This window comes from Pinus tabuliformis, chromosome 4_1 (genome assembly GCF_031772625.1).
Source record: "Pinus tabuliformis cultivar Carrire ecotype Pingquan chromosome 4_1, CPIR1, whole genome shotgun sequence".
In the NCBI taxonomy this organism is placed as follows: domain Eukaryota; kingdom Viridiplantae; phylum Streptophyta; class Pinopsida; order Pinales; family Pinaceae; genus Pinus; species Pinus tabuliformis.
In genome coordinates this window covers 930,808,061-930,880,149 of record NC_142303.1, presented here as the reverse complement: position 1 = coordinate 930,880,149, position 72,089 = coordinate 930,808,061, and positions in this window count along the sequence as shown.

Sequence of the window (72,089 nt, the reverse complement as noted above, 5' to 3'; positions counted from 1 at the left end):
GTACTTATGTTTTTTTTTTGTTAAGTTGTCTGTGATCCTCCAGGCTTGACCTGTGGCTTGAGGAGTCGCGACCTAGGGGCATCTAAGTTGTCAAAGTCACCCGGGGATCGCAGCCGGCCTGGGCCACACCAACTCTTCATTGACTGGTTTTTTTAGCATGTCTCCTCCCCTTAACACAGGGCACAACCACCCCCTGCGAGGTTTGATCTTGGGTCGCCTTGCTAATAAGGCCCATCCTCAATCGGTTGTGCTAGTGGGACTTGACATGAATATGTGTTTGTGTTATACTTGCTATAATTTTTATTTGTCATTTATATTAGCTTCATTGATTTACTAGTGTCTAGATACCTTGCACTAGTATTTGGATTAGAGATTTATTATAGAATTGGAAATTTCAGTTAGTTTTTGGTTGAATTGTTAAGATTTCCTTTTCATTATATAATATAATCCCAAATGGAACTAACAAATCATTTTGAGCTTGTGTAGATTTTTTTTGTAAATCAGATCTCAAGCATGAGGGGAAATCCTAGGTTGGATTATTCCACTCTTGAGGATAAAGTGGAAGCACCCACATATTAGTTTTTCTCGAAGTCTCATCATTTGGATTAGTGTGGAGGGGTCTCCCAAGACTTGACTTGTGACAACAATCTACTTTCAAAAATATTTTCTCCAAAACTTATTTCAAGCATCCATTAATATATATATATATATATATTTAAAAGAAATAGGTAGCACTTTAATTATAAAAAATGGAAAAGGGCCAAGTCCCTTACAATCTTGAAGAGAATGCTCTCAAAAATATTCATCGATTTAAATTGAAGAAGGACCTTCTTGCTACTAGCCTTATTTATGTTGAAGAATCTAGGGCGATTCGGTGTAGAGTGATTCTTCGGGACTAGATAACAATTTCTGAAGTCTTTTTACTTTTCTTGTTAGCTTAATATTCTTCTTTGCTTATTAATGCATGTGTGTGTGCGTCTTCTAATTGCTATAAAAACATAAAACAAGAACACAAGATGTTGGCTCTCTACGAGGGCCAAAACCTCTCTTCTCTTGAGAGGAAAACCCTTCGGTAAGTTTTCTCTTATTGAAGCTTCTTTCTTGATCAATGCCAAACCCTAGACCCTTGATTAGAATATCCTCCAAGCAACAACCAAATCCTTCCTTTTTCCTGCAATTTGTTTCCTGACACTTCGTCCTCCTTCTTCCGGCACTTCATCCTCCTACTTCTTTCTGCAACTGGTGATAGACCTTCTTATGCTTAGTTCTAGAAGAGATATTTCTCCTCGATCCTTAGTGAAATCTTTAACATAAGATGATGCCTTCATTCTCTTAACCAATCGAGCTCCTTCTTGATGTGAGGTTGCAGACTTGCTATAACAAAACTGCAACCCTAGTTTTTCACACGTGTGGAAGGTTTCTCTTAGGTTTTGACTCCTTTCTCCTTCGGTTGTGAGAGTCTCTTCTTGCTTGTGTAGGAAGCCTTATAGGCCTAAGTTTCTAGCCCAAACAAGAGAGATACGTAACTGTGATGTGGCTGTTGTAATGGTCGCAGATTACCCTTCCTTTTCTCACACGTGTGATTGTAATTCACACTTAGAACAACCTGTTATCACTTGATTTTGTCTCTTCCTTCTTCGTTGCACTAGAGGCTCCTATTCTCAACTTCTTTCACCTTTTCTCAGCTTCTCTTGCTTGCAGATTTCAGAGGTATGAGTGCTTATTGTTAGAGGAGTGGACAACCTCTATATATAGAGGATTGTCCCTCCTTTAGGCCGACTTGAGGACATTAGTTTGGATTCACTTCTTTTGCATCAGAATTGCTTCTTTGATGATGTCGTTGCATGGAGAGGACTTTGACTTTGCTTGTAGAGATATTCTTTGACTCTTATAAAAATGTATACATTGTGTAACATGCCCTTAAGGTCTTTAACAATTTCTTTTGACCATTTGACTCACCTATAACACTTAGCATGTGCTAGACCTATTTCAATGAGCAAGAAACTCATTGACATATATTATAAAAATAATATTTATTTTCTTGAATAAATACAAATATCAAAGTACATTTATGAAGACCGAACCTAGTTACATTTCCTTCAACAAATTACATATGAGATTTGTACATAGCTTATATTTTAGACTCTCCAAAAAATCCCACAGTATTCTATAGATCGACATAAAATAATTAAAACTTTAAAACAAAACAACTACTCGTTGTTACCAGGTTCAATTTCTTCTCCCAAAGCTTCATCCGCTGTTATAACCAATTCTTTAGCAGCATCCGTTCCAGGTTCCAGGTCTCGTTCAGCAGTAGCATTCACAACACCAACAATGTTGGGGACCATACCTTCCCCGAATCCAAATACTTCCTTTAACACATCGACCATTACAGTCTCCCCTTTAATTTCAATATTTTCCACCTTTTGATGTAAACTCAACACGTCAATGCCCAGGCTCTCCATAGTCTTATGCAGAAGCTCCATACCTTTACCAAGTCCCGATAACTAAGCCTAAAGAATTGCCATATTTTCATTTATCTCCTTCACTATTCCTTAACCACCTGCTTACGTGAACTGTCAACCAGACCTTCAATGTTCCCAGAGTGCCCCACGCCTGTTCTGCCACTACTGCTATTACTTTCAGAGGCCATCTTCGCGGCAATTATTCCCTAAATTAATAGTATCCTTTGGTTTATCGTTTGCAACCAACTACAATATATAATGTCTTGGTTAAATCCGACATTCTTCCCTGTTTTTTCCTTCATAAATGCTAAGCGATTCAAAATCATGTCGTAGTAGCTACCCTCCATTTCCTCCATCGCCAAAAATACCCTGGAACGAAATGCAATGATACCAACCTCCCTGCGAATGTAATTATATTGAAACTCCCAGAGAATAACCAAAGACGCGACACCCACCTATCCTCGCACATGAACTTCAATCTAATGCCGCCACACTTGTGCCATAACTCCTTAACAATTACCCCAGCTCCCAACGCACTACAAAAAGCCATCAGGGAAATAACCTATTAACTACCAACTTTATATGATGAAGACCCGTACCCTAACAATACATCGTCAACCTAGAGTAATTAATACAGTTCATGGAATGTGACATATTTTTACAGCTTGGTTGATACTTAATAAGCCTTGCTCCAAGGCCACACCGGAGTTGGCTTGCACATCTGCCAACTGGTTGTTAGCCCCCAACACAAGGAACATATCAACCTTTCCAATTTTTTTTAATAAATAATTAATCCTGATCATGATTGAGGAGGGTTCAACTTCGAGGAGGTTCTTGTTCTCATAGAGCTTCAAACATTTTTGAATAATCATCATAGATTCACCAACTATAATCAAGTTTTTGATGCCATTATTCACGCTAATATTCAAACCCTTCTAAAGAGAGAGAGCTTCAACTTGATTTTTCCTCGTTGTGCCTAGTCCCAATTAAAACTTTATTTCTATTTTTCCTTTGAGGTTAACTATAACCCCTCCCACTCTAGCCTCCCTGTGCATAGATCATATTTATGACTAGGATAGGAGAGGAGCTATACTCTAATCCTTGATCTAGTTTATTATATATTAGTTGTGAATATTTTTTGCAAATTTTTCTCATCTCCATCTACTAATTTTAGGGTTTGTTTTGCAAAGATATGGAAACCCATTTAAGATTTATCTTGTTACCAACATTAGCAGGGATTTAAGCTCTCAAGGCTGTGAATCGTTTCCATATCTTTTGTAGGCCACAAACACTGTTTAGGAGCAGATATTTCTCAAGGTCATGGGCCTTGGAGACCTTTTTTCGTACCTAGCCATGACCTTTTGAAGATTTCCCTTCACCTCTACTAGGTTGTGGACTCTTGGAGGAGGCTCCTCTTCTTTCCTGGTATGAAAATTTGCCGCGAATCCTTGTTGAAAGAGTGAATGCAAGTTTCCTTTTATTGTTTTCATAACAATGGCCAAAATATGCCCCTATCTCTCTCTCTTGTTGGGCAGATTTTATCTTCTCAAGTAGTTAGTCATTTTGAAGCACAAGTCACATAGAAAATTTCAGCCTTATATGGAGTAGTTTATTCATGTTCATTGCCATAATCTTTTGTAAAGCCTCCTTGAAATTCGAGCCCTTCCTCACTATAAAAGAGTCTCTTATCAATATAACATGATAATAATAAAAGTGATTTTTCTTTTGGATCATGGAGAATCACCCCCTTGGCATCCATTCCCTTTCTCCTTTTGGGGAGAAATCTCTCTTCTTGTGTGGTGTTTCATTTGCTTTTCATTTCCGATTTTTTGAAGATAGTTTTAGCATTTTGAACTCTCTATTTATTTCATTTGAAAAAGATAATATCTCATGGTCACATGCTAACTTTAATTTCTTCAATTCATCTAGTTGCAATTTCATAGCTCCATTTTCAATTTGTTTTAGTTTACTTGCAAGTTGTTTCAATTTTGGAGTCTCATTTTGAGCGTATCTACATTTGGAACAATTAGTGCTAATTTCATTTATTTATCTAACTTGAGCAATCTAATTGTGCACTTTGTTTTATTAGCTCATTCCATTTACATATTCAAGTAACTCATTAGCTTATGATCTCATGCAACTTTCATTTAGATAATTTTTCATAACATATCATTTTCATTTCAAGGCTTGTGAGTTGGTATTTTAAAGCATTGAGCTAATCTTCATTTCATTATTTCCATTGAGTTGTTGATACATGTTTTATTGAGGATCATTTCAAAGTTTACATCATTGTTGTATCTCTATTGGAAGTGCATTGCTATCAATATATCTCTTTGGACACATTTCATTAACACTTAGGCATTTCACTTGCATACTAGATTAGACTTGCATCTTTAAAAGACTGCCTCCAAGCATAAGCTTGGTTGAATAAACATGTTAAGACAAATTTCTCTGATTTTTCTTTCACTTGTGTACGAAGTAAGGTTAAAACTAGTGACCTCGCAGTTCTCTTAGTGGCTTAGTCCCCTTGTAGGAATAAAGACATGTGGATTGTAAGGATATTGGGAAGGGTATTGTTAACGACGAAATAGTGCCTCCTCAGCCCATATTCCTTGCAACTCACCCCAATATTTACCTTGTTGTAAGAATTTGAAATGGGAATTTCTCATCATAGACCAAACATTTAATTAAAATTAACCAAGGTAACTTGCATCTCACATAGTCTATATTTGCATCATCTCATTTTACATAAACTTGATTTGTGGACACCTATCTTACTTGCAATCTTATTGTACTTATTGTCTAAATTATTACTAGAGGCTATTTGATGTTACTATATTTTATTTGAGCATTTATTTCAAAGTATGAGATTTCCTTTTTCAAGTTGTACCTTATTGCTCATATTTTCAATATCGCTTGTGCTAACGTCTGCTTGGCAATTTTCCATTCTCACAATTTATTGTATCTTAAAAGATGTGTTTTACATGCAAGTATCATGATTTCACTTTGAGCATATTATTTTTTGCAAGTATATTGGCGCTGGTCTAACTCACATATAATTTTCTTGCAAGATTTATCTTATTGAATTTATTTGCTGTATCTACATTATTAATACTTATATGCTCATAGTTATTTAAACTTGCTTATCATTTATTTGCTTTCAAGTTATCTTTCAAATTGTTAAATGGTGAACGTATTAACTATATCCTAGAACTTGTTAGTTTAACAAGCCTTCCTTTAGAAACCATCCTTAGGGTCCACCCCCCTTGGCTTTAGTTAGGAGAGAGCCTAGACGAAGAGAGTTGGGATTAGGTCACAACACCTTCTCTAAGCTTTGTCACCAAGGCCACACCTAGTGGGGTTGAGGATTTTTCCCACATTAACTTAGGTGTGTAAGCGAGGCGACAACATTTTTTAGTGTTATTGTCGGGGACAAGTACTCTTGTACATAAAATACAACTAACATTTTGGTTCATCGTTCATAAATCCTAAACATAAAATTGAAATGAATTAAGATGTTCATTGTTCCTCCTAGTAAGTAGTAGGGGAAAAATATCGTGTGCTTAGCCATTTTGGGGATTGTTTCCCACATCAAAGATGCATCTCAGTATGTGTCAACTGAGCATCAATGCTGACGAGACAAGAATACAAATGATTTTGGATGCACTGGATATTATTGATATGGACAATGGTTTCATTACGACGCCCTTTCTTTTCCTTGATGACCCAACCCAACATTGTTTTCATCTACTATTACATAGTGATGGAGTGGAAGTTTTAGTTCATGTTGTTGGATTTTGTAACTATGGTTGGTCTTTATAATGTATGGTTTATCCTTTAATTTATTTGGTAAGCATGTTCTTCATGCTTGAGTCAAAAGGAAATTATTAGAAGACACATTCTTCATATCAGTTGAAAAAGAGAGAAATTTGAATTTGTAAAAATTGAATTTTTAGGCTCCAGAAAGATGAAGCCGACCTCCTCCTGGTCAAGTTGGCTTATCCTCAAAGAGACACCCATTTGGCCAGCAATAATTGTGTAAATAAGTGTGATTCAACCTTCTCCAAGGGAAATTCAAGAATTGTATAAATAAGTGTGATTCAACTTCATCCAAGGGAAATTCACATCACATATTTATCACTTGATATCTTCTAAAATTAGGATGAGAAAGAAGGACAAGTATATTGGAGGACGAATTAAAGGATGAATCTATTTCTGTATTGAAGGTCAAATTTCTATGACTGACATTATATTGAAGGGTCGAGTTTCAAAAGGGCAACCGAACTACAAGAATGAATTCATGAAGGAATGAGACGCCAAATTTCACCAATGAAGAAGAAGAGTAGGAGACTGAATTATGAGGAAGGAAAAAGGCCTAATTTGTTTTGTGGGTAGATGAATTGACTAGGAGTATGGACTAGGTTTGACCTAGTTATTGACTAAGATGTATCTATGTTGAATTGAAGAATTCTCTATTGAAAAGGTTGTTGGGTTTTACCCATGTGGGTTTTCCTAGGGTAAAATTATTGTGTTCTTTGTTGGCTGCCTCTTGATGATCCTATTGTTATGTATGTTGTACTATTGATGTCTTTTTGTGTAATTACTTAATGATGTAATCATGGATAAATGTGTAAAATAATTAAACTCATTAGAAGCAATTGTCATAATAAAAGACTCTATAAAAATCAACATGGTATCAGAACCATGGGTGAAAGAGCAACCTTAGAAAGAATCCCTAATCTCAAACGAACCAAGTTTCATATATGGTGAAAATAATACCCCTGTTTATGAAGTCAAGATTCATAGAAGAAAAGGACATTGATGAAAATTTTTAAGCTTAAATCATTTTGAAGAAAACTAATCCCTAGTGTGAAAATTTTCAATAGGCCAAAAAAGCCTTCGAAGATAGTTACAGGATTTGAAAACCTATGATAAACTCATAAGCCAGTTATAAGGGCCAAGAAATCTCAGTTAATCTATGAAATATAAGCAGGATGAAGAAGAATCAGAGGACCAAGAGCCTCAAGTTGTAGACCAGTAGGCTTAGCACGAGTTTTATAGGGATACCTCAATCCATATATTAAAATACCGAAGATCTCAGTATGTTCGACTTGCGATAGAAGGCCAGAAATATGGTGTAAATCAAGATCTTTCTAAGAAGGTTGAAGCCCTAAACCTTAGGCTAAAAATATCAGAGCTTCAAATGTCTAAATTATCTCCAAGGAAAAGAAGTTTAATCATATTCTTGATGTGAAAATTTCAATGTTTAACCTCAAATAGGCTGAAGTCCTTATCTTACCTCAATAGATCTATTTCTTTTTGGGTGTGGAGCCTGATTATCTTCCTAATTGTTCAAAGTTTTTTATTTTAGTCGTGTTGGATCCCTATTCCTATCAAGGCGGTAATGCTGCCCATTTAATCACCAGCAGGGGGGGGCAACGATGAATTTTATGAGGCCCCCCACTAGCAGGGGTTCAGGGGCAACACCCCCGAAGCTAAAAATAGATGAAATTTTCCTTGTAAGATATTGTAATTTCGTAGTCAATCTGGGTTGTTCATTAGGCGAATGATCTGATGGTATAAGTAATGTTAATTTAGGGTTTTTTTTTCCCTAGAAGGAACCTCCTCGGTTTATATGAGGGAATTGTATTGCGATTGCAGATTATTATTCTGAGCAAGAAAGAGAGAGGAGACTGTGTGAGAGCAAAGATGAAATTACAACGGATCCATTGTAGGTTGTATCTCTTCATTTTTCTGGATAATATAAAAGGAAGGACTAGATGTTTCTCCGTGGACGCAGCCCAAATTAGGTGAACCATGTATATCTGTGTCTCTATTGTTTTATGCATTTCTGTATTTGTGTTTCCATAATATTGTATGTGTTTCATTGCTTCGTTAATTAATTTCTAACATTTCTAAGGATTATAACATCATTTATCTAAGAAAAAGTACTTAGAGATAACCTCAATATTGAACCTTGGGATCCTAATCCCATGACAAAAAATGATGGAAAGGGCAATCCATAATCGTTTCTTGTCATAAAAATACCAAGGATCCTTAAGGGCTAGATCAAAAATTCAAATATAGTCTTTGTCTCAATATTAATAAATGACCTCAGAAAAATCCTAAGATCATGGAAGAGCCTGCCTTCGATCTTGTTTTGATTTGTAACTTGTTCTTGTGGTTCACCATGTCACTGTTTTGATCATTGAAGCTTATTTTTGAAGACATAAATTGGTGATGAAAGATACGATAGTCCAAGATTTGGTGACTAAGACCATGAATCTCAGAAGGATGAAAAGTATCTATGTCTGAAGATAATCTAGCAAGTCATTCTTTGAGCATAAATTCCACTTCTAATCTCTATGATGTAGAAGGCATTGTATAAGAAATAAGGAGTTTGGACTAATATCTTAGTATGGAATGATATGTCAGTTTGAAGTGCCTTCTCTTGAAGTTCTACTGAAACTGACTTTGTCTAAAAAGTAGAACCGATTCTACTATTGAATTATTGAATATCTATAGTGATAGGAATGCAGATCTACAAAAATACCAATGAAGTTAATGCTTAAGAGGTATGTATCATCAATATTTTTTGTTTGAAGTATATTCCTAATCTCAATAACCACCTGTTAAGGAACTCTATAAATACCAAGTATAAGTTTGGAGAAAAACTTAGAGCTATTGAGTTTCAATGTTGGGATCGTAACGTATTCTTGTAGAAGCCCTTAAGGACATGCATTGAAGGAATCCATTATTTAGGGCAAGGAGAAATGACATCATGGATTAACATAGTCAAATAAGTGAAATATGTGACCTATTCTCATGAACCTAAATATTGAAGTATGATGATGTTGTATTATGTTTCAAATCATGTACAAAAGCAACATATATCTCTCCATGATTTCTGACATGACTGATATATATTTCATATAGATGCTCATTTTTTGAAAGAAAAGAAAAGGGCATCATTGTCACTAGTCTAAAGCATACCTTAATAAAATAAGTTCACTTCAATGGAAAAGAGGTTGAGTCCCTCTTCAAGGTCAAGGTTCAAAGTTCTAGTCACTTACAAATCTAGTAGGCCAAGGATCTTGGATTAAATGAACTTGTTTTTGCTAAATATTTGAGCCACTTAAATAATCGATGCCATGTGTGCTACTATGAAAAACCTTACTGTTGATATAAATATTTGGGTACTAAAAAAATGATGAAATTATTATTTTCACATTGGAATGAAGGCCAAGCCTTCATGGAAAAAACATTATTGTTGTTACAAGGATTTAGAAAAAAGTAGAGTTTCTTGGAGCATCATTGGAAATTCTTGATGAATCAAAGACATTTTGGTTCTAGGTTTTGAACAATTGAATACCTAGGGTTTGTAAACCCTAGTAAGCAATAGGGATTGTATAATAAATCCCTAGGGTTTATGGGAAAAACCCTGGGATTGAATAATTTCGCTAAAAGAAGAAACCCTAGTCCCTGCAAGAAAGGAATGACATCATGATGATGATGTGGATGAAATTGATAAATGTGCTAAATGGATGCAAGAAGACTAAGATCAAGAGGGAATTGACATTCTTCTCGAAAGATAAGTATCTTATATCTCTCTCATTTGATTATTACTAGTATTGTTGTTTTACTAGTAGTTAATCTCTTGTCTTTGAATTCTTTGCCAGATTGTAATTGTTCTTCCATGACCTCCTAGTGATGATTATAGGTACATAGTGAAGGATGCTAGTCTTTGGAAGTAGATGAAAAGCATGGAAGAACAAAGAAAAGTGCATGACAAGAGGACTAGTGTTGAGGGATATTGTAGTAAATGAAATTTGGACTCAAAGGAAGCAGACATATCAACAAAGATGAAAGTATGCCTTGATCTATGTTGAAGAGAAGTCTGTTGTGACTTCCAAGACAAAGTATGATTGAATGACAAGAAGTGCAAAGTGAAGAGGGAGTTGCATTGACGAAAAAGAGGAAGCAATGAAGGCTTTCCTAGGAAACTTTACCTTAGCTCCAGAGGGAGTTGGTTGCTGAATTTGATATGAAGGATTATGTGCACTACTATTTGGGATTAGAAGTTTGAAGTGATGGACTAGAATGTTGAAAGACAGGAAGAGTACATCTGGAAGTTGCTTTTATTCTACTATGATTTCTTGAATAAGTAGGAAGTAGAGGCAAAGTATATTGCAGCCCAATTGGTAAAATCACATCAAGATCAAGTACCACAACATTTGTGACGTAGTGCAAAAGGGACCAGTGAGGCTCCGATATATTCCAGTTGATGAGCAGATAGTTGATATTTTGATGAATCCTTTGTCCAGGGTGAAGTTTGTGTCCTTTAGGGAAAATCTAGGGCTCGTTGATATCTCTCTTAGTGAGAGGGAGTAATGGTGATATAAAGAGGACAATCATTCTTCCTAGGCCAAGTGTGTTGACCCAGATTAGGAAGAATGGTCCTCAAGGCCCGAATACCTGAAAGAGTGGGTTCCTTTTAGTTTTTGGCCCAGTCACTCGAAAGAATGAGTGCCTTTCAATGTTTTAGCTCAATTGATCTATAAGAGTGGGTGCCTTTCAACATTAGGCTCGGTTATTCGTTGAGAGAGCCCATATAGCATCATGGCCTAGAGTGAGGCTTATGGAATATGGCCTGGAGTAAGGCTTGTAGAATATGGCCTGGAGTAAGGCTTGTGGAATATGGCCTAGAGTGAGGCCCGTGGAGTATGGCCTATGAAGTATGGACTGGACGTAAATTTCCTTTAATAGTTGATTGTGGTGAATGCAAACATTGTGGAGTGAGGATGTGGATGTCCTATAGGGTTTGGCCAACCCTGTGAAGTTGGAACATGGATTTTCCCTAAGGTTTGACTGTGGTGATGGAAAACTTGTACTAGTCCATATACCATGAGGTTGAGGCACCGACCAGATCATGGTGACTAGTTGATATTGATGTTGTACCATAGGCTAGGTGTGCTAGCCTAGATGATGGTACCTAGTGGATATTGATGATGTACCATAGGTTAGGTGTGCTAACCTGGATAATGTATTGAGTGGATGCTATGATTGTTATAGGTCAAGAGTGTTGAGTTGGATGATTATGATGTCAAAGATGTTGACTAGATGATTTTGATGATGTCAGAGATGTTGACTAGATGATGATGATTTACCTTATGCTAGAGTTGCTAACAAGGTTGATGATGATTTTGTTATTACATTTTCATAGATAAATTTTGTCAACATGAGAACATATAGATAGTCATTATGAATACCTCACTAGTTAAGAGGGAGTGTTGGATTTTGTAACCATGGTTGGTCTTCATAATGTATATTTTAGCCTTTAATGTATTTGGTAAGCACATTTTTCATGCTTACATCAAAAATAAATTACTAGAAGACACATTCTTCATGTTGATTGAAAAGGAGATAAATTTGAATTTGTAAAAATCAATTTTTTGGGCTCCAAAATGATGAAGTTGGCCTTCTCCTTGTCAAGTCATCCCAACCTCAAAGAGGCACCCATTCTACAACAAGAATTGTATAAATAAGTGCGACTCAACCTCCTCCAAGGGAAATTCACATCACATCATTATCACTTGATATCTTTTGCAATAGGGACAAGAAAGAAGGACGAGTATATTGGAGGACAAATTAAAGGATGAATCTATTTCTGTATTGAAGGTCAAATTTTTGTGATTGACATTCGGTTGAAGGGCGAGTTTCTGGAGGGAAACAAAACTACAAGACTGAATCCATGAAGGAATCAAAAGTCAAATTTCTATGATGAAGAAGAAGAGCGAGAGACCAAATTCCGAAGAAGGAAGAAGGCCTAATATGTTTTATGGGAAGATGACTTGACTAGGAGGATGGATCAGGTTTGAATTAGTTATTGACTAAGATGTATCTTTGTTGAATTGAATAATTCTCTATTGAAAAGGTTGTTGGGCTTTTCCCATGTGGGTTTTCCCAAGGTAAAATTATTGTGTTCTTTGTTGGCGGCCTCTTCATGATCCTATTGTTATGTATGTTGCATTGTTGATGTCTATTTTATGTAATTACTCAATGATGGAATCATGGATAAAAATGTGTAAAAGAATTAAACTCATTAGAAGCAATTATCAAAATAAAAGACTCTATAAAAATCAACACCTACGACCCCTAGTATGGCCAGGATCTGGGTCCTCATCTAAAATTTTAGCCTAAATCTCAATGTGAGAATGGGTATTCCAGTCACGAGTAGACCGAGATTCGAGTAGATGAATGTCATCCAAGATTTCTTGGGGGGTGGTTGAATCGTAAATATTTGTTGCAAACTAGGCTTGAGACTATGCTCAAGGCTTGTTAGTAGGACCATAGCCACTAGAGCCATGCCTCAGGCACATGCATTGTTGTGACATGACACTAGGGAAAGGATAGTTCTCAACTAGAGATGACCCAGGAGATAAGAGAAGGGCAAGGGAATGAAGACCAGAGGGGGGGTCTAAAAAGCATACATGAAGAAAAACTTCAAGAGCAAGGAAGTAAAGCAAGAGCCAAGGAGACTATGAAGATGAGTAGGGAACCAATTTAGGCAACAAAGGGTCCTCCTTTCATTGGAGAAGAGTTAGGGGATCTCCCCACAAGAAATAACAAGTTGATGTCTCTGCCTAGGGGGATGGACCAATTTCTTAGGCCAAAAAACTAGAACCATAACACTATAATTGCAATACCAACAAGAGGAGTCAAAAGTAGACAATTTTACCAATAGGCTTGGTGTAGACGCATTATAGAAGACCTCAATGGAATCCTGGTACGGACCCTGCCACCAGCTAGCTCTCATAACAATTGCATGCACCCCTACGGACGCTTGAATTTCACATAGTATCCAACAAATTATAAGGAATGAAAACTAAAAGCCCAGATCAAGAGGTCCTGGGCTTTCTTAATAGGCATACCATAGTTCCATATGTAGGGAGGAAAATTCCCATAAACAACCCAATGTTGTAGCAAAGTCTCTGGAAAACAACTAAACGACTCCAATAAAAACAAGTAGATGTGGAGGTCACATAAGTTTCCAGTTTAATGCTTTGTGTCATCATAGCTCGTAAACTTGTGTGATTGCATGAGGATGTTTGACCATGCCACCCCTCTTTAATACCTAGAGTGACGACGAGGTGGTGAGCCTTCTCTCCTCCCTCCTGTAACACATGTTCCAACACCCTCAACAATGTATATTAAAATTTTGATATGATAACATAAAAATCTCATTTAAATGAGATAATTAATTTTTAATCTTATATAAAAATGACTTACACTACATATCATATTAATATTAAATATACATCTCTCACACATTATGTTTTATTCGCTATATGCACTATAATCAAATTTCAAAATGTAATAATCCAATTTTTTTTTAAAAATTCAATTCCATTTTAAATATACTAATAAAATAATCCATCAACATTTTTATTTGATAAACCAAAATTAATTTCAATAAACACTAACCATTATTGTTATTATTATTAATTAAAAACATTAATATTTACTCTTTAAAATTTGATATACACCCATTATAAAAATTTTTATTTATAAGCTATAACGTCTATATTTATCTCATAGTTACATCAACCATGTTGGTCTCGTTATTTGAGTGTCCACCCTTTCTAATGGATTGTGGGGCCTATCTTGGCATCATCAAAAGTTCTCATCAATTTTCATGTTTTTGGAGAGGGTGCGTTCTATGGATGGGTGACACTGTCTCTTAAGTTAAAGATGCTTCCTCCATGGAAGCTAAGCGTAAGCGATCCAACATATGTCATAATCAGATTGGACATATAATGGTGTTTTGTTTGTGGACCCTATAGGGATACATATGATATTACTTTAAAATATTTGTTTCATATTTTCACTTATAGGTTTATTGTGCATAGTGTTATGGATTTTTTTTTTTTAATTATTTATTTGAGTTTATGTTGTATTTTTCAATTTTTTAAAATTAAATTTTAATATAGTTTAATATTATCATAATTTTTTAAACAAGTTTATTAGCAATAAACAATAATTTTAAATTATATTATATTCTATTATAAAATAAATTTGTATTTTATAAAATTGGTAGTTATTTTTTTTTTATAATCTTAGTTTAATTTGTAAAACTATGATTCAAGTAGATGCCAAAATTGACATACTATATCTCTTTTTTATTTTTTTATGAGATAAAGGACCCCATTCTACATAGTTATTGGGTTATTTGGTTTATGGAGTTATACATGCCATATAATCCTTCAAAATTAAACTTATAATTATAAGGAAAAAAATTTGCAGTCTTAATAATGTTTAGGTAATTATGGGTAATTGTTGTGTGTAAATACTTGACTCCATATAATTAAATTGGACTTTAATATAAGAGGTGGTTTTATGTATCAATGCATTTTAAAGACACTCTGAATATTTGTTTAGATCAATCAATTTATGTTTGACTGTTATCATTTAATGAAGGTAGAGGACAATCTTATAAAAAAGATATCAAGTAGTTAAGGGTGGCATTGCTTATGTCTATATATGTGCATACCTTGTTTTGGACTTTAATTTATTATATAAAATTGTAATAAAATTTGTGAAGTGACATGCATTGGGCCGGGGGGGAGTTGGATAGGTGGGGGTTCTCTACTACCTCAAGTAACAATGTGAATTGACTTATGCTTTGGGCCCAAGAGTAACCTTTAACAACCAAGCTAAGCCTTAGCTTTATATCAAGGTTAAAAACTTTCAAAACAATAGAGATCTAAAAACTCACAATTATCATAGACTCTTTTATTATCATTCATCATATGCGAGACTTGACTTCCTTGCAAACATCATGTTTGTCCAAATTTATTTTAAGAATTCAAGGGATTGCAAATTATCTTGAATCCATTGAGTTTTTAAAGTCCATTGATCTCTCATTAGTCAAGTGGCCTCTGTGACAAACTTAGGAGCACTTCAGAACTAAGGTTTGTCGAAACAAAATGTGTTGTGGGGTGGGGTTCCTCTTCACAAATTATCTTCCATAAATCTAACATATACAAACATTAGAAATGCCATAAAGTTCAAATTAATAGAAAAAAGACAAGGACCATCATTTCACATGAAGTGGAGTATAACTCTTGTTTCCCCTATACTCCACATTGATGCCTTCAAGTTTGGATATGAGAGTGCAATTAAAGGCAACAAGATGGCTTTTCCTGGCTAAGGTGGGAATATTTTGGTTTTCCTAGCGTGATTTTTATCTAAGACGATTTTTATTTCACCTGTTTTATTACATGGCCTTATTAAGCACGGGGAAGCTGCATATAAATTTATTGCAATGATTGTTATCTTTAGTCATCAATGGTATAGTAAGTCATGTTTATTTAGTCTGATTCTTACACTACATATTATATCTTATGGTTTTGTTAAGCTTTGGGAAATTTGATATTGTGTTGGTTATGTGTTTATTAGCTCTATTTACCTTGGTATTATAGGTGGTCTTCTTTTAGCTCCCATAATGTCTATGTAGCGGTGAGCTTCCTTTTTCATCATGGATAAACATCACCACCCTAGTCGATGCACCCATGCAAAATTACAAACTTTCATTAGGTTTTTAGAAGGTGTGTGCACTCAACTTGAGGATCTTCATGCAATAGTTACACATCTCAATAATAAAGTGTTTTCTCAATTAGAACCTTAACTTACCGGAAATACAGAATTAGAAGCAAAAGTGACCATCCAAAGTAAACATATTGAGAAGGTTATAGCAAACTATGATATGCAAATTTCAATTGATCGTAGGAATAGTCATGAGCTTACACTATGCAACCTCTCCTCCAAAAGTTTCATTTGGTTTTCTTTTGGGGGGGTAATAGCCAAGGAGAAAGATACAATCCAATATATCCATAGGGAGATGGAATTTGAAGATGCGATAATGGAATACAAGACAAATTCAAGCAATAAGCAAACAATGGGCATCATTAAATAGTACAAGTTTTTATGTATTGTTAATAAATTCTTTTTCTAGGCCAATATATTAGAATTGACAACTATGGACATTTTAGTTTTGTGAAGAAAAAAATAACAACAATATAGAAAGTACGTAATCTATTTACAATTCTTTAAAATTTTGAATCCTAATACTATGATCTTTTTGTTTGAATGATGTTAACTCACTATACAATATGGTCACAACTTTCTTTTAACATAATATTTATCAATTTTAGTTTAAAAAAATATATGATAAAATTGGATGATTCTTATAAATTCAATAATTGAATTGTAAGAATAAATATTTTAGATGTAAAATTTATTTTGAAAGAGATTACATGAAGAATCCTTACGCATAAAGGTTAAGGTTAAGGTCTTCAAAAGAAAAAGACAAACAAACTTAATTGTTAAAATATTATAAAATAATTTGTTAATGAACAATTTCAATAAAGGATGTAACATGTGGAGAACATTATAAAAAATTGTTATAACCTTATTTTCCACTCCACTTTAGTAAGAGGAACCATATCTCAACTCCCTTTAGTTGTTAGCTTGAATGCATCCCTTTTCACCCTTGTATGTGCCTAGTTAGGCATCCCACTGCTCCCACAACATTGTTATCTTGTATATCATCACTCCATTCTAGTGAACATCTTGTTACTCATCCTTAAAATTACACAACATGCCTTCTTTTAGGGAGTGATGGAGCTTAGAGTTTATGGAGTGTAGGTTTTAACCCCATACAGAAATTACCTGCATACGAATTCTAAAACACAGAAAATAAACAATGCGAGATCATAACACATAAAACACATATACACAGAGATTTTCCCCCGGATCCCAAAACCGGGACTACCAGCTTGATTTTTCATTATGTTCCTTTCAATGTTATAATACATATTTATACATGTTGAAGCATCCAATACCATGGACCGAAAACCATCGCGTCCAAAAACATGTGCGAAAATCATGCAAAAAACCATAGGTGGGTTTGCCCAACCTAACATAGCGTCCAAAACCAAAATTTTCCGGGACGCTGCCCCAGACCCCATAAAGCGGGGTTACGGGTACACCTCAAACCCACTGTGACCCCCCTCGCTACACAATCGGTGCAACGAAGGGGGTGTTGCGCCCCCCATCTAACCCCCCGGTTAACTACATGGGCTAGTCGTGGAAAGAATATAACACAACCCAACATTCTCCCACTTGTTGTTTTCTTTCCATAGGGGGCCACAAGAGAGCTTAGTCATTTTTCCAGCCCTGAAATGCCCATTGTTTCTCTACACCAAGAGAACTTCTCAGAGCTCACAGATTTTGTCAATGCATCTACAGTATTCTTCAAAGTGTCCACCTTTACTAGCAACACCTTTTTGTCTTCTATCATATCCCTCACAAAGTGATACTGAACCAATGTTTTTAAAACCGGAACCGGTGACCGGACCGGTCCACCTAATGAACCGGTTTACCGACCGGAACCGGTCTAACCGGGACTGGTTTGGTCTAAACGAACCGGTTTTAAAAAAATACATTAAATAATTAATTTTTAATGAAACAAAACTATTTTTAAGATGTAAAACCATGATTCCAAGCCAATAGAGACAAAATATGCAAAGTTTGCTCATTTATATACCATGTAAAGGTGAATATATCAAAATGGCACCGAGTGCAATACATATCATCAACAAAATAGCAAAATACATAAGAAATGAGGCTCTAAATGGCCTATAAAGTCCAAAAACAATGCTGCAAGCTATGAGGCCATTGGCCTACTACAAGTCTACAGTGTACACATGATCAATCATCAAGTTCATCACCACTACTAGACACAAGATCATCATCAGGAGCTACATAGACATCATCTGGTTCAGAGTCTAAGGATGCCTCAACCTGATCTGTAACCTCAGTATCAATGCCACCAATGACAATAGAAGTGGACCTAATGGAAGCACGAGTTTGTCGACCTGCATGACTAGTGCCTTCCATTGGTTCTTTGCCTTTCCTTGATGCCGCTATTGATCCTGGTTCTGATGCCACCACATAATCTGCCTCATCCCCTGCCAAAGCCATGTCGATATCAAAATCAGCCTCAAACACAGGTTCTTCAGTCTCCTCCACCCATTCTAATGTTGGATCAATATCGTCCAACACAATGGGATCTAGATCATGAGTTTTTCTCATCATTTGGAGCTCTAATTGCATTTATTGTTTACCCCCAAACCATGGAATTCCTGAAAACCATTAAGTCTGCTGAATTTTGAGTGAAATCTAAAATTCTAGTTTCTCCATATGAAATCCAATGAGGTCGAAACCACTCTCAAACATCCTGAGTCATTTCATGGTAATGTTAAAAATTTAAGTAAAAGGATGAAAATGAAAATTAAAGGAAATGTCACTTTTACTTTAAGAATTTGACATTACCATTAATTTCCAACATTGTTAGGGTTGAAACACCCTTAGTTCCCCCCCAAAACCCCTCAAACACAGTCAAAAATATGATTTTTTAACTTTATGGTGGGTGTGCCTAAAACCGGCCGGTTTAGGACAGAACTGGCCGGTTTGTTACAAACCGGCCGATTCCGTCCTAAACCGGTCGGTTTTCACTGGTTAGGGCAAAAAAATGGAGAAATCAGCGTTTAAACCGGGTTTTTTGGCCGGTTTAGACCGGCGGGCTTGCTAACCGGCCGGTTAGATCGGTAACCGGTTTTTAAAACACTGTACTGAACATCAATGTGCTTTGTCTTTGAATGATATGTGCGGTTCTTTGCTAAGAAAACTGCACTTTGGTTGTCACAGTCTATCTTTATAACTTCATGTACTGACCCCATACTTGAACACAATCTCTGCAACCAAACTGCTTCCTTGCTTGCATAAGTGGCTGCCATGTATTCTGCCTCTGTAGTTGACAGTGCCAATACAGATTGTTTCTTACTCATCCAACTGAATGCACCTCCAAATAGGTTAAACACATACCCACTTGTAGATCTTCTTTGATCCGGATCTCCAGCCCAGTCTGCATCAACAAAGCCATGAATATCCAACACTATGTCCAATCCTGGTCTTCCTTGGTAGCACAAACCATAATCACTAGTGCCACACAAATACCTAAAAACCTGCTTCATTGTTGTCCAGTGCTCCTTCCCTGGTTTTGACATAAACCTGCTCAATACTCCCATTGCATGTGCAATATCTGGTCTAGTATAGACCATTGCATACATCAGGCTACCGACTGCACTTGCATATGGAACACGGGACATGTCCTCTTCCTCTTCTTGTGTCTTGGGACACTGTTCAGCAGATAACCTCACACCTATAGGAATAGGAGCCTTCACCGGTTTACTATCCTGCATATTAAACGTCTGCAATATTGTCTCGACATACTTCCTCTGGTTTAACCAGAGCTTCCTCTTTTCCCGATCTCTTTTAATTTCCATGCCCAAAATATAGTTTGCAGCACCAAGATCTTTCATGTCGAATTTGGAGGACAATTGGGTATTCAAATTTTGGATAACTTCTTTGTCATTTCCAACCAACAACATATCATCCACATATAAGACCAGATAAATAACATGGTCACCAATTAATTTAAAATACACACAGTGATTTGCTTTGCTTCTGGTGAAGCCAAGTCCCCGTATAAATGTATCAAATTTCTCATACCACATCCTTGGTGACTGTTTTAACCCATATAGAGACTTCTTTAACTTACATACTAGTTCTTTCTTACCCTTCACCGCAAAGCCTTCAGGTTGCTTCATGTATATTTCCTCTTCCAGATCCCCATGAAGAAATACTTTCTTCACATCCATCTATTCTACCTCAAAATCAAAAGCAGCAGCAACAGATAAAAGTAATCTAATAGAAGTTAGCTTGGCAACAGGAGAAAAAATATCACCAAAATCAATTCCCGGTACCTTGGAATAACCTTTTGCTACCAACCAAGCTTTGTATTTCTCCATCTTTCCTTCTGCATTTGTCTTCTTCTTGAACACCCATTTGCTGCTAATGGGTTTCCTTCCAACCGGCAACTCCACCAGATCCCAAGCCTCATTTTTGTGCAAAGATGCCATTTCATCAACCTTGGCCTCTTTCCAGAGTTTTCCATCCTCTGAATCCACTGCTTCCTTCACAGTTCTGGGATCATCATCAGTAACAGACAAAGCAAAATTTGAACAGAAAGCAGATGGACTATACCTTTCTGGTTGCCTTCTTTCTTGAATTGATCTTCTCACAGCCGGAGTTTGTGGCTCTTCATCTTCTGATTCCTCCTCTGCTGTAGAGTCTGATTCTTCATCCTTTAGCTCAAACTCTATCTTCTCAGGTTCCTTTAGTTGGACTTCATGTTTAATAACATATTTCACCTCTTTGAACACCACATCTCGACTGTACATAACCTTCCTTGTTACTGGGTTCCAAAGATTATAACCCTTTAAACCATCCTTATACCCAATAAAGATGCACTTTTCAGATTTACTATCCAACTTTGCTCTTTTCTCCTTTCGAACATGTACATATGCATCACATCCAAATACCATCAGATGTGAAAGAGAGGGTTTCTTACCAGTCCATACCTCTTGTGGAGTCTTATCCTCCAACGCTGATGAAGGTGACCTGTTGACCAGGTAACATGCAGTATCCACCGCCTCTGCCTAGAATTCCTATCCTAAACCGGCACCATTGAGCATGCTTCTTGCCCTTTTCATCAACGTCTTGTTCATTCTTTCTGAAACTCCATTTTGCTGAGGTGTATATGGAGTAGTCTTCTGCCATGCTATACCACACTTCTTGCATAATTCTTCAAATTCCTTACTGCAAAACTCTCCACCACTATCTGTCCTCAGAGCCTTAAATTCTTTAAACCTATCAAAGACTTCATATTTCTTCTTAAGGAAATATATCCATGTATATCTTGAGAAGTCATCTCTAAATGATACATAGTACACATACTTACCCAGTGATGGAACCTTCACAGGTCCAAACACATCACTGTGCACAAGCTCTAATATATGTTTCGCCCTCTTACCACCAGAGGGGAAACTCACCCGATTCTGCTTCCTGTATACACAATTTCCACAAAAATCAAAATCCAGAGAGCTATTACTCATACCTTCTACCATACCTTTACCATGAAGTATTCGAAGGCCCTTCTCTCCAATATGTCTAGGCCTTTGATGCCACAACATGGCCTTTTCTCCAGAGACCACTAGATTTTGTGCTCCACTTTCAAGAACCACGGAACTGTTGCACCCATCAACAACAGTGCTACCTTGCAGCTTGTACAGAGTTCCACTCCGAACTCCCTGCATCAATACCAGTGCTCCCTAAACCATCTTGCAGGTATCCTTTTCGAACACTGTTTTTACACCTGCATCATCCAGCTTACTAATAGAAATTAGATTTCTGGCTAATGCAGGAATATGCAGAACCCCTGGAAGTGTTCTAACCCTTCCACCTTGCAGCTTCAACTTTAATTTTCCACGACCAATGATTCTAGCCTTCTTGTCATCCCCCAAGAAGACATCATCACCATCATATTTCTCATACTCACAGAACCACTCTCTATGGGGAGTGAAGTGAAAGGATGCACCTGAGTCAATCAACCATGCCTCATGATCTACATGTGTACTTGAAGAAGCCAAGTACACATCCCCACCTTCATCTGAGGTGGTTTTCGCCTCTGCAGAAGGAGCCTCATTAGATCCCTTTCCTTTGTCAGGAGCTTTAGATTTACAGTCCCTTTTGAAGTGGCCTTCCTTTCTGCGTTTCCAGCACACCACCTTTACAGGTTTTCCTGGAGATTTAGATCTCCCTCTAGATTTAGATCTCCCACTCGATGACTTATTTTTGTTTCTGTTCTCGGACCGTCCTCATACAGACAAGGCATCACCATTTTGGCTCTACATATTTTTCCGTCTCATCTCCTCCGTCAACAAGGCTGAGACTATTTCATCAAATTGCAAGGCAGTTGCATTGCTACCTATTGCAATAACCAGACTATCCCACGAATCTAGTAGAGAACACAACAAATTGATGCACTTATCTTCATCTGAAATTTTAATATCAACATATGCTAACTGACTTACCACAGTATTAAATGTGTTCAGATGCTCTATCACCGAGTCTCCATCTTTCATCCTCAGGTTATACAGATTTTTCCGCAGGAACAGTTTATTCACTAGAGACTTAGATTGGTACAAAGTCCCTAACTTGTCCCACAAAGCCTTTGCTGTAGCTTCCCCCGATACATTCAACAATACTGAATCTGAGACACACAATCGTATTGTGCTCTTTGCCTTCCGATCCAACTTCTTCCATTCTTCATTGGACACTCCCGTTGGTTTAGTACCCGGATCTACTGCGATCCACTGATCTTTATCCACCAACAGATCCTCCATCTTGAGTTTCCACAACTCAAAACTCTGAACATTAAATTTCTCGATCTCTATCTTTCCACGGCTCACCATCTTCTTTCACCACCAGAATCGATCTCGCAGATCTCCCACTGAACAGGGTCTACCACAGGCCCGAGCGAAACCCCTCAGCAACAAAGGCATCCCCTTGAAGCCAAATCTTCTCTGATACCAAATGTAGGTTTTTAACCCCGTACATAAATTACCTGCATACGAATTCTAAGACACAGAAAATAAACAATGCGATATCATAACACATAAAACACATATACACAGAGATTTTCCCTTGGATCCCAAAACTGGGACTACCAGCTTGATTTTCATTATGTTCTTTTCAATGTTATAATATATATTTATACATGTCGAAGCATCCAATACCATGGACCGAAAACCATCACGTCCAATACCATGGACCGAAAACCATCGCGTCCAAAAAACATGTGCGAAAATCATGCACAAAACCATAGGTGGGTCCGCCCAACATAACATAGGGTCCAAAACCAAAATTTTCTGGGGCGCTACCCCGGACCCCATAAAGTGGGGTTACGGGTACACCTCAAACCCCCTGTGACCCCCCTCGCTACACAATCGGCGCAACGAAGGGGGTGCTACACCCCCCATCTAACCCCCCGGTTAACTACGTGGGCTAGTCGTGGAAAGAATATAACACAACCCAACATGGAGATCGACCTTCCCGAGATGATCAACTTGACCTATGATGTATTTGGACACTTAGGGCCAAGAGAAGTTAGGAAACTTCCACAACTATTGGACCCAAGCCAATTCATTATATCTAGGTCGATTTGATCCTATTTGAAAGATCAATCTCTAGAAACTATGAGCTCCATCACTCCATAAAATAAGGCATGTTGTGTAATTTTAAGGATGAGTAAAAAGATGTTCACTAGAATGGAATGATGGTATAGAAGATGACAATGTTGTGGGAGCAATGGGATGCCTAACTAGGCAAATACAAGGGTGAAAATCAATGCATTCAAACTAACAACTAAAGGGGGTTGAGCTATGCTTCCTCTTAGTAAAATGGAGTGGCAAATAAAATACTAATAAACACTTAACCCCTCTATTTGAAATAGGTAATATAGACATGGTTGTTGTCATTTTAAGGGAGCCAACTCCTCATTGTAAGTACTTCTGATGTAACAAATATTAGAGAGAGTTGAAGAAGTAATATGATGATGATGATGATAATTAATGTCCACTAAAAACAATATGATCTATCAAACTTTAAGATAATTTAGATATTTATAATATGGTATATAATCATTTATACCCACAAAAAAAAATCTTATCTTATTAAGCCGATAACATTTTTATTATGAGGTTCATCCTCACGACATTATAGCATATTCGTCGTCTTCGACACAATCCCTGACACATTTCCACCTAATTACGAACAAAGTGTTACCACCAAGCCTTGCCGACATCGTGGAAGGATGAGACTTGCCATGGAAGGATGAGACGTATTGTCAAATCCAGACAAATGGAAGAATGACACGTATGAGATTTTTTAAGTTTAAAGTTTGAATTGGTTATGCGCATTTAAGTTTGGATTGGTATACCTAACCAGTTGTGTATATGAAACAATAAGTTTGACTGAGCGTGCAGGAAGAGGGGAAGCGAAAGTTGACTAGTAAAAAAGGAGAAAATACCCCCCACAACACTAATAACTGCTGAGGTGAATCCAATAGAGCAACTAGATCTTGATCAAACGCATCACATAATCCAAAAATGGCAGCAACTAGATGTGATGTGACGCGTTTGATCCAGTAGCTGAAGGTTTGATGATCCATTTCGCGATGTACAGTAGTTGAAGAAGCTGTGTCTAAAACAAAAGCAATGACTTTAAAGAAACAGTTTGATACCATAACGCCGCAAAAACTTGCACTTGAAGATCAAGTTAGCCATTTGGAAGGTGCTTGGAAATAATGCGTGAGACAACTTCAATAGGTAAGAGAGGAAAATGAAGAGAAAATTCACAAGGCTGTGACCAAAAAGGCCAAAGAATGGGACAAAATGGAGTTTGATCTTGATGGAAAAATAATTTAATTGGAGCAGCTGCTACATGAGGAAAAATCAGAGCACAATACAATGGATCATTCTCTGCATGAATGTTCAAAGTTAAGGGAAATACATGAAGCCACAAATCAAGATGAAATGGATATTAAAGTTCTTCAGGTGAAGCTTGAATCATTAGAAAGTGAAAATACTTCCATCAAATACAAAATTCATTCTCCATTCACTTTTAACAATGTAAATAATGTAAAAATTGCGATGTAAAGAAATCCCTATGAGGAGAGGACGCGATATCAACATTAAACCATTGTTTATATGCTTATCGGATCTAAAGGAATATCGTCAATCAAAGGTTTAATATATCAACGTTTTACAATTTTTACCATTTAAAAGTTCCGATAAGCGAACACGATATTCTAATTAGACCATCGTTAATACACATATCAGGTTCGGATATCAAAGCCTGAAATATATTGGAAGTTGGAGGGGGAAGCACATTGGAATATTAACGATGGAGAGATTATCAAAGATCGGAGCGGGCAGTTATATCGCTATCGGATATTAGTCAGTAGGTAAACAATTATTCTTTTGCAGGTTGTGTTCAGAGAGAGGGCAAGCAATTGTAATAGTTTCTCAATTCAGCTGATTAATGCAAAGAGGCTTGAGGGGTTTTTCTCAGTTGGTTTCCCCTAGAAATCACCGTGTATTAATGGTTTTGCTTATTGCATGTCTATGCATGTTGTTCTAAATTGTGATTTCCATTCCACAGATTAGTAGAGTAGAATCGTGTCTCTTGATTTAGATTAAATTTCTTGAGTAATTGCAATTCTATCTCCATATTTCTACATGGTATCTGTTATCACAATTCCAGTCAATAATTTTGGAAGTGTTGACGACAGGAGTGTTAGCATCAATATGTAATAAACATGGTTAAAGCGATGACAACAGGAGTGTCAACGTTATTTTATGTTTGAAAATTTAAAAAATGTGTTGACATTCAGGGTATCAACGTCAAATGAAAAATTCAAATTTTTGCATGTCTAAAGGAATGCACTGATTAAGTAGATGGTGACATGCCATTTAATGATTGCACATGGGAATTATTTTTTTTGCTGCCGCAGGGTAATCGTCATGGTAAAGAGTGATGTAAATAATAATTTTATTGTCTGATTGGTTGATTGATTATCACGATTTAATCTCACATGTTTTGGATGGTGGAAGTAGTTTTATTGTGCAGACGATAAAACCATTATATAACCCGCATATAGCTAAAACAAGGTCATAATTTCAAGATAGTTTGAAAACAGAGGTTTTGCAGGAAAAGTGCTGCAACAGGGCTTTGTTGCAAAAATGATGCTACAAAAATTTATTTTCTCCATATCTCTCAAATCGTGTGCCCATTTACCACGAAATTTTGAGGGGAGATGCATTAGGGTAGGATGAACAAGGCTGTTTAATTTCAGGTCAAAATAGTTCACGATTTTCAAGAAAAAAAACCACCATCATTGATCCAGGTGGATCTCTAAAAAGTACCAATGGCATGGTAAGAAGGCTAAAAAATCAAAGTGGCAGAAACTCTATAAACATAGCATCAAATTAAAGTGCTCACCATCCTGATTCCAACGGTGTGAACGACACTCAAATCCGAGTTCATATGAAGAAGTTAGAGTAAGTCAAAGATCAAGTTTGACTTGGACAGGTGGCAGGAGGAAGTGACGTGGAAAAAATCTTAGTGAATGGGGAAGTGCCAAGTGGCAGGCTACCATTGGTCCCACATATCACATAAGGAAGAGGTTGCAATTTAAGAAAATCACCCCCAGCACTACCATGTTGCAGTTTGCGATATCGCAATCGCAGATCGGAGGAGGTCGATGTTAAAGAATCAACCCCAAGCAAGTTAGGGTTGCGATGCGATACATCGTCATTGTAGATCACAAGGAGGGAAGAGTTAAAGTATCGGCCTCGGGAGAAAGCTAGGTTGTGATGCGATATATTGCAATCGCAGAGTTAGGTTTCAATTTGCGATATCACAATCGCAGTTTGCAAAGGGAAGCAGTCGCATAGAGTACCAACCTCAGTTCTCACCAATTGCGATTTGCGATGAGGCTTCTGGACCTAATATATTATGTATTGTTTTCAGTAGCTCGTCGGGTCTACTATTATCGTAGGACGCTTGTTGTAAAGGCACAGGGCTGTCCGTCGATTGAAACGCCGATGGCAATTTGCGATCTCTGCGCCAATGGGTTATCAACGTCGATAAAACCGCCGAGATTCAGGGAATACGTTGACTCATGTGAAACGATGTTAAGGTGGTTTTTCTATGTTTAAATAGGTTTTGTTACTTGCATACTATTTGAGGTCCTGAGAATCTTTGTTGGAAACACCGCTTGATAAAACTTGTCATCTATTTGGAACTGCGCATAAATTGAGGAGTCAGCCGAATAAGACTATATAATGGATGGTCCGCACAGGGAAAGAGGGGGAGACTGGACGATAGTTCAGAATATTGTACGTAGTGGTAACTCGACTTGGAAGCAGTGGCCAAAACCTTGCCTTGAGCAGCAGGGAGGTTCCGAGAGGGTGCATAAAGCCCGATTATCCAAATTGGGTGTTCGGATAGGTGTTTTCGCAGGATTTCGGTGGTACTTTCTATTTGTAAAGCTGGGCTCTCCATTATTCATCCATCTTCCAACTTGGAGGTATAAGTATTGTAAATGAATTTTGTTTGTATTTTTTATCTCTTTTATGCCTCTTAATGAAAGACGACCTCCCTACTATTAAGTCGAGCCCGAAGACGTAGTCCAAATTGGACGAACTTCGTAATCAAATCTTTGTGTCATGGTTTCTTTCTTATCGTGTTATTTCCACATTGTTTTATGTGCGTTTAAGTTTCATGGTTAATAAGCTCAGTGTCATGTAATTTTGATGCATCTATAAGTAAAAGAGCTTGGATCAAGTTTGGTATCAGAGCAGGTCTTTGTTGATGCGAATTGCATGAGTATATGCTAACCTGAAAAAAGCTCTGAAAAGGTGAAGGAAAGCTTAAGTCCTTTGATCCTAAAGCAGGATGTGCACAATGAAGAAGAAACATGGAAAATGAAGAAGCTCATTGGTAAGAGGAACAAAATTTCCGCAAGGTATTCTACAATATGGCAGAGAAGGTGGAAAAGCTATTTTCAGAGTATGAGAAGGCACTTGGGCATGAGAAGAAAGATTCCGATGACAATAGATCAAAAAACCATGAAGGTGGTGGAGAAGATCCCCCTCCCTCTCCATCTTCCAGTGACAGTTCTGCTTTCTCTTCTCATCATTCTTGCAGACGTCATAGACATACATCTAAGAAACCATTCCTTAAACTAGATGTAAAGTTTGACTTGCCTACATGTGCTGGAGAATGTAATGCAGAAAATCTCAACAATTGGATTAGGAAGATTGAGGTATACTGCCAGATTCAACATATCAAGGAAGACAAGGCAAATATTCAGTTGGCATCCCTTCGACTGAGTGGCACCACTCTCGTTTGGTGGGAGAGAAGATTGCAAGGCAGAGAAAATGTGGGTAACCTTCTCTCCTCATGGTCAAATTTTGTTTCTGCATTGAAGAACTAGTTTTACCCTTTGGGATATAAACAAAAATCATTAATGGAATGGCAACACCTAAGGCAAGGCAAGGGGAAAAATGTGAAAAAATTCATCGAAGAATTTAGAAAACAAGCATTGAATTTGAGAATTCCATTAGATTCACCAGAGATTGTAACTAAGTATATCGGTTCTTTACATAGTTACATAAGGCATTCATTATTATTGTTTGAGCCTGCTACTATCGATGAGGCCAGTGTGAAGGCCATGCATCTTGAAAGCAAGGGATGCTTGAACAAAATGACGACCCAAGAAGAGCCACAACAACCAAGAGAAGAAAGGCAAAGCTCTCTTGAATACATTGTGAGAAAGAGGGACACGATGAAGAGAACTATTGCACCCTGAGCTGAAACCTAAGAGGAATGACAAAAAGGAGAGGCAGAAGACAACTTCCACCATACAACAAGATCACGAGTCTGAATCAGAGGAATCTGAGAAGGTCATATATGCAGGATTTACACAAGGTAGACCAATTGACATGAGGTCAGATTTTGGTGACGAAAGGAAGATCACAACTCTTGGGATCACAGCAGATGGACCCCGATTTGGGTTCCTATTCGGGCGATGAAACAAAATTTTCAATATATATTGTACAAAATATGAAAGGGACACCCAATGAGGCATGGCTCCAGGAACTTGAGGATATCAAAAAAAACATTCAAGTAGAGAATGCTGAGCTAAGGAGACTCCTACAGGAAGCAGAAAAGGAGAAACAAAGGTTGCTACACCAGTTGCAAGCCAAGGACGAAGCCTTGGAAAAGCTACAACATAACCACCTTGAGGTAAAAAGTGATTCTTTGATTTCATGTACCTTTCCTGATGATGATTTCGCTGCTTTTGAAAAACATACTACAGGTATCGGCTCCAAACTGTTAAGGAGAATGGGGTATGAGGGGAAGGGCCTCGGCATTAATGGCCAAGGCATCATAAACCCCATCAAAGTAGAGGAATTTCCTCGTCATGCAGGACTTGGGTATGTTAGGAAGGAAGTTGGGGAATGCTCCAAAATAGCTAGTGACCAACCAACAACGGATGATGAGATCACTTCCTCACATTCTAGCGATAGTGAGGGCTCCATGAACACTTATCAGAGGAACACTAGGGGAAAGCACTCCAAGAAAACCTGGAAAGTTTGGAGGAGAAAGAATCGTTGTAGTCACTACAACGAGGTGGGACACCAGGGAGCCACGTGTCATATACTCCATGTCGAGAAAGCATCGATAAAGAAGCCAACGGGTGAAAATGTTCAACAAACAAATCCACCACATTCATGGTGGTCTTATTTATTAAGTCAAATATGGTTTTTTTAGATGTAGTAGCTTGTTATGGCCACTGTTTGTAAGTCATGCGTTGCAAATAAATGTAAAAGTGATGATGTGTTTCCCATCACTTAAAAACGCAATGATGATGTTTTTAGGCCTTCTGTGAGTAGTTTGGGTATTGGTTTCTATCATGTAAAACTTGACCAAAGAGAGTGTGTGTTATAAACTCTTGGAAAGTGTGGGGTTGTTTGAGTCATGTATGGTTTGTATATGATTGCAAATGTACTCAGTAGTGAATGTTGAACACCTGAAGCTTTATGAACCTCCATTGATTATGGATACCGAAGAGGTTCCATAGATTCCTACAGTGGATGATGTTGCACCAAAGTATCTAGACAAGTTGCCCAAAGATCTCATACTCGATAGGAAAAGCAGAACTTCACGACAAGGAGATGTGGAGTATATTCGTGTGAGGTTCAAAGGAATGCATCTGAGTAAAGCTTGGTGGATGGAGAAAGAAAAAGTGAGGGAGAAATTTCCTCACTTGCTAATTGACTGAAAATGATTCCAGCAGTCCAAAAGATCTTAGTGTGGAGGATTGATCTAGGTGAATCTCTAAAAAATACCAATGGCATGGTAAGAAGGCTCAAAACTCAAAGCTGAAAAAACTCTATAAACGTAGCATTAGATCGAAGTGCTCGTCATCCTGATTCCAACAGTGTGAACGACACTCAAATCCAAGTTCATATGAAGAAGTTAGAGCAAGTCAACTATCAAGTTTGACTTGGACAGGTGGCAGGGGGAAGTGACATGGAAAAAATCTTAGCAAATGGGGAAGCACCAAGTGGCATGCCCAGATTGGTCCTACATATCGTAGATTGCAGAAGGAAGAGGTCACAGTTTAAGAAAATTGGCCCCAACACTACCGAGTTGTGATTGCGATATCACAATCGCAGATGGAAGGCGGTCGGAGTTAAAGAATCGACCCTAAGCTAGTCAGGGTTGCGATGTGATACATTGCAATCACAGATTGCAAGGAGGGAAGAGTTAAAGAATCGACCCCAAGAGCAATCTAGGTTGCGATGTGATATATTGCAATCGCAGAGTCAAGTTACGATTTGCGATATCGCAATCATAGTTTGCAATGGCAAGTAGTCTCATAGAGTACCAACCTTGGTTCTTGCTGATTGCGATTTTCGATGAAGCTTCCAGACGCGATATATTATGTATTGTGTTTAAAAGCCCATCGGGTCTGCTGTTATTGCAGGACACTTGTTGTAAAGGCATAGGATTGTCAGTAGATTTAAATGCTAATTGCGATTTGTGATCTATGTGTCGATGCGTTATCAGCGCCAATAAAGCCGCCGGGATTCAGGGAATACGACGATTCATGTGAAATGATGTTAAAGTAGTTTTTGTATGTTTAAATAGTTTTTGTTATCTGTGTACTATTTGCGGCCCCGAGAATCACTGTTGGAAACACCGCTTGCTAAAACTTGTCATCTGTTTGGAACTAACTAGAAATTGAGGAGTCGGCCGATTAAGATTATATAATGGACGGTTCGCATAGGGAAAGAGGGGGAGACTGGCCGATAGTTCAGAACATTGTACGCAACAGTAACTTGACCTCACAACAGGGGCTGGAACCTCGCCTTGAGCAACAAGGAGAATCCGAGAGGGTGTAGAAAGCCCGATTATCCGAGTTGGGTGTTCTGATAGGTGTTTTTACATGATTTTTTGCCAGGATTTTGGTGGTAGTATCTGTTTCTAAATTTGGGCTCTCCATTCTTCGTCCATGTTCCAACTTAGAGGTATAAGGATTGCAAATGAATTTTGCTTGTACTTTTATCCCTTTTATGCCACTTAATGAAAGAAGGTCGCCCCACTATTGAGCAGGGCCCGAGACGTAGTCCAAATTGAACGAACTTCGTAATCAAATATTTGTGTCATGGTTTCTTGCTTATCATGTTATTTCTTCATTGTTTTATGTGCTTTAATTTCCATGGTCAATAAGATCTATTTCATGTAATTTTGATGCATCTATAAAAGATCTTGGATCAATCATATACAATCGTTTCTGGATTTTATTGAAATCCATCAGGCAAATTTTGTGTGAAGAAACATTGTAATGATATCAACTCGCTGACAAAAAATTAGCTCAATCTGGTTCACCGTTTAGGAGATAATTGAAAAATATCAGCAAATAGGTGTCAAAGCCCAAATTTCAAGGAGGAAAATCAGATATCAAGGAGGTAGTTCCAAATTTGATGGAGTAGTCGATTTCAATATTGGGAGAATATAGAGTAGAAGTATTAACAATTGAAATTTCCAGGCAGAGTATCAGTCAATGGTTTTGACCCCAACTTTCTAGCTAATAATGTAGCACACAACTATGTTTTAGATACAGATAGGATTGGAAAAGTTTTATATGCATGCATTTGATATGTATGTTGTTATTTTTAGACTTTGTAATTAAGAATATGCTCTAAACATGTTTTAAGTTGTAGTCTTTTCTATAAAGATGAGTTTTAAAGATGAAAAAGGGTTGGAAACTTCTTGCAGAACCTTGGTATAGTGTGTATACATTTTGACATTAACATAAATTATTGTGATCAGTGTTATTTGTTCAGATTTATAGAGATTCTTGTGTGATGGGTTTCTTGTTTGTTTTCTAGTGCATGTCATTTATTTTGTCTCATAATCTGATCCATATGTCTTCTACGTTTTGGAAATTGAGTTATTAAATTTGAATTATGTTTATCAGCTCAGATTTACCATTGCCAAAGTGTTAAATGTTTTCGACTTAAATATCTTTCACAAAATTCACCAGTTGCTATGTTTTTGGTATTTATTTCTATCTGCTTCTATCATAGCTAAATGAGGAATTGTCTAAGAAAGTTGTCACTGCCTTGCCTCTGTATTTCGGTCATATATCCAATAAGGAGTAACATGTTGTTAAGCAAACTCCATGCCGAACCTGTTCTTTCCAGACCAATTTTGTTTAAATCCAATGAGATCTAGTCGATGTGCTAAGTACATAACCAATTATTTTTGAATGAGTTATAGAAGGGATACCCTTCAAATTTAATGGGCTAGATTTCAATTTTTTCCCACAACTCGGGTTTTATCTACGTGATAACATTTTGGTGCCGTTGCCGGGGAACAAAGGTGATATCATCCTTGGGTAGTGCGACAAAGAAGCAGTTCTGATTGTTGATGGTGAACAATGATCAGACATAATCAAGTTCTGTATCATTCAGTTAGCGACTCGAATCAAGCTTCAAATCAAATTCAAAGACTCCATTAGAGGATGAGCCTTATTAACAGAGACATGGAAGGACAATACGAGGAAACTAGGTATCAAAGCTCGAGTTTTATCCAATATGTAATATTAATTTTTTTGTTATCTACTTCTTGTCCTTTCTTAAGCATATCAAAAGAATTTTCCATTGCTTGCTGTATTCGAATGAAGACCATAGATTTACACTCGTATATCTTTCTTTAAAAAATGTAGATATACCTTCTTCTTGCATTGTTGATCTTGAGCAAGTTTTTTCATTTAAGCCATATGATGTCCATGACCAGTCTTGTGAGCCTCATGTGATAAAGGCTGATATCACACCTTATGTATCTAATCTTATACCTTCTAAGTTTCAAGAGAGATATAGACCCTTAAAATTGCCAAATACATTGCATGATTTTCCTCCGAAACATTACAAATACCTTCCCAAATTTGACGGGAAACTTGACAACTTTGCATTTTTTATACATTTTTAAAGTTGAGCATGATGATGTTTACTTGAGAACTTTTTCTCAAGCATTACAAGGTGATGCGAAAGAATGGTTCAGACATTTAGAGCCTGAATCAATCGGTTCATGGGAGGAATTGAGTGATATTTTTATGAAATTTTGGGGTAAGAGGAAATCCAAGGATCAACATCTTTCAAAGTTTCGTGTCATAGAGAAACATAGGGATAAAATTGTCTCTATGTTCAATAGGAAAATTTTCAGTCGTTATCACAAGATTCCTAAAGACATTCAACCTCCTCCAGTTGCTGCAATATTGCGTTATGAAACAACCTTTCATTTAGATTTTTCTTACCTTATCATGAACAAGCGATCTTTAATCTTACAAAAAATGTTTATCGATTCTTAGGAAATAGATGAGAATCTTCAAGCGTGTGAGGAACTCCCAAAACAAATCTTAGATGAATATACAGATGCAGATGAACAAGAGAATGAGCATGTTCAAAAGAGACTTGTTCTAAATCTTGATCCATTTCATTATGAGCAGAGGATTGACAATATCATACATTTTATTGAAAGTCTCAATGTTAATGTTTTTATAGAGAGTAAAGTTCAGCTTGATGAAAATCAAGTTGTTGCCTCAAATTTTGATTTTCCTTCATATGATGAATATGATGATGACTTTCATGAATAACCAACTATATTTCCTTCATAAAAAATGTTCATTTTCAGCAATCTAATGAAAGCACATATATCACGATTACAACATTGGACATAAAGAGAGTGATCGATTAGCTGAGGGTAACTCTTTTCCTTTATGTTTTTCTTCATTCAAGTTTCTAAAAGAGAAATTTAAAATCATAAATGAAGCAGAGGAACTTGAACCGATGTAAAATCACATAGGTTTACTCGAACAAACTGACAACATTATAGATCAACATGAAGATTTTAATGTTTTTCATGATCTTGTGGCTTTGTATATGGAAAGTTTTGTAAGTTCAGATTTGTAGCCATTAACTTATAGGGATTTTGAAAATGATGATTGTAAGGATGCTAATTCTCAAAATCAACCATAGATTTTTTCTTTATGGGAAAGTATTCAATTGTAGCTGTCATATGAAGATTTTTAACCTCTTTATGACAACCATCAGATTGAGATGCATAGAAGAAAATATGCAGTCGAAGGGATTACACATCAAAGTGATAGTGTTTATTGTTGTGAGATAAGTTTGCAAGCATTTGAGGATCCTTTTGTAGTCTTTTTAGAGTCAGTAAGCAGGCCCAAGTTTTCAGATTTTATCAATGAGGAATTCGTTTTCAAGTTTTAAAATAAGTTGCAAGCATGCAATAAAGTAAAGAGTAATGGATTTATGCTTGCTAAAGCTAAGATTAAGAAAGGACAATCTATTGATGTGGAGCAAGGAAAATAGCACAATCAAGGAGCTACAATATTTGAGCAGCTACTTGACTGGTTGTATCGACATTTTATTATTATTATTTGATTCAACAATTCTTTCAGCAGTTTAGAGTAGGTAGGTGTGATCAATAAGCTTGTTGGACAAGCATCTCTTTCAACATGTGCATTTTTAGTTTGTTGCATTTTTTAGTTTTAGTTTATAGTGTAGTGTACAATTTAGTTTGGATTACAGTTTGGTTTTCAGTTGCAGAATAAGTGCAGGTTGCAACTTGTAGTTGTTGAGTTGGGATTAGCCTAATGGATCAGGCCTCCACTCTATAGGGGTTCTTGCTGCCATCTATGATCGACAACATTCCCGTGGAGCCATCTGTTATCACAATTTCAGTCAATAAATTTTATGTTTGAAAATTTAAAAAACGTGTTGACATTCAGGGTATCAGCGCCAAATGCAAAATTCAAAATTTTGGATGTCCAAAGGAATGCACCGATTAAGTAAATGGTGATATTCCATTTAATGATTGCACATGGGATATTTTTTTTCGTCTTCGGAGGGTAATCATCATCGAAAAGAGTGATGTAAATAGTCATTTTATTGTGTGATTGATTGATTGTCACGATTTAATCTCATGTGTTCTAGATGGTGGAAGTAATTTTATTGTGTAGATGCTAAAACCATTGTATAGCCCGCACATAGCTAAAACAAGGTCAAAATTTCAAGACAGTCTGAAAACAAATATTTCGCAATAAAAGTGCTAGAACAGGGCTTCGTTGCAAAAGTGTCGTTGTAAAAATTTATTTTCGCCATATCTCTGAAACTATGTGCCCATTTGCCACGAAATTTTGAAGGGAGATGCATTAGGATAGGATGAACAAGACTGTTTAATTCTAGGTCAAAATAGTTCATAGTTTTCGAGAAACAAGCCACCATCATCTACAATTATTTTTGGATTTTCTCGAAATTCGTGAGCGAGATTTTTCCCAAATTTTGGGTGAAGAAACATTGTAATGATATTAAAGTGATGACAAAAAATAAAATTAATCTGGTTCACTATTTAGGAGATAATTGAAAAACAACAAACAGGGGTCAAAGCCCATATTTCAAGGAGGGAAATCAGATATCAAGGAGGCAATTCCAGATTTGATGGAGCAATCGATTTTGAGATTGGGAGAATTTAGAGTAGCAGCATTAGCAGTTGAATATTTCCATGTAGAGTATCAAGCAATAGTTTTGACCCAAACTTTCTAGCCAATATTGTAGCACGTGGTTATGTTTTAGATACAGATAGGATTGGAAAAGTTTTATATGAATGTATTTGATATGTACAATGTTATTTTTAGATTTTTTAATTAAGAATATTGTTATGCAACCAGCTCACAAAATAGAAGAAAAGATAGATCAACGACTTCAAAAGCAACTTCTTCAAGGGGGAAACCTCCTTTACATTAAACAAATGAACAAATCTTGGATGATTCAAATGACAAAACCTCCTTTGTATATATAGGAGTCTAAGGGGTCACAATATAATCATAGCCGACATAACAATTATAATGTAAGGGAACAACCATAACAATAGTGGGCTTCTATGGGGCACAACAGTAACAATAAGGGGTCTACACTAATAATAATGAGGGAATACACTAGTATTATAGGGACGTAACATTTCCCTCTCCTTAAAAAAAAGTGTTGTCCTCAACGCTTGAGTAGTTATGGATGCTTATGTTTAAAATTCTCATCCTCCCATGTGGAATCTTTCGTGGGTAAGTTCTTCCACTTGATCAAATACTCTGAAATTGATTGATTTCGTAGTTGTTGAGTTCTTGTTTCTGTGACTTCTTTAGGTTCCAATATGATTTTTCCTTCCTCATCAAGTTCTGGCAATATTGTTTGAACTGGGAGCTTGTCACCTATAACCTTCTTTAAGCATGAAACATGGAAAACTGGGTGCACTCGAGAAGATGTAGGAAGCTCCAATTTGTATGCCATAGTACCAATCTTTTGCAACACCTTGTAAGGACAATAATACTTTGGTGATAATTTATTATCCTTCTTAACTTGCTTGAGGGACATTTGTTTGTATGGTTGTAGCTGTAAAAATACCTAGTCACCTACATCAAAACTTCTTTCATTGCGATCTTGATCATCCTGTTGTTTCATTCTTTTTTGCGCCAAAGTGAGGTTATCCTTTAAGAGTTGGAGAACTTGTTGTTGATGCTCGATGTGATCTTCCACTGCTCGAACCTTATAATTTTCTCGTAAAGATGATGTGATGGAAAGTGGATGATATCCATAAAGTGCCATAAATGGGGTCATCTTTGCCACAATATGGAAGGGAGTGTTATACCACCATTAAGCCAGAGGTAACCGCTTGACCCATTGTGTTTGCTTATTAGATACAAAGCAACGCAGATATCCTTCCAAACATTTGTTCACTATCTTAGTTTGCCCATCTTATTGAGGATGATAAGATGAGCTATGAGGTAATTGAGTAACCAAACAAGAAAATAATTCCATCCAAAAATTTCCAGTGAAACTAGGATCTCTTTCGCTTACAATAATCTTTTGGTTTCCATGTAGCTTTTGAATCAATCCTATGCTCCTCTAGAATATCATTTACCCTTATATTCAACTTTTGGAAGTCCTCAATGTTCTCCACTATTGAACCCCTTTGTTTGAGATTTATCAATTGGCTAAAGAAGGTGTTGCTCTTTGTATCCTCATAATGTGCTATCATTTCCTCCATAAAAATTGACCAAGTGACAACTTTTTTACAAGTGAAAAGCCATCAATACCATACAAATTGATTGGGTTCAAATATAAAGTTGCAATGCGTACCTTTTGTATGTTTTGCACATTATTGATATCAAAATATTGCTTCATTTGTAATATCCACGTTACAGGATCCTTGCCATCAAAATTCCTCATATCGATCTTTGGAATATGGTGGGTCTTCAATCCAATATTAGAGTCTAGGAAATCATGATTAACATTTCTTTTGTTCTCATGTGAGTTTCCTCTATTACCTTTTCGCCATTAGGAAGCATTTCGTGTAGCATCTTTGCCAAACCTCCCTTCAAACCTTCCATAACTTTCTTCAAATCTTCAATGTTTCCTTTTGATTCATTGATGCCATTATTCAAACCATCAATCTTAGCTTCCATGCCATTCTTCAAACCATCCATCTTAGCTTCTATTAATTTTTGTGAGAGTGAAATTTGTTGTACTTGGTCTCGTAATTTTGATATATTATTCCTCTTCTTCACGAGTCATAGAAGAGATTCCGGGTTGCTTACTAGGCATTTACATTTTCTTTCTTCGGGGCATAAATTAATTGTAATTATGCTTCACTATTCCCTTTGAATCACTTCAAACTAATTTTTCAAACAAAAATTATGAAAATTTTAAAACAGACTACACACCTTTGATATTTTTGTTTTGCTTTGTCGGAGCTCGATTTTAAATCTAATGTATCTCTGAAATTTCAGATCTCCAAGGTTTGAAATTTCATCCTGTCGTAGATTTTTGAGTCCTATTTCCAACCCCACAAGTCTGATCAAGATTGGATTTTCCAAGAAAGAGTATGCCCAATCTCCCACAATGATTAGATTATACATTAGTTAAGTAGAGCGAACTTGTACGAAGTGACACATGTTGAAAATAGCAACAAGAAATGCTAAAAATAGCACTGCTATAAATAGAAGTTCAACAAGTGTTGATCTTAGCAACAATGGATGGAAAAATGGAAGTGCTAAAAATATCATTCTATAAATAGCATTTCAGGATACCTTCCTATTTTAGTCAGCCCCTAAACTAAAATAGTAAAGTAAAATTCGAATTTTATCTTAGTAGTAGTTTATAAAATAATTAATTAATTCATTTTGAGTTAATTAGTTAAGGAAAATCAAACTTGAAGTCTATGTGGGGACATGCAACAGTTTCTCCATTAATTGAGGAATTTATCCATCAGTTAAAGAGATAAGGATGAGTTGTAATTAGTTGACTTAGTTAACTAAGTCAAGTCCAGTTAGATTAATTCAAACAATTTGTTGAATTAATGTAAGTTTAGTTAGTTAATACTTGCATGCATGCAACTACTGCACTTCAGATAACTGAGTATTCTCTCATAAATAACTCATGCAGTCAATTCAGACAAAGACCCAGTTGAGATCAGATGGAGGGGCAGTGTACTATCAGTTGCTAGAATATTCCATTGTAGATATTCCTTGCATGCAGAAGGAATTATTTCCTTGAGGATTGCGCAGCTACTTCTTCAGGTTTAGTGAGTGTGATGAGGCCAATTCACACATGTGACATCATTGGACCCCAAGAAAAATTGCACAAGGAAATAGGAGGCTTGGAGGGCTTGAGGATGACATATACAATGTCTATTCAGTCTGTGAGCTATATTGTTTGATTGTAGAGAGAGCTGATTCTTTTTGTAATTTGAACAAGATTTCCACTTGTATGATAATACAGAGTTGGGGTTTTAGGCTGAGGCTTTCCCTGTGATATTTCTTCTGTGTTATGTGTGATTGATTTCTCTTTCTCAGTTATATGTGTTCTCTTGATCTTGCTCAATTTGATTAAGCTTCCGCAAAGTGTTGTAGAAGTAGATCTTGTATTGTGTTTTAGTATATTGCATAATTTGTTGACCTACAGTGGGAATTTCTACATGGTATTGGAGCAAAGGTGATCAAGGCGAAGAACAGTATACAAGAAGGAGAAGTTCGAAGTTTGGTTCCTGAATATAGAAATCGAGTTCTTATCACATTTCTATTTGACCTATGGCGTTCAATGGTTTAAGACTCGAGTATGCCCTTGATGGTAGCTTGAATTATATAGCATGGAAGGATCGCATGGAGGCAGTATTAGAGGATAACGATCTAAAGGACTTCATTGATCAAGAAGTCCCCAAGTAGACTGATGCTACTCAATTGGCGGAATGGAAGAAATGTGTGGCTAGAGCAAGGAGAATCCTCCTGGAGGGATTTCGAGACCACATTGTCTCAAGCCTCCCTGGGAAGGAGACACCATTTTCGATGTGGAAAACATTGAAAGATTTGTATTGGAATAACAACGATAAGAGGACGTTGGCACTAAAAGACAAGCTTCGTAAGATCAAGTGTGAAAAGGGCGACACGATCTCTACATATCTGAACAAGCTCACCACCTGCAAGGATGAGCTTGGAAGTGTAGGGATCACTATTGCTGATGATGACATGGTGAGTCTTGCACTCCTCGGTCTTCCTAAGAGCTGGCATAGCTACCAAGACTCAGTTAATGGAAGAGAAAAACTGCCAGATTGGGAACAACTTTGATCAGATCTGATGTAGGAGGAAATAAGAAGAAGCACCAGAGATGGATCCTCATCGAAGCAATATGATGAGGAAAATCTAGCCTTAGCGAGTAAGGCGAGGAAAGGGAAAGGGAAGGCGTCCCATCCCAAATACGGTTCTTCCCATGGTGGGTAGAAGATTGAAAAATTGAAAGTGCGATGCTTTCATTGTCATGAAGTGGGCCATTATGCTATGAATTGTCCACAAAAGAAATCCAAGAAGGGTTCCTCGAAGGGATCTGATGGTGAGGCACTGGCCTCACAGTTTGAGCTGGATTTCTCACTTATCGCATGCATGGTTTCATCCATGGTGGGATGTGTGTGGTACCTAGATAGTGGAGCTTCATTCCACATGTCAGGTGACAAGAATCTTTTCAGTACCTTGGAGGAGAAGGATCTCCAGATGCGGATCGAGATGGGTGATGATGGAAAGTATTGTGTTTTAGGTGAAGGTACGGTTGTGTTTTAGAGGGAGCATGGAGCTCCCCTCACCCTGACTGATGTAAATTATGTACCAGGTTTGAAGAAGAATCTTGTGTCTGTCGCTATGCTAGAAGATAAAGGCTATGATGTAGTCTTTAGTCAAGGAAAGGTATTCTTGAGGCATATTGGTACTGGATAGACAAAGAGAATAGGGATTCGAGTCAAGAATATCTACAAGCTGGAGGTAGATGACCATGCTGTTTTGAGTTCCAAATCTGAGATGGTACAGAGCTAAGATTTTGGTGAGCTATGGCATAGAAGACTAGGCCACTTGCACCATGGAGCCCTGAAGATCATGCAGCAGATTTCTACCGGATTACCCAAGGGAAAACTTGAGCAGATGACTACGTGCAAAGGTTGTACCTTGGGTAAGTATGCGAAATCTTCCTTTTCGAATTGAGACAGTAGAGCTGGAGCAATCCTGGAGCAAGTTCACTCAGATGTTTGTCTACCTTTCTCTACAGCCTCCACCGCTAAACAAAGGTACTATGTTATTTTTATTGATGATTTTTCTCATAGATGTTGGATCTACTTTATGCAAAAGAAGGATCAGACCTTCTTGAGGTTTTGTGAGTTTAAAGCCTTGGCAGAGAAATAATCTAGAAAGAAAATAAAAGCCTTGCGTAGTGACAATGGTGGATAGTATGTCTCCCAACAGTTTAAAGACTTCTATGCTGCAAAAGGTATTAAACGGGAATTGATGACACCCCATAACCCACAGCAGAATGGGGTGGCCAAAAGGAAGAACATATCGATTGTGGGAGTAGCTCGAGCGATGTTGCATGACCAAAGCCTACCACTTCATTTGTGGGCTGAGGCATGCAATACAACAGTATACTTGCAGAACAGAAGCCCGCACCGTATACTGGGGATGAAGACACCTATGGAGGCCTATTCCGAGAAGTGACCTGATGTAAGTCACCTCCGAATCTTTGGATCATCAGTTTACTGTCATGTGACCAAAGATGCCAGGAAGAAGCTAGACCCAAAAACTGAGTTGGGAATACTTGTGGGGTACACGGATACACCCCACAACTTTACCTTCCACTCAGAGGACTGTGGTACAGAGGGTTCTGAAGTTCGATGAGAAGAAAGCCATGCCCTTATCACTTGAGAGGGAGATGGAGTTGCATGCAGATGAGGAAGGAGGAGGAGCCTCAGATTGATGCGGAGTAGCCGCAATGCAGAGGATCTGAGAGTGGACACATCCACTCATGCTGAGACTTCCAGAGATGGGTGGAAATGCTCAAGGGAAGCTGTCAGGTTGATGCTGGATGTGTGGGAGAATGTGGGATAACCATCTTCTCAGCGCAAATAGAGGAGGTCACCCGAGCGGTACACTGGGTACATGGCCCTGGTTGGGGAGTGTGTAGATACCGAACCTTCTTCATTCGGGGAGGCAGTGCAGCAACTAGTCTGGGTTGATGCAATGGTAGAGGAGTACGACTCTATCATTCAAAACAGTGTGTGGGATGCTGTCCCAAGGCCTGAGGGCAAGTCAGTGGTGAGTTCCAGATGGCTTTACAAGGTAAAGCAGGCAGCTGATGGCAGTGTTGAGAAACATAAGGCAAGGTTTGTTGCCCGGGATTTCTCACAGGTCGAGGGGATCGACTACGATGAGACTTTTGCTCCTATAGCAAGGTACTCATCAATTAGATCGATGTTGGCACTATTAACTCAGATGGGGTGGAAGATCCACCAGATGGATGTGAAGACAAAATTCCTCAATGGGAAGATTGAGGAGGAGGTGTACATTGAGCAACCAGAGGGTTTTGAAACCTTCGATTGTGAGTCACATGTGTGCAGACTCAAGAGGGCTATGTATGGGCTGAAGTAAGCACCCTGTGCTTGGTACACCAGGATCGAAAACTATTTCACCGGTTTGGGCTTCACCAAGAGTGAAGCAGATGCGAACCTTTACCACATCATGGTAGAAGGTAAACCATTGGTCATTGTTCTTTATGTTGATGATCTGATCTTGACAGGTGATGATCAGCTGATATAGTCTTGCAAGGAGGACCTTGCAAGAGAGTTCGAGATGAAGGACATGGGCCTTATGCACTACTTTCTAGGCATGGAGGTGTGGCAAAAAGATGGGGAAGTATTTGTGTCTCAAGGCAAGTATGCCAATGAGATACTCAGGCGCTTTCACATGGAGAAGCGCAAGCCAATGCATACTCCTCTAGCTGGGAACTGGAGGAAGGAGGATGCTACTTCAGGTGAGGTAGTAGTTGCTACTGTTTATCGGCAACTGGTGGGTTCACTTATGTATCTGGTGAACACACGACCCAACTTATGCTTTGCGGTGAACCAACTGAGTCAAGCTATGCTTCAGCCTACCAAGCTATTTTGGAAGGTAGAGAAGCATGTTCTGAGATACCTCAGAGGCACATCTCAATTTGGATTGTGGTACAAACAGATAGAGGGAGTGAAGCTTCAGGGCTTCATAGATGCAGATTGGGTAGGGAGTCCATCAGACTGGAAGAGCACTTCTGGAGGAATTTTCAACCTTGGTTCAGCTGTAGTTTCCTGGTACAGCAGAAAACAGAGGTTAGTTCCACTTAGCTCAGCAGAGGCTGAATACATGGCTACTAGTCAGGCTGCATGTGAGGCCATTTGGATGCGGAAGATTCTAGTGGGATTGTTTGGTCAGATGATGGATCCTACAATGATCTATTGTGATAACCAGAGTTGTATCAAACTCTCAGAGAATCCAGTTTTTCATGACATGTCCAAGCACATTGAAATCTGGTATCACCATCTTCGAGACTATGTGGTCAAGAGGATCATGTTGTTGCTGTATGTTTCGACCGAGGAACAAGATGCAAATATCTTGACTAAGGCATTGTCAAGATGCAAGTTCGAGTTCCACAGAGACAGGATTGGGGTTACTGATAATCCATTTCTTATTGAGAGGGAGTGTTGAAAATAGCAACAAGAAACGCTAAAAATAGAATTGCTAAAAATAGCACTGCTATAAATAATAGTTTAGCCAGCATTGATCTTAGAAACAATGGATGGAAAAATGGAAGTGCTAAAAATAGAATTTTGGAATACCTTCCTATTTTAGTCAGTCCCTAGACTAAAATAGTGAAGTAAAATTCGAATTTGATCTTAGTAGCAATTTGTAAAATAATTAATTAATTCATCTTGAGTTAATTAGTTAAGGAAAATCAAACTTGAAGTCTATGTGGGGACATGCAACAGTTTCTCCATTAATTGAGGAATTTATCCATTAGTTAAAGAGATAAGGATAAGTTGTAATTAGCTGACTTAGTTAACTGAGTCAAGTCTAGTTAGATTAATTCAAACAGTTTGTTGAATTAATGTAAGTTCAGTTAGTTAATGCTTGCATGCATGTAACTACTGCACTTCAGATAACTGAGTATTCTCTCATATATAACTCATGCATGTTAGTTCAGACAGAGACCCAGTTGAGATCAGATGGAGGGGCAGTGTACTATTAGTTGCTAGAATATTCCATTGTGAATATTCCTTGCATGCAGAAGGAATTATTTCCTTGAGGATTGTGCAGTTACTTCTTAAGGTTTAGTGAGTGTGATGAGGCCAATTCACACATGTGACATCATTGGACCCCAAGAAAAATTTCACAAGGAAATAGGAGGCTTGGAGGGCTTGAGGAGGACATATACAATGTCTATTCAATCTGTGAGCTATATTGTTTGATTGTAGAGAGTAGGATAGCTTGAGAGTTGATTCTTTTTGTAACTTGAACAAGATTTCCAATTGTATGATAATATAGAGTTGGGGTTTTAGGCTGAGGCTTTCCCCGTGATATTTCTTCTGTGTTATGTGTGATTGATTTCTCTTTCTCAGTTATATGTGTTCTCTTGATCTTTCTCAATTCGATTAAGCTTCCGCAAAGTGTTGTAGAAGTAGATCTTGTATTGTGTTTTAGTATATTGCATAATCCGTTGATCTACAGTGGGAGTTTCTACAACACGTGTCTCTTTTTTTACCTTTGGCCCTAAAATGATATCCAACAAACTACATTTTGTCCTCTTTCTGTATCGTTTTATGAAATTTGAATCCGATACTCAGAGAGAAAGTTATGACGATTTTTCCAAGGTCACCTGTTTGGGATGGAACTCGGGAGCCTACAAAAACCCTAACTTCCTCGATTCATATCTCCAAAAGATTTACAAGAAACGGTTTGAAATTCAGACACGAAGTTCTTCAAGATCTCGTTTCAAATGGGTTTTTTTCTGCTTCTAAAGCTTTGTAGAAAAAAATTTATAGTGAAAATTCCATGATGACTTGTCCGAAGCAGCGAAATCCTAGAATCCAAAGCTCTCATACCAAATGTTATGCAACCAGCTCACAAAATAGAAGAAAATATTGATCAACGACTTCAAAATTAGCCTCTTCGAGGGGGAAAAATCCTTTACATTACACAAATGAACAATTCTTGGATGATTCAAATGACAAAACCTCCTTTCTATATATAGGAGTCTAAGGGGTCATAATAAAATGAGAGCTGCATAATAATAATAATGTAAGGGCACAATAATAACAATAGTGGGATTCTATGGGGCACAACAATAACAGTAATGGGGATGCACTAATGACAATGAGGGAATACACTAGTATTATAGGTACCTAACAAATATGAATGAAACATGTTTTAAGTTGTATTCTTTTCTATAAAGACGAGTTTTGAAGAATGAAAAAGGGTTGGAAACTTCTTGCAGAACCTTGGTATAGTGTGTATACATTTTGACATTAATATAAATTACTGTGATTAGTGTTATTTGTTTAGATTTACAGAGATTCCTGTGTGATGGGTTTCCTGTCTGTTTTCTAGTGCATGCCATTTCTTTTGTCTCATAATCTGATCCATATGTCTTCTACATTTTGGAAATTGAGTTATTAAATTTGAATTTTGTTTATTAGCTCAGATTTACCATTGCCAAAGTGTTATATGTTTTCGACTTAAATATCTTTCACAGAATTCACCAGTTGCTTTGTTTTTGGTATTTATTTCTATATGCTTCTATCATAACTAAATGAGGAATTCTCTAAGAAAGTTGTTGCTACCTTGTCTCTGTATTTTGTTCATAGAGCCTGTAAGCAACAACTTATTTTCAAGCAACCTCCATGCAAAATGGTTTTTCATGTTCTTTCCAGACCAATTTTGTTTAAATCCAATGATATCTAGTCGACGTGTTAAGTACATAATCACTTAGTTTTGATTGAGTTATAGAAGGGATCCCCCTTCAAATTGAAAGGGATAACTTTCAATTCAAAATATTACATAGAGGTTACCTTAGAGTTTTTCCCACACTTAGGGTTTTCTCTAAGTGATAACAATATGTTGATCGGAACAAATGTCCTACGTCAACATTAGGGGATACCACCCGGTGAGGAACTTAGAGCAACTCTTTTTCCGTTGAAGATGGTGATTCCAACTGGTTATGGGTCTAGTTACCCTTAAACATAAATATAATATAATCTAAAACTAATATAACCTAAACTAATAATTAATATATTTACACCTATATTACATCATGTTACATTTCCTTTGCATCGATCTTTAAAGATGTAAGTTAAATAAGTAAATCGACACAAAGGTTTGATCGATTAAAAAAGGCTGATCAAACCAGAATTAAATGATTTATTTGCCTCTGTAACAGAGGACTTGATGCAGAGCTAAATATACAAATGAAATACTAATCTAAAACCTAAAATCATATCTCGAACTAGGATGGGATAACCCTCTCTTAATTTGAGAGCAAGTTAACTAAAACAATGGGAAGGACTGGTATAATTGATCATGTGATTTTGTATTAATTAAAGGAAGTAGTTCACATTAACTAATACAAGTGAAAGCAAAATAAGCTTGCAAATGAATAATAAATAGTTATTAGTCACCACAGGAATACTTCAACGAATTAAGATTGATTTCGATCTCATTCTACCCTGCAAAGATAACTTTAACAAAGTTTCAACAACAAAATGTCAATGACACAACAATAATGCATAATATCAAAGAAACATAATACTGTTTAGAATAAAGATCAAAACCAAAAATGAAACTTTAACAGTGAGACAATAATCCTGCATTTCGGTAATAGTACACAAGAATAAGAATTAATTAAAACCATGTCAAAATTTACATTACAAATGTGCAGTCCTAGAGTAGCTCAGACCCATAATCACATTGCCTGCAATAGTGCTAAGCAATAAGAACAGAGCCAGAAACCCTTTTTTTTCTCTATAATCGGCCTTTTTGTACATAACAGTAGTGTTGTTGCACAAATCGAACAACTACAGAGAATTGTTATAGACATTTTTGTGCCTTACATCATGGAGCATGAAATGTCAATAATCTGAGGGATCCAAAGTCCCTAAACATGTTGTTCCTACCCCTAGAGGAACAAGGTCAGCAAACCACAGCACTTCAGAACAGTTCTCCACTGAAAAACACTCAAAAACAGGTCAATTTTGGATCAAAGCAGCTGCTCCACTAAGCATCTGCGCTGAATGTCAAAAGCTCTATGGTGTACCTGCGTTGCATAGCAAGTGCAACAAAGCCTACCTGCGCTGGGCGTACTTTGACATGTGGAGGAATCTTTTCTCAATGTGCCAGTGCCCAGGAAGCTTCCAAAATGACACTTGGATCAGAAGATTCGCCTAATGATGAGTTAAGAGCTTCTAAAACTCCAAGAGGAAGGTGGAAACTCCGAGTGAAGGACTGAAGAACAACTGGAGTTGAAGAGCACAACAAGTCACACATCAAGCTGACTTATCTTCACTCCAAAAATCTATATAAGGATCTCATCCCATGGGATCTAGAAGGCCGGAATTTTGTGCAGAGAATTGCTGTTGGTTTACAGTTGAGGGTATTGGGTGATTGCTTGAGGGAGGTGAAGAAGAGATTTCTCTCCGTCGGGAAGGTGATGCTGGATTGGACCTCTCATGGTTGTATCACCGCCTGAACCTTACTTCCATATATTAATAAAGCATTTGAGGTTCTTCTATTCGCATGTGTTTCAATGGTGTATTGTCTTACTTGCGTATTTGATTTATGCTAATCCTTGAATCAATTATGAATGCATGCTTCTTGTAGTTTCCTTTTCTTGTCTTATTTACAGGATCTCGTGCAGCTGGGCCCGTGAAAAGACTTGGAGCTGGGAGCAAGCGGCAAACAAAGGAGATTGGATCGACCATTTGCGCAAGACATCGGTGAGTGGATCTCTTCCTTTTATCTCTTGCATGTCATAAAGAAGAAACTTTAGATAGCTTTGCTTTCAGCTGTTGCTAAGGAACTGTCACCCTTAGAGTGGGATAGGGTCATTCCGTGTTGGATACTTTTCCCCACAACAGACTGGCGACTCCGCTGGGGACAGTGTCTTGTTGGTAGCTTGTGTATTCTTGCTATTTATCTCTTGAACAAAGGGAGTACCGAATCGAACTGCATTCGAATCTTTTGAATGCAAAGTAGAGGGCAGCTACTCTAGCCCAGTGCTGGGCATGTTCATGATTTAAAGAGCTGATCCACAAAGACTCTTTTTAGCTCTTTGTGATAGTGTTCATCTTCCTCAATCATCCTCTAGAGTATACTTGACTGATAGCTTCTGATTTGGCCAAAAACTGTTGATTTTTGAGCAAACTGTGACCCGGAATCTGAGTGAGACGAGAGTTGTCTCATCAGTGCAGCTGTAGCAAAGGCTACCTGCGCTGCAACGCAGGTCCCGAAGGGGCTACCTGCGCTGCATGTCAGATTGACAGTGCAGTACCTGCGCTGATCCAGTTTTGCCTTGTGCAACTGGGGTTCCCTGCTTTCTGTTGCCCAGTTTTCAGTATTGTTTTTGCAGCCTGTTATCAACCTGTATACCCAGCTGAGACCACCTTTCTTTGCCATCATTCCGCCTCAGTTGTATGAAGAAACCGTGATTGTTCTTATTGTATTTCTTGCTTTCATTCACAGTTTCCCATAGCGAAAGTAAACTAGTCTTGCTGTGACCTCTTGGATCTAGACCTGTGAGAAAGTGTCGTTGTGATTCTAAGAGCTAGTTTATTGCTGTTCATAGCTACTTGAGCATTTGCTTTCGTTATATGGTTCGAACTTCAGTATTTCTTGTGTTTGAAACGAGTGAATCTTAAGGTGTTCTTTTGATTATTGGACAAATACTTGTTTGCTTTCGCTTGAAGTTGAATTCGAAATCGTACAACAGCTTTCTTTTTGTAATACACCAACATTAAGGAAGAAGAAAAGAAATACTTGCATTGTGCATGTGCATTTTGACAGTTTGCATGTCGATTTAGGGAAAGTGCATCAGTGTGTGCTCTATGATCTGTTCGAAAAGATGATGTCTTTCTTTTCCCTCAGTAGTTAAGATTTTCATAAGTTGAAAGAATTGAAAAGGCTTGCTTATCATTCTTAGACTGCATTTAGGAGTTGTATCATACATCACATGGTGATCCATAAAGGCAAACTGCTAAGCAAGATCAACCTAAAAAGAACTGAATTTATCTAAAAACGCTTTGAAACATAACGAAACACAGTAGAGGTCTAGGTAGAGACGTGAACCGGCGTCGTTAAACATAGTGACTGTCGATCTCTACGAAGGTGGGTGATTCCTCCTGAGGGACGATAGCACTAATACGGATTTGTGCCCCCGCGTACCGTCGCGTATATTGGGGGACCCCTATAGGAACAAAGCCTTTATCCATAGGAAACCGTGTCTGCCGCCCTACTGATCGCGATGCAGTGAACACAGCATTCACGAAGATCGACCACTCGTACCGTAAAACGTATTCTGTGGTTTCGCGAAAGGTTTGGCACACCCTCTGCCTAAAACTCCAGAGTAGTTTCTTTTGGCCTTTTTCAAACTCTATAACTGAAAAAGTCCATCCGAGCATTTGTCACTTCGGGCTCGTTAATACATCGAAGGAGACTAGAGTCATCTTTAGCTTTTTCTCGACTCTTAAAACATGAAAAAGCAAGTTGTGTCTTAAAAAACGTCTAAAATTAATTCAATTCGAAAACACATTTTACCCTGTGCATTGTTGGTTGATCAAGTAATCCGCAATCGTGGAAGAAAGTCAATCGATGAACCGTCGTTCGCGGAGGAATACGAGACAAACGTCTTTGTCCCCGGAATCGAAAACAACCCGGGCAAAGCGACCTCGTTCAACTGGTTCCAAATCTCCTGTCAAAGTTAGAACAAGTGTTCCGACGACATCTGAGGTTCCGGTTACTCCAAACATTTCTGGAAACCCTGCCCCTATTGAAGAAGTTCAACAGCCCCAGAAGGACAGTAACACTGATCCTAGTCTGAGAGCAAATACTTGTGCGACTGAATCAGGTCCAACAGTGGTCAGTTCAGAGAGTCTTGCTACTCAAACAACTGTCGCTGTCGAAACAACCCCTTCTTCGGCACCAGAAATATTCTACGGACCTGACGGTCTTCCTCTTCCACCCGGACTGATCGCAATAGAAGAAATTGTAGAAGATCCGCAAGCAACTACTCCAACACATTTTGGAGCAGGGATCACTCTACTTCCTACTGCATCCGAAGCTAGCCTATCACCCAGAGAAGTTCCTGAAGAATCACTAGGCAATCTACTGGATAGACTAAAAATGTCTGAACAACCGTCAACATCTAGGACTGTGCCAAATGACACAGCGACAGCAGAACTTCCTGCAGTCATTCCGACAATGTTTGCCGGCATACCATCTGTCCCTAACTCTCTACAGCTGGAGGGGGTCCCTTCGGGGGCCATGACGACAGTATGGTCTGTTCCTGTTTGTTCTCCCGGGATAATACCCGGTAACTCCTATGTTGGAACTCAACAAATTGATCCTTTCGGAAATCAGTTTGGACAATCCGGTCCTCGAGGTGTAATAAATCCTCTCGGTTCCGGACCGCCGCCGTATGGGGGGCAATATGCTTTTTCATTACCCCCTCCGGGAGGTTACCCATACGGGAGTTCACAACCATATTCAGGTTATACTGGAATAACTACAAGTGGTTGGATACCTATGCTACCCCAGCAACCAAGAGTTGTGTATTCTATGCAACAACAAATGCCTGTGACGAACATCCCAACGACACCAGCGATTGTAACCGTGTCGCAAGTTCAAACGGTGCCTGTTGTATGTCAACCTCAGTTTCCTCAGGTTGTAATGCAACAGCCCCTTGACCCTGCGACTCAACCACAATCGCCGGCTGGCGGGGCGGCACAAGCACAAACGGGTAACCTCACCCCTCATCTTGGCCCAGTGGTAAGCATCGCACAACAACCAATGGTATCACAACCATGGTTGGTGCAGTATCAACAACCGCAGTTCCAGCAAGTGTACCAAGGTACCGAGCAGCAGATTTTTGCGAACAGTGGACAACCGTATATCCAAAACGGTCTAAACCAACCACTTTACAGTGGGGTGGTCCACCAACCGTATCAATCATACCAGCATCAAATACATTATGCCGGTATGCAGAGACCAACTGCTCAGGCGATCCCATCGTATCCTGGGTACGCTTCGCCTAATCTGAGTCAACAGCTGCCATTCGTGGCAACTCTAGAGTTACCCGATTTACATCGGTTGACAAACGATCCGATTGCCTACGCCCCTTGGTGGCCCATGATTCCTCACAAACTTCCATCGGACATTCCTAAATTCAATGGAAATCCAGGTGAAGACCCGTCGAATCACGTCATGACCTTTCATCTGTGGTGTTCGTCGAACACTCTGAACGATGATTCGATAAGACTTCGCCTCTTCCAGAGGACATTGACAGGTCCGGCGGCTAAATGGTATATAGAATTGCCGAGAGCCTCTTTCGACAATTTCAGCTCCTTAGCCACGACTTTCTTAACCCATTTTCAATTACCAATTAGGTATGAAACAGGAACCGAAATACTGACCAACTTCAAACAAATGACAGCTACTCACATATCAGATCATATACATGAGTGGCGTCGCCGTCGTAGGATGGTAAAAACATACGTTCCTGATCAGCTATTAGCTGAATGGTTTATAAAGTCATTACTTCCGGCTATAACGGAAGATGTGGCCAAGGGAGGAGTCGTAACAGAGGAGCAAGTAATCGCTCGTGCTCAATATTTAGACTTAGTATATACTCAGTCTGGCACGCTCTACGACAAAATACCTGATGCCCCCAGACCTGAATTTTCAATTCCTCCCCCTCCTAAATCGAATATTGACTCTCATGCCGGAGATGGCGTGATTGGCACTGCAAGCGCGAAGTCGAAAAAGGCTTCACCTCAGAAAGCCCGTAAGACTTCAGATCGAAATGCCCATGAAGAGATTCTTGCTTCGGAAGTAAATGCCATATCAGCAGATAAAGGCAAAGAAACCAATCAACCAGGAAGCAAGAAAAAGCAAAACAAAGGGAAGAAGAAGCAACAGGATGATCCGTCACCTGAAAAAACTTCTTCGAACTCTCCTGAGAAAGGGAAAAAGAAATGGCCCTGTATGATATGTGACGAAGATCACAAGACAACAGAATGTCCATACAAAGCTGAGCTCAAGAGATTCTTTAAGAGTCCTAAGAACCCAGCTGTATTGACTGATCCATTTCCCAATCCAGGTCAAAATATGGTTGATAGTGGAAATGCTTCCCCGTCGCAAGTGCTAATGTTGTCGATCTCTAAGCAGCAAAATGATGCTTTGATTTCGACAAGGAACAAAGATTACGGGAATCCGCAACTGTCAAACGAAAAAGGTAAAGATCAACCTAGTAGTTCGACAACAACTTCGACATAAGTTGTCCCACCCATAATGCCAGAATTAACGATAAAACCACCTAAGGGTGTAGTACACAAGTCGACTTTTAATCCTCGTGCCAGAGCGGCGCAGCATTATAACATAGTAGAAGATTTGGCTCAATCGCCATCCGCTATGTCGACTCTAGAAGTACTACAAAATTGTCCATCCCAAAGGCAGGCATTGTTATCGGCAATAGGGGGGGTTGATCCTAAGGATTCCAATCTTGTGTCCTTTGATCACAAAGGGTATGACCCTCAGTTACCAGCTCAACTAGCTTTCCTTATTCAGGTGAAGGCCCTCAACAAAACTGTTCACAGAACAATTATTGACGAGGGGGCATCGACATGTATTATGTCGATGAGCTGCTGGAAAACGCTAGGGTCACCAACCTTGTCGAGATCTTCGACAACACTAAAGGCTTTCGACGGTAGGACATATACCCCCTACGGTATCCTAAGTAACTTGAAGGTTGAACTAGGTGGAAAAACAGTAGAAATTGATGTTGAAGTCATAGATGGGAATTTGGATTACAACATCCTACTGGGAAGACCATGGATTTATGCCATGGCAGCTGTCGTGTCGACTTATTTTAGGAAGATCGCATTCCCGTTTGAAGGAGGGATTACGGTCGTCGACCAACAGAACTTCCTCCTTAATGGTTCACAAGTTACGGGAAGCATTCCCATGATCCATGAAAGCGACCATTCAATCCAAGATATCGGAGTAGGCCTGTTGAAGGACCCCACGATGATGGGGACTTTCTCGCTACCAAATCATACGTACATAGGAAATGTACCATTGGTGGCTACCTGCAACATGATATCTTCCACGAAGGTCGCAAAAGACAAAGTCGTCATGGATCGGGCAATGGTCTTGCACCCGAGCCCAATCGAAATATTGTAGCAATCAATGTTTCAGGCATGGGAGGCGAGCCCGAATCAATGCTCGTCAAGCGTTTGGGTAGATAGGTCAGGAGAATGTGGTACCCCTTTGGATCCTTGGTCACGAGTGCATGCAAGTGACGAAGGAATCCTGCAATCAATGTGGATTGAGGGGGCACCATGGGATGATAACCACCATCGTTCCCTTCCTAAGGAAGATACTCAAGGCGACCTGTATCACCCTTCAGTATTTGAATTCCTAACGAATACTGTAAATACGGTGGACTCCGAGAGAAACCTATCCAATATAGAAGAGACTATAGCCATAAATATCTCGACAAAAACAGACATTGTAGAGAATATTTATGTCGGCAAAGGTTGTTCCCCTTCAGAACAAGAAATATATAAAGCTCTTTTCCGCGAATTTAGAGATGTCTTTGCTTGGTCGTATGATGAAATGCCAGGCATTGACTCGAGTATCGTTGAACATGAAATTAAGATGTATCCTGATGTCAAACCAGTAAGACAACGGCTTTGGCAGGTGCACCCCAAGAAAGCCGCTGCCATTAAGGCAGAAGTTGAGAAGCTTCTCCATGCTGGTTTCATCTACCCGGTTCCTCTAACCGATTGGGTATCGAATATTGTCCCTGTTATGAAAAAACAAGGGACAATACGAGTGTGCGTCGATTATAGGGATGTAAATCAAGCTTGTCCAAAGGACAACTACCTTACACCCTTCATCGACCAGATAATTGATGAATGCGCCGGATGTGAAATCTTTTCGTTTATGGACGGATTTTCCGGGTATAATCAAATTAATATCCGCCCACAGGACCAGTCAAAGACTGCATTTATTTGTCCGTGGGGCACATTTGCTTATCGAAAATTACCCTTTGGTTTAAAGAACGCAGGGGCGACGTTTCAGAGAGCAATGAATTATGCTTTCCATGACGTCAAGAACATCGTTCAACCTTATCTCGACGATCTTCCGGCTCATTCGCAGAAGCGGACTGATCATCCGCAGCATTTAAGAGCAATATTTCTACGATGACCGACACTACAAGATAAGACTCAATCCGCACAAATGTGTGTTTTGCGTCGGTTCTGGTCGTTTACTTGGCTTTATAGTCTCCAAGGATGGGATTCGTCTCGACCCTTGCAAGGTGCAGGCAATCATTAATTTGCCTCCACCTTCGAACTTGCTTCAGATTCAGAAACTCCAAGGGAAAGCAAACTTTCTGAGGAGGTTCATTCCAAATTACGCAGAACTTGCTAAAGGTTATACCCGTCTCCTGAAAAAGGATGTACCTTTCGTCTGGGACCAGGTTGCACAAGCTTCCTTTGATGCTTTGAAAGAAGCGCTAGTCAAAGCATCATTAATGTACGCCCCAGACTATCTAAGGGACTTTAACCTGTATCTGGCTGCAACAGATACGACCATAGCAATGGTTTTAGTTCAAGAAGTCGATGGAATTGAACACCCTATATATTATTTAAGTAAAAACTTAAATGATACAGAAAGTAAATATTCTCATGTTGAAAAGCTAGCATTAGCGGCTGTTCAAGCGATACAAAGATTTCGGCATTATGTCCTCTTTAGGAAGACCACCGTATTGTCAGATTGCAACCCCATGACTTATATACTGTCGCGACAGTTGCTTGGGGGCAAATATTCAAAGTGGATAGCTATCCTTCAAGAGTTTGATCTGGAATTTGTGAAATCCAAATCAAAGAAAGCTTTAGTGTTCGCAGAATTATTATGCGATCTCCCATCATCGTCCAACGATGAAACGTCCAAAGAATCAATCGTGGACGAAAGTTTGTTTCTGATATCAGCAAGTGACAAGTGGTATGGAGATATAATAGTTTATCTCCAAACCCAAAAATTTCAGCCAGACACCTCTCACTCAGAACAAAAACGCATTCGATACCAAGCAAAAGACTACATGATCGTCGGTGATACGCTTTACCGTCGTGGTGTCGATACGGTTCTGAGAAGGTGTCTCACCCATGAGGAGGCCGAAAAAGCCCTGAATGAATGTCATTCAGGCACCTGTGGGGGGCATCAATCTGGATACGCTACAGCACAAAGAATCTTACGAGCAGGATACTTCTGGCCAACCATGTTCAAAGATTGCATAACCGCAGTTAGAAGTTGCCATGCATGTCAAATTTTTGATAGCAAAACCAGAAGACCCCCCACTCCTTTACAACCAATAATAGCTGTGGGGCCTTTCGCCAAGTGGGGCATCGATTTCATGCAATGTAACCCCACCTCGACCGGGGGGCATGGGTATATTATAGTCGCAGTTGACTATTTTACCAAATGGGCCGAGGCGATGCCTACATTGGATAACACTGGTGAAACAGCAGCCCTATTCTTTTTTAATCATGTAGTCGCCAGATTCGGCGTACCACAAGCCATAGTAACAGATCATGGATCGCATTTTCGCAATCACATGATGGTTGAATTAACTGCCAAACTAGGATTGTCTCACGACAGCTCTACTCCATACTATCCGCAAGCTAACGGACAAGTTGAAGCGATCAACAAGGTCCTGAAGCGCATGCTGCAAAGGATGGTTGGGGTTCACAAAAGAAGATGGCATTTGATCCTGTACTCGGCTTTGTGGGCTTACCGAACATCGGTAAGGAATGCCACTGGGTTCACACCGTTTCAGCTAGTGTATGGCCTGGAGGCGACCCTACCAATCCAGTGTGAAATTTCGCCCCTTAAACTCGCAATTGATCTCCTCCCCGGAACTTCGGAAGAAGAGGCTCGTTTCTTGGAGTTAATCCAGTTGGATGAAACCCGTCGTGATGCCGCTTTGGCTAATGAAGCCCATAAGAAACGAGTCAAGGCGCAGTTCGACAAAAATGTCAAACCTCGCGTCTTCTCAGAAGGTGATTTTGTCTTGCTTTATGACCAAGAATCCGATAAATTGGGAGCTGGGAAATTCAAGTCCTTATGGATGGGCCCTTATATTGTTAAAAGTGTGTTAGCAAAAGGTGCCTACGAGTTGGTAGATTATGACGGAGTTCCACTGGCGCAACCCCGTAACGGGTTGTACCTTAAGCGTTACTATGCCTAATAGTAACCTGTATGCTTTTGTTACATTTTTGTTTTCGCTAAAGCGTTTGTTCCGGTTTAAGTAATCCGCTTTTTACACTTATTGTAGATGTCAAATCCATTGGAACCGTGGGTTGGATATGCTGACGGAGCGAGTCGTAGTTCGAGGAACCTATCCTCTGCAGCATGGGCCATTTTTGACCCAAGCGGCGAGTTAGTGAGTTTCAGGGGGGTATGTATTGGTCAATCAACAAATAATATCGCTGAGTATAGCGCGTTGATAGAGCTCCTCTCTGATGCCATCACCCATGGCATACGCCGGCTAGTCGTCAGGCTAGACTCACAGCTCGTGGTACTACAGCTCAATGGTACCTACTCTGTCCGAAATCCAGCTATTTATCGCAAGTTCCTAAGAGTTAAAATCTTGGAAAGACAGTTTGATTTTATCCAATATCAACACATTTCCAGAAACTTAAACACATTAACCGACTCGTTAGCAAACTATGTGTTAGATAGACATTTGCAAAATTGATAAAAAGAGAAGCATCATCGATGTTTCATACATGGATCACATAAAAACTAGAATAAACCCCGAAAATCAAAAATATATATAACTGTTTGCGGTTTACATATAATGTTCTGTAACCAAGACAAAATCGGTCATATGACCCCACAACTCAAAAATGGCTGGGGGGCACCCTAGCCTAGTGATGCTCATGATAGCATGCCACGGCCTGTGCAATCATGCACAGAAGACAAGACCATCGTCTAGGAACACCAGCAGTATGTCGCTGCAATCGTAGAGGCAACTCGTCGATCCGTACATCCGGAATCCCAAGGGTAAGACCCTCCACCTGTTCCTGCACAGCTGCAAGAGTCTCGGCCAAGTCAAGGTCACGGAGAATAGCTCTCCCAGGAGCCTCCCCTGCTGGGGCAGCGGCCGGAACTCTCGGACGAACTGCTGGACGGACGGGGCCCACATCTGCATGCACACATGAGTTTGATTAGAGTCTTGATAGAGTAAAGCACAAGGACATTATAAATAAAAACAGTAAACAGTGATAAGGTCAAAATATTTACCAAGATCACCCCAATGCTCGCCATCTGGTAGTACCAAATCCGGATCACCTCGGAAATCCATGCCAATATATGGATACTCGGAAAAAGCCATATCCTGCTCGAACCACCTAAAGAAGGCATCAGTAAAAGTAATCTGAGATTGACCTGCATGTCTGGACATGTGGTCAACCCACCTCTGCATGCGTGGCTCAGTAGGAGATGGCAAGTCGAGAATAATGTACTGAGGTTGCATCAGGGGTATCTTCTCCAAAGCGAAGGCAGTCAAAACTGAACTGAAGCCAAAATTCTTCAGTTTCCTGTCCTTTACTTTGGTCAACTGGTTTTTCATCTGAACTAATACTGCATCACTCCAGTTAAAAACCTTCGGCTGAAGACACTCCAGGGCGTGCTGCACATAAGACCTGTTGGCAACATGAGGGGATGCGCTGCCGGCCATCCTACAAATCATGTAGAGAATAGACCTGAGAGACCTGTCAGTGACATCACGGATAGAAACCTTGCCGTCTCTGCTCGGCTGGGATCCCTCCCTACAATACTGACGGATATAATCTTTCACGGAATCGCTCCCTCGGGCCGAACCAGACAAGGAAATGGGGGCACCCCGCCTTGACAACCCGGTCAAGAAGTAAATGTCCACTATGGTCAAGGGGATGGACTTGCCCCTAATCTGGAACACTTGGTTAACAGGATCCCAAGCATCAAGCAGGTACTGCAGTAAACGTATCTGTGCCCTCATGCTAGATATGCGGAAGAATTTTAGCAAGCCACAGTTCCGCAACGCGCTCACGGTAACATGATCATGGAGGGCAATCATGTCCTCCTCTTCATGCTCTCGTTCTCGCCACGTAAGAGTCATTCTGCTCCAATAAACTCTGCAAAACAAACAAGAGGAGGAGTAAGATCCCTGACTCAGTAAAGAAAATGGCAAAAATCTCATGAAAAATTGTGCAACCAAGATGTTTTCTGCGCCCAACGCAGGTAGGGAAGGGTCTCACCTGCGTTGGGGCACAAACTGCCTTTGAAAATGAGAACCCCAACGCAGGTTTCGATATAGGGAACCTGCGCTGATGGCAGAGTGCCCTAGAGAAACCCCAGGGGCTCATGGGGGCAGGAAAACAAGCATAAAACTGAGAAATTAAACCATGAAAAGATAGAGCTAGGGTTTAGCTCCTACCTGGTGGAAACGGCACTGAAAATCGTCCACAGAATCTCCCGAAATCAGCTGGTGAAAAATCAAGAGGAAGAGGCACCTCCAAAGCTCCAACAAACCAAATGCACATGAAATGGTAAAATGAGAGGTAAAAACATCTTTTAATTGCTTTTTACGTAGTTAAAAGTGAAATATTAGTATTTTTACTTCATATTACCCGTTTCTAACAAAGTTTGTTGCAGCAATTGATGATACAATACTATTTCTAAAAAAGAAAAAGCTAGTCATGGTAAAATATGAATTTGATCTTATCAAATGAGCAGTTTTGGCAAAGTTCATGCTCGTTAAAAAATAAACGCAAAACCGAGCAGTTTTTGCAAGGGTTCATGCTCGTTAAAAAATAAACACATATGTGAGCAAGCTTCCCCCAGAGTTCAAGCTCATTAAGAAAAATGAACCGGTAAATAACCATTTGAGACCGTAAATTCATCAGCCATAAAAGCCTTGGTCGTGTTTGTGCACCGTCACCTCCACTTTTCATTTGGCCGATCATTCACATCCACTTGATTGTTTACCTATTTTGAGGAACAGCTGCGAAGAGTGATTTCACCTAGCCATCCTTGTAATACTGCCGTGATTGGAAAATTCCAACCTGTACCTGGAATCTGCTGCTATCCCTGTTTATCACTCGTTCCTCAAAAGACGAGTCTTCTTTGAGCTCTTTTCACTGACTCGTAAAATATGAAAAGTTTGCCGAGTTTTGGCCTTCCAGCTCGTTAAAAGGACCGGAAGAGCTATCCCTCCTCTAGATTTTAATCTTTTTGGACCTGAGGGATTATTGCACAAAAAGATCGAGCGCTTGTCTAGTTCGGCTCGATAAAGATATCGAACATTCATCCCTTCTGTATTGTTTTATACTTTTTTGGACTTAAGGGATTAGATGACGAAAAAGGACCCCTGGAGTCCACTTTATGTACCCTTTTCAGACTCTCTAAAAATGAAAAGGACCGAGTTGTCTTTGTCGCTGGGCTCGTTAAAAATATTAGATAGCGACAAACTTGTCTTTAGACGAGAACGAGTTTCCCTATCGTTAAGCTCGTTAAAAAATAGCGATGGGCTTGCCCGAAGGGCAGGTTATAGAACAAGCATATGTTATCCTCCTCAAGCTTGACAAAAATAAAGAGGTACTGGTCAGAAATGACTGGGGAAAAATTGGGAAGAACCTCAAAGCTTAATGGTAGCAAGTCGCTCTTGAACATGACACTTTTGCCTCCGTAAATATCGGGTTGGGTTATTATCATTCACCGGTCCCTTCACCATGGTCTCGCCATACCATCCATACATGGGGTAATGCTACCGATCCATCACATCAGTGTCGTTATATGTTCAAGAGATGTCATTCAGAAAGTGTCAACCGGGTCCCATCCACTACCGTACATCATCTTTCATCCTTCCATGACCGCCACCCTGAATCATATTTCACAGATCGTTTTCACCATCATCACTAGCTCCGTTCCGTGTCACTGATGTGGGATTCGTTAAGGCCCTCCTTTGACGGATCACTTCTTGTCGACATCAACTCATTATCCAAGAAGTTGATCTAGGAACACCCCCTCAGTACTTTGAAGCTTGCATGCCTCAATGGCAAGTTTCTCACTTCCGGCGATAGGTATACATTAATGACCTTCGACCGGAAGACTTTGCGTGGTGTTCGACGTCAGATCCTATATTCACGCCACGTGAATTGTGCTGCAGTACCTTGAGGGTCATCATCATTATCGGTGATTCCTCTCGCGCTTGTTAACGGTTTACATTATTGACTGGTAATCAAGCGATGTCTTTCCATGTTCGACTTCAAGAAATTCTCACATGGATCGACTTGTACTAAAGTGAAGATCGGACAAGTTTGAAGACCCCGGATCTAGTTTCATCCATCCGGGCTGCGATATATATTCAGGAGATAAAAACATAGACATGTGCAGCAGATGATCATCCTACTAAAAGGATGATAATTAAAAGCAGAGAATTATCAGTCTATTATCAGACGATCGTCTGTACAACAAATGTATTTATAAAGCTGAGCATGGGAAATGCCCGCATCAGCTAGATCATGAAAAGAAAGTATGAAAAGATAATGTATTGTATTGTATTTTGTTACAGGTCACCTCCCGGCGATTGAATGAACTTCAGATCCTCCTAATAAAGCATTTCACCCGATAAACGACCTCATACTTTAGGGGGCAACTGTTATAGACATTTTTGTGCCTTACAGCATGGAGCATGAAATGTCAATAATCTGAGGGATCCAAAGTCCCTAAACATGTTGTTCCTACCCCTAGAGGAACAAGGTCAGCAAACCACAGCACTTCAGAACAGTTCTCCACTGAAAAACACTCAAAAACAGGTCAATTTTGGATCAAAGCAGCTGCTCCACTAAGCATCTGCGCTGAATGTCAAAAGCTCTATGGTGTACCTGCGTTGCATAGCAAGTGCAACAAAGCCTACCTGCGCTGGGCGTACTTTGACATGTGGAGGAATCTTTTCTCAATGTGCCAGTGCCCAGGAAGCTTCCAAAATGACACTTGGATCAGAAGATTCGCCTAATGATGAGTTAAGAGCTTCTAAAACTCCAAGAGGAAGGTGGAAACTCCGAGTGAAGGACTGAAGAACAACTGGAGTTGAAGAGCACAACAAGTCACACATCAAGCTGACTTATCTTCACTCCAAAACTCTATATAAGGATCTCATCCCATGGGATCTAGAAGGCCGGAATTTTGTGCAGAGAATTGCTGTTGGTTTACAGTTGAGGGTATTGGGTGATTGCTTGAGGGAGGTGAAGAAGAGATTTCTCTCCGTCGGGAAGGTGATGCTGGATTGGACCTCTCATGGTTGTATCACTGCCTGAACCTTACTTCCATATATTAATAAAGCATTTGAGGTTCTTCTATTCGCATGTGTTTCAATGGTGTATTGTCTTACTTGCGTATTTGATTTATGCTAATCCTTGAATCAATTATGAATGCATGCTTCTTGTAGTTTCCTTTTCTTGTCTTATTTACAGGATCTCGTGCAGCTGGGCACGTGAAAAGACTTGGAGCTGGGAGCAAGCGGCAAACAAAGGAGATTGGATCGACCATTTGCGCAAGACATCGGTGAGTGGATCTCTTCCTTTTATCTCTTGCATGTCATAAAGAAGAAACTTTAGATAGCTTTGCTTTCAGCTGTTGCTAAGGAACTGTCACCCTTAGAGTGGGATAGGGTCATTCCGTGTTGGATACTTTTCCCCACAACAAGAATCCCCCTTGAGTGGATCACAACCTCCCCCATCTTATTGAAGAGACAGGTATTTATACATAGTTTCAAAGTTAGCTGATCCCTTTGGTTTCTCAACAAACGAGAAATAAAAAGTAAATGAATCTGGAGGTTTTGTATTTTGTTGAATCACAAGATAAACTTAGAATATCTCGAAAGCTTCATTTGGATCAGATTCAAACAGTCTTCGAATGAGCGGAAGGGTAGTTTCCAACAAATTCTCTGAATATCCTTTTTTTAACAACCTCTATCTTTCTTTAGCATTGTAGTGGTTCAATTGTTCCATTAAAATCAGAAGAAAAAGTTCTTCTAGAATCAACCTTGCAATCCAAATACAACAAAGCAATCCACGTTTTACAAATAATTTGAATATAAACTAATCCTAATGAAAAACCAATGATAAATAGCCCGAGACCATTAATAATGACTTATTCAAAACTTAATAGTAAAGACCGAACCAAAGTGTGACAAGCGGCGAACGCAGATGAATATCAAAGGTTGGAGTATCAAAGTTTTAACATGACACTTTGCAAAACTTGCGATATATGGAAAGTTTCGACAAAGAGGGGATGCGATATTATGTTAAATAGTTGTGATAAAGCCCATCGGATCCACTACCAAATCAACGATTGAAAGATTAAGTTATATCAACGATTTTAGATATGTGCCATTTCAAAAGTTCAGATATGAGAGTGGATGAGATTTATAATTAATCTAAAATTTAAATCAAATCAGGTCCGACATATCGAAGATTAAAACATATCGGAGGTTATATCGTATATTGGAGATCAAAGTTTATATCGTATATTGGAGATTAGAGGTTATATGATTATCGAAGAACGGAGATCAGAGGGATTGGATTATCAGAGAATTGGCACATCGGAACTCTAAGAGGTGACACATAACAAAAACTCTGATATGAGGGATTCTCCGATATGAGGGAGCAGAGGAGGGTTACGTGGTATGTGGGTCCTCCCTAATACTTCAACCACTTTATACTATATATAAGTGAAACCTATATTCGTTTGTTTGTATTCAAGCTATTTGTCATATGGTTTGGAGTTTATATTTGTATGTTTATTAAAAAGGGCTAAGCCACTTACCACATTATAATATGGTTAATGTATGAATCTTGGTTTTGGGGGTTATGTTTTATTAATTAATATAATTAAAACAAAAGAATAATTACAAGTTTATTAACTTTAGAGAAAACGAATATTTTAATTAACTTAAAAGTATAAATAGTAAAACTAGGGCTAAATTTGCAAACCATAAGGGAAGATGAAACAAGCGTTAATGAAAAAAATGACTAGGCTAAACTGAAGTAATAAACACTCAAAGCCTAAATGGATGAAAAGGGCCCCGATGTCTATTATGATAGAATAAAATGGGGGTGTTGTGTTTTCACTACAACACAATATCAAAGCAAGTTTCACATTAGAACAAGAATTTCGAAGTTGTTCCTTAGGAGGTTCAAATTTGCAGCTTTAGTGTAGCAGGATTTCTTCAGAGTTGGGAGAATGGCCTTCAATGGGCCGAGGAAACTCGAATTTAATTGCATGGAAGGATCACATGGAGGTAGTGCTTGATGATAATGGATTGTATGAATATGTAAAGACAAACATTCCAAAACCAGAATTTGTTGATACCCATAACCGAGCCCAATGGAAGAAAGATGTAGCCAAGGCAAGGAGAATAATTACAGAGGGAGTGGGAGACCACATTGTCTCAAATATCCACGGGAAAGAAACTCCTTTCACAATGTGGAAGGCACTGACTGAGTTATTAAAGAATAACAGTGACCATAGAAAACTGGCCCTCAAAGACAAACTTTGAAACATTAAGATGCATAAGAATGATACTAGTCCACAGTGTTTCACTAGATTTAGACAAGTTTGGGATGAGGTTGGAGGGGTTGGTGTGAATGTTGTAGAAGATGACCTAGTGAGCCTAGCTCTTCTAGGCCTTCCAAAATCTTGGCAAGCTACTAGGACTCTATGAATGGAAGGGATAAATTACCGAATTGGGAAAGATTGTGGTCCGATTTGATTCAAGAATAATTCAGGAGAAATACTAGAGATGGAGTAACATCCAAAGAAGAGGAAGAGGAATTTGCTCTAGTTGGAAAAGGAATGAAGGCAAAGGGAAAGAAGTCCCAAGGTGAGGCTGAGTCCAACCAGAACAATGGAAAGAAGAAGGATCTAAGCAAGATAAAATGCTTTCACTACCATGAATATAAGCACTATGCTACAATGTGTCGACAAAGGAAATCTAGCAAGGAACCCGCAGTAGGAGCAGGAGGAGATTCCTTGGCTTCTCAATTTGAGCTAGATTTCATCCTCCTTGCTTACTTGGCCAACATAGTAAGAGGGAGTGATTGGTACCTAGATTATGGTGCCTCTTACCATATAACAGGAAACAAGGAATTTTTTAGTACCCTAGAGGAGAATGATCTCTAGATGCATATTGAATTGGGGGATGATGGGAGGTACAATGCTACAGGAATTGGTACTGTAACCTTTAAGAGGAGTTTGGCTCTCATCTTCACCTCAAAGATGTTATGTTTGTACCTCGGTTGAAGAAGAATTTTATCTTTATAGCAATATTGGAGGATATAGGCTATGATGTTATTTTCAATAAGGGGAAATCATTTCTGAAACATGTAGCTACCGAGTAAGTGAAGTAGATTGGAGTCAAAGTGAGAAACCTCTACAAGCTAGAGGTATAGTTTTATATGCATGAAACTATACCTCTAGGAGTGAGGTGGGGTGATGTATATCCTTAGTCCTAGAGTTGTGGAAATTTGGGCAGGGTCCATTGAGGTGTTCTCCTCATGGATCATTACCTTGCTATAGGGGTCCACAATATTCAGTAGCAGGAGGATCAATGTCCGTTAGATACCAAGGGGTGTAGAGCAGTGTTGATAGTAGAGCAAGAGGCTCAGTAGCAGAGTCAACAACAACACATTTTTTCCTGTAAACAGTTGTAGACACAATTGATTTAGTGTTTGTTTTGGATGCTTCTCAGTTGTAGTTGTTGCAGTAGCCACAAAAACAATGAGAGGTAGTACTCCAGTACATTTCATAGGAGCTGGATTGGGGTTGGGTAAAATCCCTTTCTCGCTAAGAGTGAGTGTTAGAAATTGTAGCAAGAAAGGCTCAATTTTGACTTATGCCTTAGTCAAATTGAGTAAATTGATTTTCCACATCAGCAAATGACTTGTATGTAGTTATCTATATATATACATACATACATATACATACATATATATACATACATACATAAATATGTACATATATATATGTACATATATATATATCTATATATATATGTACATATATATATCTATCTATATATATATATAAATGGATATTACATAAACAATTTTATTTTAATAAATATTTAAATTGAATAACTTAAAAAATACAATATTTTTGATACATTTCTTTTAACGGAATGGATATCATTTAGATTAAAAGAACTAAATACATGGCCAAAACCATTTACATGTTTCAAACATAGCCAAGGCTTGCAAATTTGAGATTGAGAATGGAGGCTCAATTCAAACCTTTAAACAAGTTCCCCATGACACACAAATTTTAGTCCCTTCCTAAGTAAATATTTTCCAAAAAACCCCCAATAGCCAGACATCTTCACTTTCCATTTTTCACAAATTTTATTTTGATCTAGTCTAACTTCTTGTTTTTCTTAGTGAAAAACTTTTTTCCTTTCTTCCCAACTTGAGTCCAACCTACATTTTTTGCAATTTCGATGGATAATTCTTCAGCAAGTGTACGATAATATTCTTGAGATCTTCCTAATCCACCTGATTTTCCCAAGAAGTTCCGTTTTCAACATTATTTCTTATGGTTTTTGATGGAGATTCATTTTCCACAAGGGATTGATGCTTTTCTATTGAGGTTGCATATGGGGAATCCTTATTAGCGACTATAGGATCCACATTGGCTTGTGATTTTTCCTGCTTAGATTCTAATGCCACATATGCAATTCTTTAGTCGTATATGCTTGCTTCTTGTCTTTTGGTTCTTTATTGTCCTTAAGCTCTTCCTCTTTGCATACCATATAGTGATCACCTTTCACTCCTTCCCACCTTTTTTTTTTTCGATCTATGTTACTCTGAGACCGTTCGGGAAAATTTTTAATTACATGCCCCATTTCATCACATGCTTTACACCAAAATGCTATATTCTCATAGTCGAGTTTTTGGACCCAAACATAGTTTGGATTTGTCAAATTAATCTCTATGGGAAAACCCTTGTTGAAGTCCATCTCCACACAAATGCAGGCATTTTTCTATAAAAAATTGTTTCAGAACTATGACGATAAAACTTTCCCAGCGCATTCCCAATGGAGGAAAGCGATGTAAGATTCTTGAAATGCAAGGGAAGATTTGGAAGCCTTACCCAAATTGGGTTGTGGAGATTGATGCCACATCAAAAGTGGGAATCTAGGGCTACATGAAGACACTGACATTGCTCTGAAACCACAGCCTAGCTTCACAAATGGCCTTCTTGCCCTCTATATTATAAAAAACCATGGTGAAAAATCCTTGAGCCATATGCTAAATGTTCAGTTCGTCCGTCAAAAGGGACTTCCAAGTCTTAAAGATCCATTTGTATAAATCGTCCAACCACGACCAATACCCATTAAACCTACAAATCAAGCGAGTCTCCGAAAAATACTTTTCACAACATAAAAATTCATGATCCATAAGAACATTGAGGAAAGAAATTTCTTGAACCACTAGAATAGTAGAACCAAATTTCAACATAAAATTGTACGAAACTTAAGAAGAGCTAGCTTGACCAACAACCATACCTACAAAAGAAACAATATTTTTAACCAAATCATAAAAATTCACTATTTAAAAAAAATCCATGCAAATAAAGTAAAAATTAGATAGCTAAGACAAAACTCTACTCGCCACAAAAGTTTCTCGAACTTCTTCCATTAAAACTTCATAATATCTTAGATATTTTAAAACTTAATGTTTACTTAAAAACACAATTATATAGAATGTGAAACTAAAAATTTTCCATATTCATTTATATAAAAAATGATAGGAAAATATTGCCCTTTAGAGTGGGGCGAGCTTCACGAGAATAGATAGAACATAATATATTTGTTGTTAAAGTAACTTTATGTTTTTCGTTTTCTTAGCGAATTTCAAAGCAACTTTGGATTCTTATCCAAAACTGCTATCAATTTTCCACTTTATAACGAATTACCCAGTGACACTTGACGAACGCACATCCTTGGGAATAACCCATTTGACTTTAAAATAATTATGAGCGTACAAAGTTATCAAAGAGGGAAAAAGGGTGATTGTAAAATCAAAATAATTATTAAGCGATGAGGACTTTTGTTTTGGCCAACAAAATATAATGAAATAATTATGAAATCAATTATTAAAAATAAAAGGTGTAAATAAAGTTACGAGAATAAATATTAAATAGATCATTAAAGTAAAAGCAAACTATTAAATAGATCATTAAAGTAAAAGTAATTATTAAGGTTGAATTGAGTAAAGTGAGTATTGAGATGATTAAGGTGTTGGATTTTTGTTCGAGTAATTGTGATTTATGGGTATTAAGTTATCAAAATAATTTAGGGATCACATTCAGTTTGGGTCACATTAGCCCTTAGTATGGTTGGATTTTTGCCCACAAAGTTTTGAACCAATAACCTTTACACCATAGAGTGCTTTACCAAAATATCCTATCACCATATGCTCTACACCCCATGAGCTATAGTTGATTGGGCCTAATGGTTAAGAGCACATGTTTCCTCCTAAGAGGTCACTAGTTCAAAACTATAGGGGGGTAGAGTATGTATGCCTTCATAGACTTAGCAGTCAAATCGTTGCATGGAAGTGGGTCCCTTGTCCCACAAACAAGGAGGTCTCCTACACGAATTTGGTGTCTAGCTTGATCGTGACCTTAAAAATGGATAATAATAATAATAATAGTAATAATAATAATATAATAAAATAATTATAAAATAAACAACTATAAAATTTCAATCAATTTTAAATAAATATAAATATTAAAATATAAGTATAGTTGATTATATCATTGATATAATGGAATAACTATAAAATAAATAATTAAAAATAAAAGTAGTTATTAAGTTCCAGTCAATTTTATATAAAATATAAATATTAAAATATCCCTACCATTGATATTCAACATTTATCTAACATTTTATTGATAAATATTTATGTTTTAAGAAGATTAATGATTATAGCAAAATATAATGATAACACCAACTTTTTTTTAAAGTAGAGATTTATATTATTTTGAAATAAAAATACACAATAATTCTATTGTGATTATTGGTTTATGATTAGAAAAACTAGACCAATAACATAGAAGGGTTGTTGTTGGGCAAGTAAGCAGTGTATCGAATTTCACACAAACATGTAAATAAGGGAGTGTGAAAAAGTCTAGAAATATATCATGAAATTAAAACTTGTAATTTCCTAGGATTACACCCTTGCAGTGTCTAGTATGGAAAACAAATTTTATAAGTTGAAATCATTCAATTGGATGGAGAATCCACTTGAATAATATTAGGTGCCCCTGTATCCTCCTCGGAGTTGGAGAATTCCAAATTAGCTAACTTCTTAGCTCGCATTGAGATCTTGTCATTGACCTTCCTCAATTACATCTGCACGTAATTGATATTGAGTAATGTGAAAATTATTTGAAATTGCAACAACTGGAAATTTATGCTTCTAGCTGATTAATTATGTAGTTTATTTGCTACGATAAACAATGAATAAATCACATTGCAATTCTTCAAAAATAAAACACCGCGAAAAACAAAATGTTGGAACTGAGAAATAAAGAGCACACATACAAAAAATGGACACAATTACTTTTGGATAAATGTCCCTGGAAAAACCCAATGCGAGAAAATCGGTGTAACATATAAGGGTTTTATTATTAATTCTTCAGCAACAAATATGAGTACAATAAAACGGATGCCAAAATGGCAACCCTCGCTAAGAGAAATATTGGAAAAATTATTAAGGGATTTTTCCCTTCCTCGATAATCAATCTTGTAATAAAACGACCACAAAATTGGCTCTGGAAAACCCTTGCACCAGCTTATGCACTTGGTCCAAATTGGATCATTATATTGATTGTCATTCATCTCGATGCATTTGGACTGGAAAAAGTGGAGGAATCAACTCACTGGACCGTTTTTACCAGCGTAACCCAGTTTAGCAAAATGAGGTCTGAAACCTTCCGAGAGAATTTTGAGGCATCAAATGACGTTTTTTGGAGGTAAAACTTCACCACTTTGTCATGGCACCTTTTCATGCTATTCTACACACAAATACCTTTCCAACGGTCCAAGAAGCACGTCAATCAGAGTCTGTATGCAAAAGTTATGCCACTCAGAAGTTGACCTTCATGTTTTCACACCTATAGTTCGGGAGGATGTCGCATCAGCCCACAATATTCATGGAAAAAGGGGTTAGCCATGTGTTTATGATGTAAAATACTCAAGAAGAATCCATATTGTAACTCTAGTTAAGAGTTGATGTAATCGGAATTAGCCACTAGTAGACTATCAGGCTGTGTTATAAACAGACCATTAGGAGGAAGAGGCATTCCATTCTTTCGAGAGCATTTTGTTCCATAACTGAGCAAAGATAGCCCAGAAAGATAGGAGGTAGAGCACACAGAGAGGATCTCTGCACTGTAGCAGCTCACGGTCCACATGCATTACGTCTTTGTACTTGCAGCCATATTTCCAGACAGAGAAAGAGAGGGAAGTGACCTCACCTTCTTGTTGGGTTTTATTCTGAAAGGGTTTCCCAGAGAGCATATCTTGTATCTTGTGTGCGTGTGTATGTGTGCTTATTTTTTCGTTCTCTACTTTTCTACATAATTTCCATTCAAGTGCATGCACTAATTACAATTAAATCCATAGATCTTAAAGTTTAATAAACTGTAATAATGTAGAATCTTTAGAGTTTTAATATAATATTATGAGATCTGTTTTGACAAATTGCCCAGTGGAATATCCACGGAAGTTTACAGATCATTTGGTATCACAGCTGATTTCTTTGGGTATTTGTAAGGGATCTAGGTCTACAAGGTCAAAAATCGTTAAACCCTAATCATGGCTGACGAATTTGTAAACAAACCTCGTGATCCTATAGAAGTGAGGCTTTTGTGGTTCGAATAACAACTCACAGATATAAACTGCAATGTAAACCTCCTCATGGCAGCCCTAAGTAATAAGCTGGGGATATTTGGAGAATATGGGGGTTCGGATGTAGAGGAAAAATCAGAAGGGGGATCAGGAGATAGGGAAGACATAGAGAACCAACTGAAGAAAGAACCTATAAAAGATCAACCCAATTCGAGTGTCGTGAATCAATCCCTATTCAAAATGGAAAAAAAAGTTGATATCAAGCTGTACCACAACAAGATCGACACTCTGAAGCTGAACCACTGGTTGCAACAACTGGAATTTTATTTTAGCATCCACCAGATTGAGTAAGGGCAAAAGATCTCATTTGTGCATATGAAATTAGACGGCCATGCACTGACTTGGTGGGAGAGCCGCACATAAACCTTAAGGTTGGAGGGAGAACATCCAATGACTAAGTTGGAGGATTTCAAAACCCTCATTAAGTCACATTTTTATCCCATTGGGTACATGGAGGACCAGTGGATCCGATGGCATTACTTCAGGGAAAAGCTGGGCCAAAGCGTGTAGGAGTACACCACAAAATTCAGAAAGATGGCTATAATGTTGGGTATCTCTCCAAATAACCCAAATGTACTCCTTAAGTGTTTGGGGTGTCTGCACCACCATCTGCGTGAGCAAGTGATGTTGTTCAAGCCCAAATCAGTGGACGAGGCTTGTGTACAGGTACAGTACCTGGAGAAAATTGGCCTGAAAAGAGCGCAATCAAGTGGATCAAAGCAGAAGGAGCAACAAGAAGCTTCTATGGAGAGGAAGAAGAAGCAAAAAGGGGGAAAAGATAAAAAGACTACAACCACAACACACTAGTACAAATATCCTAGCAACCACTGCAACCACTGCAACATTGATGGCCATACAGAGAAGAAGTTATGGAAGTTGCATCTAGAGCTAAACCCGAAGAACAAGAAGAAATATAATAAGAAGAAGAATCTCATGGCCACTGATTCGAGCAACCAAGTTAAAAGCAACTTAGACGTGGATGAGAATATCGTTTGTACATCAGTGTAGAAGGAGGTGAATCTGAGTAGCCTTCAACAACAAGATGAGAAAGAAATGAACAAACTCTTCCATATAAAGATATAGGTCAAGAAGATGAAAATTGGTGCTTTGTTTGACTAAGGATCGCAGACGAATCTCATTGTAGCAGAGCTGGTCAAGAAGTTGGGGATAGAAGTTTGTGATCATCCAAACCCATATCCACTGGAATGGGTAAATAAGGATGCAGAGTTGAAGGTAACAAAATAGTGCAAAATTAGATTCCCTATCAGTGTTGATTTTAGTGATGAAATAGATCTAGATGTGGTTCCCATTGATGTATGTGGAGTCATGTTTGGGAGTCCATACATGTACATGCGTGATGAAATATTCGTGAGGAGATCCAACCAGTATCGACTCATCAAGGATGTAAAATCGTTCATCATTAACACGCATAAAGGCAAGTTGAAAATTTCTCTAGTAAGTGCCAACCAAGCCAAGAAATTGATCAGTTCTAGCAAGAAGTATGTTTTGTTGTTTTTAAGAGAAAGTTAGTCTGAAGAGAAGTCAATAAGAGGTAAGGTATCCCTAGAAGGGTGTACTAAGAAATAGAAACAACAATTGGAGGAGTTGTTACAGGCATATAAGGAAGTGTTCCAAGAGCCTAAAGGGTTACCACCTAAGAGAGAAGTGGAACATGAGATCCAGCTATTGTTGGACTCCCCATTGCCAAATATTGGGCCTTACATGCAGTTTTTTGTAGAAGCAAGTGAGGTGAAGAAACAGTTGCAGTAGCTACTAGAACAAGGTGTCATTCGACTGAGTACATCACCATGTGGGTCACCCA